Source organism: Dermacentor albipictus, chromosome 4 (genome assembly GCF_038994185.2).
Source record: "Dermacentor albipictus isolate Rhodes 1998 colony chromosome 4, USDA_Dalb.pri_finalv2, whole genome shotgun sequence".
Classification (NCBI taxonomy): Eukaryota; Metazoa; Arthropoda; class Arachnida; order Ixodida; family Ixodidae; genus Dermacentor; species Dermacentor albipictus.
This window is the reverse complement of record NC_091824.1, coordinates 104,782,189-104,847,179: the sequence shown is the minus strand read 5'-3', so window position 1 is coordinate 104,847,179 and position 64,991 is coordinate 104,782,189. Positions and strand designations below refer to the sequence as shown.

The 64,991-nt window shown below is 44.3% G+C and overlaps 2 protein-coding genes across 4 annotated transcripts in view; one reads left to right on the top strand and one right to left on the bottom strand.

Annotated features, from left to right (window-relative positions):
- Positions 1–8,706: 8,706 nt before the first annotated feature.
- LOC139059212 (beta-mannosidase-like) lies at positions 8,707–53,332 on the top strand. The gene is made up of 17 exons (XM_070537324.1): positions 8,707–9,027; positions 10,532–10,678; positions 11,175–11,323; positions 14,618–14,823; positions 18,869–18,939; positions 19,733–19,923; positions 22,156–22,309; positions 22,954–23,090; positions 24,630–24,806; positions 26,611–26,693; positions 28,732–28,922; positions 34,114–34,296; positions 35,797–35,891; positions 38,634–38,778; positions 43,117–43,340; positions 47,191–47,379; positions 52,586–53,332. The coding sequence occupies exons 1-17, from the start codon at positions 8,865–8,867 to the stop codon at positions 52,844–52,846; spliced, it is 2,766 nt and encodes a 921-aa protein (XP_070393425.1). The 5' UTR covers positions 8,707–8,864; the 3' UTR covers positions 52,847–53,332.
- Positions 53,333–55,374: 2,042 nt separating this feature from the next.
- The window catches only part of LOC139059672 (beta-mannosidase-like), a 34,843-nt gene continuing 25,226 nt past the window's right edge, over positions 55,375–64,991 (bottom strand). For 2 of the 3 annotated variants that reach the window (XM_070538097.1, XM_070538099.1), the window contains 5 exons: positions 63,879–63,982; positions 63,255–63,399; positions 59,871–60,082; positions 59,491–59,685; positions 55,375–55,765 (listed from right to left, as the gene is read on the bottom strand). In XM_070538097.1, coding sequence (XP_070394198.1) covers positions 55,502–55,765; positions 59,491–59,685; positions 59,871–60,082; positions 63,255–63,399; positions 63,879–63,982 — 920 coding nt within the window. In that variant the 3' untranslated portion in view covers positions 55,375–55,501. Of the gene's footprint in view, positions 55,782–59,490; positions 59,686–59,870; positions 60,083–63,254; positions 63,400–63,878; positions 63,983–64,991 lie in introns of all 3 variants that reach the window. The other variant, XM_070538098.1, reaches the window with a different exon arrangement.

Genomic DNA, 64,991 nt, shown 5'->3' with positions numbered 1-64,991 from the left:
TCGGTAGGTCCTGGCTCTACAGCACGGGCTAATTGCTAAATGTGCAATAAACGTTGAAATTCGTCAGAGCGAAAGCGCTCTTCCACATGAGGGCTCGGAGCGTTTGCGAGAGCTGCTTTCTGAGATGCGTGCATTTTTAGGCATCTGCAGGAAAGTGAACGGAACAGCAAGCCTATCCCGTGAAGCTGGACAAAACTAAATAACAAAACAAGAAACAAAATGCGTCTTTCAGAAAGAAGTTGGAGGCAGCTACGATGTCTTTTAGCTAAGAAAGAAACGTGGCCGGTGCTCACGTGCACCTGTCACGTGGTCTTCTCGCATCTTTCAAGGATGTGTTAGACAGCCAATCCTCGCCTTCTTACTCAACGGGTTTGCCCGTTCTATGAGCACACTCGTAGCGCCTTGTAGAACACGTGAGCGCTACCGCGTAGCTTCTTTTATATTGTTACCCGGCGACGTGGCACTGCAGAGCGGTGGGATTAAATAAAGCCCCTACATCCACGCGCCACCGCCGACCAAGCTAAGTACCGCCAACCTACCCTCCTCCTCCACGCTCCTCTCCCACTCACCCCATCAGCTTCCGGCGTCAAGCGGAACGTACGTAGCTTCAGCTTCCTGTTCCGAGTGGAAGTGACGCTATGTTTTTAGCGTTGTTTACTTTCGCGTCTACGGAGGCTTTAATTGCACCAGCTGCGGTTGAAACAGTTAATGCGATTCCATCCAAGAACCACCGCCTATTGTAATCGGCGATCTGGTCATGTTCGCTGCTTCGCGTCAACCTGCGACGGGTTGTGCCTCGAGAGACAACGTACAGTGGAATGCAGTGCCTGGGTGCTTGGAGACCGCTCCCGTTTTTCGTGCATTTGGAAAATAGCGACCGCAAACTACTACTTCAGCGGAATACAACAGCTTGTCCCCTTTGAATTCTTGTTTTGAAGCATACATCCCCTTCAGCCAGCACGTACGGAGGGACTTTAGTGATGGAGTTCGCGACGCCAATTTGTACGGCAGACGCATAGAGTTTATGCTGTTGATTCTGAGGTTGAACTTGTCTCGTACGGCAGATCGAAGGTAACGAACGTCCCAAGTGCGTGCACTGCGTGAAGAACTGCAATGACGTGAAGCTATGAAATATAACAAGTTCAAATTTGCGTGGAAGGCATTCAGTGACATGGTGAAAGCAAGTGTGCTTTTCTTGTGCGATATGCGCGGAGGTGTGCAGTGAATTGGTGCGTGCGCGCGTGTTGTAATGCGTGCAAAGGTGTACGGCGAATTGTGTTAGTGTTGTGACGCGAGCAGATGTGTACGGCGAATTATGTTCGTGTGTTGTGCCCCAGCCCATGGCTCTCCGCACTTTGTCAGAGAAAGGGGACGACAGGCAAAGCGTGCGGGCGCAGCGTACGCAAACAAGCACGTAGATGCACACGAATGACGCTTGGTGGAATGGCTAGAGCGAGCTACTCAAATTAGCACCGGTTGCTAAGCACGGGCGTCTCACCATCGTCTGCAATCACAGTGGAAATTCTCGCAGCGCAACTCCGGGAAGCGTAAACGCCGGAACCGGAAATCTTAAAACCGAACATGCCGGAACCGGAAACGCCGGAAGCGGAAATGCCGGAACCGGATTTGGTGTGAGGGGAAAAGGCGGTTGGCGGTACTTAAGAGAGCGGCGGTGGCGCGCGGATGGAGGGGCTTTAGGATTAAATATTTGTGAAAGTGCGTGACGTGAGAGACAGTTATCTCAGATATGACTAAAACAGTTTCAGGAACCCTCTAACATTATACATAAAGTAAACGAATATTTTGTATTACCCAACAATAAGAACCCGGCCGCCGCGTCAGATAATCAAACGCGTGACTTAGTAGCCGTCGCCACAACGCCTTAGCCTCTAAGCCGCCGAGGTGAACACTTCTTCGTGTACTTCTTCTAGTACACTCTAACCGAGGTGAACACTTCCAGCTTTTGAGTGGTCTGAATCCTCCTCCTCCATATATTTTGAATGTTGACGCAGCTGTTGCGATAAAACAAACAGTTGGCCGGTCCGGGTACAGGTACGGACGCTTTGCTTTAACTATTAGAGTGTGCCAAGTAACTTAAAAGTTGTATGGCGTGTGACTGGAAAAAAGAATATATAGGTTTTATTGCATAATCCTCCTTAGGAAGGGACGCATGGTGGAAGCAAATGAGTGCGAAGCCTTCCGACCGGGCTATGTTACCAGCGACATCGTTCGGTTTATTTTCAAGCCGCTGAGCCCTAGATTCAGTTCAAATGCATTGTAATGTCTGCGCGCTGTGCCGATAACTGATTGCAGTTAAGTAAGTTCTGACTTCCTTTTACTAAACAGTTAACACGACTGGTGTTTCGCTAAAGATTGGCGTAGTATGGGCTAAAGTACAGAGTCGCTTCGCTACGGCAAGGCGAACCGAACTATGAGTGTTCTGCTAACCTCTGGCAATTGCCTGAAGTAAGTGCAGGACCTTTTTTGAGTTCTGGTCATTTGAATTGTAAGCGAAGATTAGTGAACGAACATTTGGCGTGTTTTAGGAAAACAAATCTTCAAGAAAATGAAGAAATTTAGAGAACGTCCTTGAAGTGCTGTCCCCAAACAGCAAGCAGACTTAACTCGATATACTTTTTTTGCCAGGATACCCTGTCAAGTTGCTATTAAAATTAAATTTCGAGGGAAGCCTCGCTTGTAAGGAGAGATTTGGGATAGATGAGGACGTTCGGGACTGGCAGTATGCTCGCCCTATTTGCCACGGTACTTTCTTAAACTTTGGGTGGGTAATAGCATATCGCACGTGGGATGGCCCTCAGAACATTAGCCACAGAAGATCTCTTTGAGGAGCACATTTCTTAAGATGAAAAAAGAAAGCCAAAGCAAAATGACAATGTAATGAATTGGTCCAAGGCAGATATGATGGAGTCATAGAATCGGCGTCCTTGTTCAACAAAAATCTTGTAAGCCCAGGCACCCACTGAAATCTATGATGGCGCAAATATTTTGGTATCAGCATACAAGGCAGGTTGCTATAGAACAAAAGCGAGACAATTTCCTGCCCGATGTCACATGATCGCCTAGGATAGGCTAAACTCTTATGAAGTTTTTTCCGTTGAGCTTCTCTCTGCGTACACCTCTCCTCCTTATTCTTTCCTCGACAAACATCAACCACCGCCTTGTTGTCACGACATCACTGCGTTGACGTTTCACACCGTGCCTTCGCGTGAACTGCTGTTCGCATTCGGCTAAGCTTGTTTAACGGTGCAGCGCCTTGCAAAACATTGCATGACGTTCACAGTGGTGATCTGTTTAATTCATAAGCATGAGCATTGCATGAGATTGGAGTACACGTTGTAGAACATTACGATGAAGAACGTTGTGCGTATCACATTTAATTTTATAGCATCTTATTACCCACTTCTCGAAAGTTGCGCTTGAAATGATTTCAACATGTACATTTGATGTGAATAATTTGTAATAGTAATAATAAGAAACGTTATCATCATAATTGTAGTCTCATCATCATTTTCATTTATAATCATCGCCATAAAGCTACTATATAGCGCTTAGTTTATAACTGCGGTTCTAGATCAGCGCTGTACGCATGCTTGGTTTGCTTTACATTGCCTTTCCTTTAGTGAAGACCCACACATATATTAAAGATTGGGCAAATAATTGCCAGGTGGTATTAGGAGACGTGTTTAGTTCTTATGAGAAACAATGGCAACCCTCCTGGTTACCTTAGAGTCTTAGATGGTAGAGGGAGCGCCCCGGGAAACGTGTCGGTCCCAGATTCGATCACAGCTTTAAATACAATAAACGTCAAATAGTTCTCTTTTTCCACAGCTTTGCAGCCATTCAAGGAGAATATCTTTACAGGCCAATTATGAAAAAAGGTTTGGAATGTAATATTCGCGAATAGACTTCATGTATCTGGAGCGCACCGGAGGAACAATAAAACGCTCATGTGTACACTACTCTAGGTCAGGCCTACAAGAAAGGCAAAACTGTCTTGTCCGGATGTAGACGATGTAAATTATCCATCATCATTTACCAAACAAACTCGACGCAACCAATACATTTCACTTTATTGCAAAATCAGAAAATATTATGTATTAGATTCGATTCGAAAGTTTCGCTATTAGAACACGCCTAAAGATTACTAGAAAATAACGTTTCCGTCACACCGAGTATGAACAAACACAGTTAAAAAACATTGTATTGGTAGATTCCACGAAGTCTTCGCAAAGATATTGTAGGCATTATTTATTTTTTGTTGAATGTACCTTCCTAGATATGTGATATTTCAACTCTGCTTGACCCTTTCCAGCTCTCCATCTTCGCCATGAGTCGATTGTTATTTCACTTCGTCCCAGATTTACCCAGCCTTTAGGGGCACTAATACAATCCGCATATTCATGTGCTCCTTTCAAAAGAATCCATCATATAGTTATCTAGACAAATAACAAAAAAAGCACAAATGTGCAAGATGCTTATGACGTATACATAGTTATCTGAATGTAATTGGCGACAAATTATGCCTATATGTAATTTAATAAATTACGGATGCTTAAAATTATTCACTGCATGATTCCGTTGCATTTTTGTAAAAAATTCAGTTGAGAACGTTTACACACAATCTTGTCTATAGTCACGATTGCTTGATGAATTCCACGACAAACTCGAAATCATTATTTCGGGCAATAAACAATTTAACTTCATAAGTTACTCTAGGTTAGCAGCTTGGACTAGGTTAGTAAAGTCGGTGCGAATGTTTTTGGGGCATGGCATAAGTGAACGCGGTGTTGACATGTGCTGTAAAAAAAAAAGTCGGAGGAAACGACTGATCGTGTCATCCTGCGATAGGAAGTATCTGGCTCTGCAGCGCGGAAAAAAGAAGGTAAATATGCAATCAACTTAGCCAATTCGTCAAAGCAATGGCCACTTGCACCTGAAAGCTCAGACCGCGTGCTATACCTTCTACCTATGTTCGTGAAGTTTTTTGGGTGCGTGGAAATACTAGGTGAATAAAGAGCTTATTTTAAAAAGCTGGACCGAGAAGACGGTTATTCAGAAACGTGTTAAGGGGTAACGATGTAACTTTCCGTCAGAAGAAATGTACGTAAATGATAATAATAATAATAATAATAATAATAATAATAATAATAATAATAATAATAATAATAATAATAATAATAATAATGTCTATTGAACCATGCAGGCTGTATTTTCTAGATGCATCAAACTTTTTAAAAATTGCCTATGCCCGATAGCACATTTCTCACTCTTGATCTAAATTACTCCATCAGATGGCCCTTAATTCTACATGAAATAAAACTTTCAATCGAATAGTCAACGTAACTACGCTAATTACCATTTTAATTAATTACGTTACGTCACATATTTCAGCCTACGAATTGTAGCCTCTAGTTCGCACGGCGTATCCACTTGGAACGAATTCTCTGGACAGCACCAGTTCCGAGATAATAATTTTCGAACTGTTCGACGAAATGCATTGGCGTTGCAGTTACTTTTTAGAAACTGCTGTTTTACGCATTGAAGCACAAAAGCAGATGCGGAACTCGGTAGGTACCGCTCTTCACTAAAACTCTTGGATCCCAACTTGGGTCTGTGGGTTAGTGCCAGTAGCTGTGTGCCGCTCTACAATGACAAAAGAAGCGCCAGCTCTCAAAAGTTGAGTTGGCAGACCAGCTCTGGGTCGTCCGGGAAGCCGAAGATGCCGCCCGAGTCCAAGGCCTTCGAGCCGCCACCTGAGGCCACCACAACAAAAACTGCCGGATAATTCTTTAATGAAGTTTCTTCTTTTAAATTTCTCCGAGGTTAGGCGGAATTGAACCCACGTTACATGGTTTCCTCAAGGAGAGCAGCCCAACGATTTAGTAGGCTGCACCACAAGTGCGCTGGTTATGACACGCTTTTCAGTGAACGTCTTCGACGCAACTCGACGCACCAGCTCAACCTGTTCAACCTAGCGAGAAGGGCAGCTAAGGCCGCTGGACTCCTGGCCTGAGGGGACCAGCTAAAGCAGAGCAGACCAGCTGCGCTCGCGTGCTCTTTTGTATAAAGTTTATTCTCTCTCTCTTTCGCGCCAACGGTTTAAGGGGCTGCACTGGGTATGCGCAGCTCTTCAATGAACCTCTCGCCAACTTGGCTCACTGCGACGCGCCACTGAGTGTGCGACAAGTGAGGGAACAATTCTTAGCATTCGCACGTACCGGCGCGTCGCGCTTCTCGCCTCGGAGGCCACGCGCGGACTTCTCGGCGGAGCCACTGGATGGCGCATCGTGCTTAGAAGGAAGATCGGGATGCCTTAGAACACGCACCTATAAAGCGAGATATAAGAAGGAAGAAGAAGCATGTGCTTGCTGTGGTAAAGCTAGGGAAACTACGGAGCATGTTTTATTAGAATGTGAAGACGTCTACCCAGCGGTCGATTTAGGTACCACTGGGCTCCTTGAAGCCCTTGGGTTCAGAGGGAGCAGTAGTAAAGCAAACATGTCCGCAATAGACATTAGTAAGAGGCGACTGGAGGATTGGTGGAAGAAAAGTAGGGAAACGACAAAAGACGGAGACGTACAAAAGCACAGTTCGCAATAGGGGATCAGAAAATTTGGGCGTGGTAGTTCATAGTGTTTTTTTTTTCATTGTTTAACCTAGGTAGAATATTAGACAGTATGGTAGCAAGAGCTTGGAGGCGCAACCCACCGCCCCGTTCCAAAGGGGACGCTCATAACATCCATCCGTCCATCCATCCATCCGAAGCGCGGGAAAGGTGCGCGGCTGCCGCATAGCGCGTTTCTCAGCGCTCACACGCACCGCCCCGCCATGTATTTCGGAGCCCATACGCAGGCTTCGCGGCGGTGCCGCTAGATGGCGCCGAGTGTTTACAAGGAAGCGCGAAAGAGTCTCATTTCAGTACACGCATCGCGCATAACTCGTTCCGGCAGTGGCAATACGGTCTGGCGAGAGACTTTCCGACCTGCGTATGGTACCAGGAACACTGATTCCTTAATTTTGAAGCTGCTGAGCGTTAGCGGCAGTTTTAATGCATTGTGATGCCCCCGTACTGCATCGATAATTGATTGCGCTTGAGTGAGTGAGTGAGTGAGTGAGTGACGAAACTTTGTTCTGAACGCCTGCAGAACGGTTAGCCTTCCCCTGTTAGGGAGGCGTTACCGTGACGCGGCCATGACGTCTTCGCGGCGTGTGGCGCCTCTACTTCGGCCGCGGCCGCACTATTCCCTTGAGTAACTTTTTCTTTTTACTAAATGGTAAGGACGACCGTTGTTCAGCAGAGGATTAACGTGGCATAAGCCAAACGTTCAGAAACATTTGTTTTGGTGCAAGGGAACTGTAGTCACTATGACAACCACAGATCAATCCCTACAGCAAGTCGAGGTCTTTTTTTATCTTTGCGTTCTGATCATTTGTAGCAACATAATAAAATAAATACAAAGACTGTAACAAACAGTTTTGGAAGCTACTCGAAATGCCGTTATTGTCGGAATAACCCATCACATTTCTGTCATAATTTGAATTTGAACTCACGTCTACTCTCCTCAGCAGGTGAGCAAAAGTTTATATGGATACGTTTTTATGCTCACGACGAAGGAAAGTCGAGTCAGCTCGTCTGGCTGAAAGCCGGTTGTCGGGTTAATGTAAACGCTAGCGTCGAGGCGAGTTCAGTGGCAACCCGGCTGCAAGGAGTGGGTTGACTCGTCGAACCTTCTTCTTCGGGCTGGGTCAGCTCGACTTTCTCAACAACAACAACAACAACAACAACAACAACAACAACAACAACAACAACAACAACAACAACAACAACAACAACAACAACAACAACAACAACAACAACAACAACAACAACAACAACAACAACAACAACAACAACAACAACGACGACGACGACGACGACGACGACGACGACGACGACAACAACAACAACAACAACAGAAAATACATTATTTATGGTCACAAAACCGGATGCCAGTCAAGTCGGCGGAAGAGCGATCGCAAAATTCTTTGAGATAAACACGAGAAAGCGCGGCAAGGTAAGACGGAATGATCAAGCGTTTCAGCATTACCACAAAAAGGACGCAGGGTCAGGAGGCCCACGGCAGCCCCACAAATATAAAAATTTAAGGCTGGCAAGAGACAACGCATTGTCGTGGTGATATGAAAGCTCACCCTAATCTGTTTGCGTAAATTGTCGTTCTTCGTTGAGTAAAGATATTCTCTATTTTTTTGTTGTTGCAAACGTTCGTCATTGTTTTCGCTGTCCTCTTTCGCTAACTTCTTTTTCTTCGTCTTTTCCTTATGCCCCATGCCACGCTATTTATATTTCCAAACGCAAGCACTCTATATCTCAATCTCCCACTAACGCCATGCGACAATCTGCAATTGAACTTGCATACGTTTAGACCCACATAAGCTCTTTACATAAACACACGCGATATCGTTCTGCTCCTTCATACTAGCACAGTGGAAATAAAAATGTCCACAAAAATTTTCATCAAGTGATATGCCTCTGCTTTCAGTTTCTTTGGTTCTGAAATCAAATATATATCTTCTTTCTGAAAAAAAAACATTATTGTCATAGTGTACTTCCTTGTTCCTTCCTTGTACCTTACAACGTGTCATTTCATGTGGACGAAGAAGAAGCAGGAGAATTCTATCAAAGATTGAATGCCAATCGTCATCGTCAGTAGAAGGCGTGTGGAACGCAGGCAAACGGGTGTAAGGCCAGGAACATAGGCAAAGAGCCATCGTCGCCGTTCAACGAACCCTGGGATCCGTCGTCAAGGTTCTGCCCCAGCCGGGACCACGGTATCCTTCCAAAGATGTTATCCACGCTCAGCAGTAATATTAACGGTCTAAGGGCACCGTACCTCCTAGGAGCCGGTATCGTGGCATTTGCAGCGTTTGTTATCTACTTCATGAATGTGTCCGAGAGTGTCGAACTGTCCCTTGGAGGCGAATGGACCGTCACCAATGCCAATAAATGTGAGTACCTGAATTTTATGAAGTCGCGTCCCCGAACAACAGTTTTTTTAATCAAGATAGAATACTGAGACGCGGGTTATTCGACATGTTCGATTGACTTTTGGGCAGATGTAAGTCCCCTTGGATGCCCCTTTATAATGCATGCTATAAGCGGGAACGGGAATTGCAGTGGCTCTGACACAAAATCACCATTCGCTACTGGTCGTCGGCAATCTACATTTTGTTTGCGCATGATACATTTTAGTGTTCTGTCAACGACAAACCTATCAATGTGTCCTTTCAAGGAAGTTTAGCTGTTAGAGAATAAATTAGGCATAATGAAGGACGCCTGCTCACTTAGGGTATACTTTTTACTAACTGCGTGTGAGCTTGCTTTGAAACAGTATTGCACAAGCGTGCATTTTGTTCGCAGGACCGATGTATTGACGAGTAACCTAGCTGGAATTTAAATGAACAGAACTAAGCCAACTGCATTACAGTAGAACGCTGTGTGCTGGAAGTTCCACCTATTAGCCGTCAGAAATTGAATGGAAATTCCACTAGTGCTGCCCATTGCCGTTAGCAGTTATAGAAGGGAGAGCAAAGGCTCAATTGCGTATTTGCTCGCTGATTTCCTACCGCAAGAATGCAAAACGCGAAACGCAAGGGGTGCAAGAGTTGCACATACTGATATTATTGCAGTTGTGCATGCCTGGATGCAGAATGCAATGATCTAACGCTTTTTTTTACTTATTTGCTCAAAGAACAAGACAGCTCCATCCGGCACTTTTGGGATAGGGCGAAAAGTATTCCTTGTAGGTCACATGATCACCGAAGCTGCTGGAAGCTGTCAGGGGAGGCCGGTAGATTAATAATTCAAAACGCCACCAGTATTTCCTTGTAGTACAAAGGTTGATTATTATCGGATAAAAACCAGGTTGATTGTTATACCTTTTTATAACTTCAATTTTGAGCCGAAAACGTGGAGCTGACAATCTGACGTAACAGATTTCGCTGTATTTTTGCGTATATTTGCACATTTTCCCGAAATGTCCACAGAACTTGCCAGGGTGATCCCATGCATCGTTTAGGCTTCAAGTTAGTCAATATTTATAGATGAACTACTAACCAGCAACGGGCATGTACTGCCAAAATCAGTGACGTTACAAAGAGTAGGTGTAGGAATTCCATTCACATTTGTGTTTACTAAAAACAATGGTTATGAGGTAGAAAATAGGCACATCCTGTTTATTGCCTATCGTGTCACGCTTTCGTTAAAAATGACTTGACGAAAGGCTAAACACTCGTATCCAAGCGCGTTTCACGTATAACTGGATCCAGCCAGCGGACACGCAGCTTCAGACTGAGTGTTCTAACCGTTACGCCACTTTGCAAAATCGGCACAGTAGTGATTGCAGAAGAGTTAGGCTTAACTTCTTATCACTTTATTGTCGTGCTAAGCATTCTCCGACTAGGAACGTCCACGGGAAATTCAATCCTCGTCCCATACCTGGATTCCTCGCAGCGATCTCTGTACCCGGTGACATTCCTGGTGGAATCTACACAATTCTTCAAAGTAATAACATCATCCAGGAACCGTACCACGAATTCAATGACGTGGAATATACTTGGGTGGCCATGGACAACTGGACGTTCTACAGGACCTTTGACGGTTAGTACCAGCGGCTTGTACGGTATCGCGCCTGCACTCGGGCTTGTGACAACGAAAATCGTGACCGGGGATCGCATGATAAAGACCTTCACAACTGCTCACACAGATGGCAGTCATTGCTGTTGTAATGTTCATTTGCTAGTTTGTAAGCACAACTATAGCCGGGCTAGAACACATATTATCTCAAAACGAAAGGCAAATTAGCAATTTAATTGTTGCAGCCACCTGTATCACACAGGAATGTCTGTGCTTATTTGATACCCCCCCTTTCTTTAATGTTTTAGTGCATATGAGTTGACGGAAATTGCGCGAAAAAGAAATCAGTCACTGCATAATGCAGACTTTCCCGAGTGCACCTTCTAAGCATGGTATATTATTATTTCAACATTTATCACATTCCACGATTATAGAACATTTAAGCTTTTTTTCTTGGTGTAAATTGATTAATTATTGATTGGGATAGCTTATAGCTTCTTTTTTTCGACACTCGACGCAGTACCGTCGGGAGTGCTCGAGCACAAGCGGATCAACCTAGTGGCGCATGGTCTAGACACTGCCTGCGACGTCAGAGTCAACGGCGCCCTTCTCATCTCGTCCACCAACATGTTCGTGCGTCATGTGGCAGACGCCAAGCAAGTACTCCAGGTGCGTGTAGCGTTTGCGCAAACGGCGAACCTGCCTCATATCTTAGCCCTACTCTGTTGAAGCCTATATGAAAAAAAAAAAAAGATTAGACCTGAGGTAACTGTGGTTGACGTAACAAGACTTGTAGAAAATAATACATACTCCCCGCTCTAATCAAAACGAAGAATTACGCGAATACGACGGGAAACACTTTACTATCGATTAATCAGTGCGGGGTTGATTTCTGTACGTGGTGGTCGCTTCGGACAGTAATTCAGCTGACCGGAGCAGGAAAAATGGGCACATTTGTGTTTCTTTTTCAGCCAACGTGCATCATTAAACAGATCATCATTAAACAGCTGTTCACTTGCCGCGGTTGCCCAGTGGCTAAGGCTTTGTGGGGCTGAGCTCGAGGATGCAAGAATGCTCATTTACTTATATTTGAGTCTATGTTAAAGAAACCCAGAGGGTCAGAATTATTTCGGAGTACCCCGCTACAATGTGCCGCACAATCAGATCGTGCTTATGGCACGTAAAATCTCAGAAAGTAATGAAACACCATTAGTCCACACTCCTACTAGCTTGAAAAACAAGCTCTTCCGCTTCTGCGCATCTTTTTGTACCGGGTGCACTTACAACGTCTGTGGTACTTTGGTCACCGTATGCCGTTAGTGAAGGGCGCTATCCCGCTCGTGAAGAGACAGTTTCCTAGTCGTATGATTGTCGTGTGACTGTAGTCTAGCAGGACTAAGTGCCAGTTAATTGTGATAGTGAACGGCACGCCTTCAACGGCTTCTAAAGAGTGGGCTGCGCTGCACCATCGAAAAAGTCCACGTGCACCTAACGCCGACGTGGTGCGAACCAATCAGCATGGTGTTTATGTGACTGCGACTGATGTGTGACGGCAGTTGGTACCCGATTACTTGTCACAACGTACATGTCACAGAATGCAGTACACACAGCTCACCAGGGTCGTAGTTTGGGCACGTTGGCAAGCCGTAAGGGTATCTAATGAAGCACGGCCTGGACACAGACAGGAAAGAAAAAGAAAACTACGAAATATCCAGGCATAAATGTGGAGTCGGGCGCAAGACATCGATAATTTGACATTTGAGGGAGAGGCTTTCGTCCTGCAGAGGAAATAAACAGCATGGCGGTGGTGATGGTACTGATGATTGTGATGACGATGATGACGATGATGTTATAAAGTTTAAGGGAGGGCCACCCACATGCGGTAAGTGCGGAGGGTACCCGAACATTAAGCATACGCTGTGGTATTGCCCTTAAAACTAAATAAATAAATAAATAAATAAATAAATAAACGAGGCACTATAAAAAAGAAGAAAGAAAAAGAAATCAACCAGGGTCTCTTGAGGAAGTTTCTTGCCAACTTATTGGCAAGAAGTATGACTACGATGTTCAAGCTCGTCATAAACATCAGTTTCACTGAGACGGCATATGACAGACAAGGATCCGACGAAAAAAGACCGGCGCAATAAAACCTGTAACAACATCTGTACACGGCGTCAAAATTAATAAGGTTCTTCTATTTCTTTCGACCATCGCCCTGTTAAGTCCACGGGTCTAGCACAACAGCTTTTCAATGGAAGCAGGCTGGAAATACAGTATACCACGCTCTCAACCGTTGAGTGAGGAAGCGAACACTAAAACACTGAACTGATCAAAGTAGTAAACTTACCGAAGTAACGGAATAACTTGGTCAACTTCCCAACATGTTCAATTAACCCGCCGTGGTTGCTCAGTGGCCATGGTGTTGGGCTGCTGAGCACGAGGTCGCGGGATCGAATCCCGGCCACGGCGGCCGCATTTCGATGGGGGCGAAATGCGAAAACACCCGTGTACTTACATTTAGGTGCACGTTAAAGAACCCCAGGTGGTCGAAATTTCCGGAGTCCTCCACTACGGCGTGCCTCATAATCAGAAAGTGGTTTTGGCACGTAAAACCCAAATAATTTTTTAACATGTTCAATTACACCCGTGCACTAGCTTTAACTGTAGTGAGCTAATTAAAAAAAAACTTCCTAACCTACTCAAGCAGATCTGGGGCCATCTAATCTAAATCTATTTCACTCTTCAGAATAGTGTCCAGCCGGGCTTGTTGGTATGAGCACACCACAAATAACGGGACGCAGAAAATGGGGTACACGACAGAGGTGCTTGCTAAAATATGTATTACACTCTGTTTTTATTCCAATCTCCTGACGTCAAAATTACGTAATAGCCGACGCAAACATCAGGCGGTGTCCAGCAGCGTTGTTTGAACAGCCCAATCAATCGCTCTCCTCGTTTATAGGCGGTCGCTTCCTTTTGCTTTCAAAGCGAATATCATTGCCTACTTTGACAGGCTTTTCTTATCTAACTGGCTCACAAGAGGTAAGGAGCACGCAGAAGTGGAGCGCGAGTTTCGTGGGGCCCAGCCAGCGTAGTGAAAGTAGATAACTGAATGAGGAGGGCGGGGCCAGCATCTGCTTACGGTACACTTCTTTTGCTTGCCTTGAGGTGGCTGGTAGAAAATCGAGGTTGCGTGCAACGGAAGGTTAAAATGTCGCTAAAAGGAATCCTCAGCGAAGAGTAGTTGGCAGAGCGATGTCGTATATGTTGCGAGAGCACTCGGCAACGTTATACTGCCGCGCATCTTTTTTATCATACGCAAATAAATTAATTATCCTCGGTAACTCCAAGTAGCCAGTGCCAGAGCGATTGGCAGGTAGCTTTTTTCTATTCCTTTCAGAACGGACCAGTCTCCAGCTATTAAAAAAAATTGTTTTGTTTCGCTTATAATTCAATCAATAATGCGTACACGCCACTTTGACGTGGTAAGTGTACGTGGTGTTGCGTCGAAAGACAGACAGGCGAAGTGGGCGCAGCCCGCAATCTTTTGACCAATAGCAAAGGGCTAATGGCGAAAAAGGTGCAGAATCGGAAATACTCATTTTTCTTTCGTTCAGATTAATCCTGCATAATCAGTGTGCACACGTCATATAAGATTGGGAGTCTTTTGCTGTTTTCGTGTCGTCGCGGGACAGACAGACGAAGTGAAGGATGGGGCGGGGGTTTCAAAAGAACATTGACCAATCGTGGAGGGCTGATCGCATAAATGGAATAGAAACAGTTTAGAATAACTTTACGTTAAGACGCCCGTGTGCAAGGAACTGCAAGCGTACTTTGCACTTACTTCGTGGTCTTCGCCCCTCGCCTTTGTCCGCTGCGTGGGGCTCCGTAGACCTCAGTATTCATAACTTCTGTGAGGTTGCCAGTCGGCTTTATCTCGTAAACCTCGTCACGTACGTGCAGGAGAAAGACAACGAGATATCGGTGCAGTGTGAGTCAGCGGTGACCTACGCACGGCGCCAGCACCAGGCACAGGCTAGCTTCTACCCTGTGTACCCGCTGTGCCCCCCTTCCCACCACCACGGTTACTGCCATGGCAACCACATCCGGCGCGTCCAGAGCGGATTCGGGTCGGAACTGGGACCAGCCTTTCCGTCGCAGGGCATCTGGTAAGTGCACGGGGGCAGTGAGAGCCTTTTGTATTGGGGTATTAGTTACTGAACTAAGAGGTGGTTTGCAAAAAAAAAAAAGGGCTTTCTTCTACAATCTTGTTAAGAAGGCTCATTGGTACACTTTACGCTTTCCCGTGCCATGCACATGGCGTCTGTTACCAGTTTACTTATTACTTCTGGAAGAGCTGGTGAAAGCGTCGGTGTTAATAGATGAACACGAGCTTGCTAAGCTGCGTGTGAGTCACGTATTAAGCTGGCTGAAACAAACACGCATTTACTCCCACACTTCCACCTAATGTTGCCTGTATGTCAAATATATCCTGCATTAGTTCTTTTTTCTTTTTCATGTGCATCTTTTAGCACAGTGTTTTCCCAGGCAGAGAAAGACACTACTTGGGTTGTGTACCACCGTCTACGAACGTTAGTCGGACTTTCCGTATACAGCATGCATGAGCATCTGTTGCGGCCCCTCCGGTAGGCACTGCAAGTTTCGTGATGGAAACAGATGTGAAACATCGTGGCTGACATTGTGTGTTCCCTAAGATTGGTTATATAAGTCGTCGGTACTTGAAATATGATCTATGGATGAAGTACGCCGGATATTTATGCACGACCCATCGTACCTTCCAACATAATCGCTGGTGCTGGAGTAGAAGGAGGAGGAGGAGGAGGAGGAAAGAAAACGTTATTTAAGGCCAACACTAAGGCCCAGTAAAGTAGAGCGCTTGCTCCGCTAAGGCCGGTTGTTTGTCCGCCGATTCCAAGGGAAATAAAGCACTTCAGGAAGGAAGGGAAGAGTAAGGAAAATACGGAGAGGTTATGGCAGTGTTACATGAGTACAGAATGTGTTCTGCACCTGCCCTTATCTACGGACAGTTGCGGCAGTGAGCTGTGCTACACTAACCGAAGTTGCAGAGCATTAGCGGCGTGAGAAGAGTGTTCGTTTGAACTTTGCGAAGGACATGTGCTTGTTCCGTGTTGAGGGAAGGATGAGGTTGGGGCAAAATAGTGCGGTTTTCCTTGATGTTCTGTAGTGTTCAGCTATTTGCTCTTTGTACGTGGCAGCGTCTTCCACTGTCGTTGGATTTGGCCAGCTGGTGCTGGCGCACGTTCTAGAAGCTACGCCACTGTTCACTTTACGCGCGCAATCTGATTACACGAAACTATTTCGCTATAAAGTCGGTGACAATATGGTGGAAATTTCTAGTACAGGTAAGCGCGTTTTGCACGGAGCGACAATTTCGTGACAGTTGTCACGGGGCAAACAAACGTCATCGATAGAAAGAGAGCCGTTTACGTGTGGAGCAATCTGGGCCCGTATTGACAAAAACATAGTTACGCTGAAACTGTTCATAAGAGCGTATTGCAGCCATTGGCGATGTTGGACATAATATCAGTGAAGGTGGTCGGCCAATGACGAAGAGCACTAGTGAACAAAAAGCTACGTCAATTCAGCCCCAGATCTCGCATTCTTCTTGCTTGAAGCGCTGACGTCATACTGAAAGGGCGAGGTCCTAAATATTGCCGAGTTCCGAGGAGCGAACGTCACACCCTTACGGGTGTCACGGTAGATTTAACGCGGCGAGCAAGGCCGTTGTCACACAAAGTGTTCAATGACGCGTAGCTTTTCGTTATGAGATGATTTTGTCTAATCTACGTCAGCTGTGCTCCGTCATGGCGGAAAAAAGAGATCGTGGCGTCGACCATGAGTGCAGTGACCATTAAATCGAGGAGTGCAGTGCATGCAGAGGGTGCATCTCGCTAGCTTAGTTTGATGAAATAAAATAGCATGCGTTTCCACCTCAGTGACAAGCGACAGCTGGAAACATTTATAGCCGCCGTGGTACTAAAGTATGCAAAAATTATTGCCATGGCAGGCTGTTTTTGAGCCTTAGGGATGGTCATACAGAGACAGACTGTGTCATTCACCTCAATAAAGGCCCAAACGGCTATCGACCTTCACACCTTTAGCTGTGTGGGCTCTAGCCTGTGATTTTAGTGCTGAGAGAAGTCAGGGCTCAACAGGATGACGCCGATCATATTACTCCATGCGGCTTTCGCATTGCTTGGAGGCAGAGTGCAAACATTTCTCCGTGTTCTGATATTTCTTGGCGCGCTTTTGAGAACTTCAAGCATCGTCTAAGTTCTTTTGGAGCATGCTACTTGAATACTAGCGAGTTCCTCATGGCCGCAATGTTGAGATGAACAGAGGATACGTTGATCTTCTTATTATTGTGTGTGGGTGTGTGTGTGTGTGTGTGTGTGTATGTGCGTGCGTGCGTGCGTGCGTGCGTGCTCGTGTGTCTATCTCACTAGCCAGAGGCCCCTGTGTCAGATAAGTATTGGGCCGAGTTGAAGCCCTGCGAATATAGCGAATATATACGAATATAGCGAATATATACCCGAAAGGAAGTCACTTTAGACATGCGAAACTGAGATCTGGAAGGATCATTCGACTAATTAGGCTTGATAATAAAGCATTCTTCCAGGAAATGTAATTGACCAACAGATCGAGACCTAACGGTGCCTGTGTGCGGGTGCGGATGACAAACTCTCTCGAGAAAGTTACTCATAAGCGGTCTGTTGATACTTTTGACCTAGTTGCTATATTGCAGGTGAGTAAATAGTTCTGTGTTACTACATCCTCTCTCCCTGTCCTTTTATCCCATGGGGGGCTCATATTTCAGGCCTTTTCATGAACGTTTATCACAGACGCACCCGAACAGCGAGGCTACCCTGATTTTGCAATGACAGCGAGAAGGCTGCTTATCTACGCATTGCAATGCGTTCAGTTCAGTCGCAATATCGTTAAGCACGTTGCCTGTCGGTTGGCGCCCTGTACTACGTAGCGTAGCGTTCTTCCTCAGCGGCCGTTATTAGGAATTAGGGCAGAAGACGGATAACCGGTCTATTGCTCTCGGTGGAGCAAGATGCAAAGCGACGACCACATAGATTATTTTTCCAACGTAATTGTGCAGATACTTCGGCTCATTTACTGAACGCTGCCCCTTAACACCCACCCCCCCTCCCTTTCCTCATCTTTCATTTCGATAGGGCAGGATTGCATTACACGTGGTTGTAATTGCCGGTGGGAACGACGTTATATACATTTTAAATTTGAATAACGCATGTTTTAGGGTGTGAAACTATTCTTGCCTGTTCTGATCTGACTTTGGTATACTGTCGATGTTCGTGTGCTCGCTGCTTGAACCGGGTAAGACACTCGGTACTGTAGAAAGTGAAGTATGGCGTGAACTGTGTTGTACTAAGACAGTTCATTATAAGAGGCAAGACCAAGACATCTATGGTTGTCGTTGAATTAACAGCTGGAGCAGAAGTATGATGTAGAATCACTAAATTGTCCTCCACGCACCGAATCCTATACTTCAGGGATCACGCTTTGTTATGGCGGGACCAGCGCCACCTCTGCGTCCGACTCTAAAAAGGCACGTTTAGCTTTTCTGGGAGGCGCTGGCGTCGACAAGCTAATTTAATCAGGCTTGTATATTTTGCGCATGCTGAGTGTCTGGGGTGTGCCCTGTGGGTATTATTTGATGGTCAGCGCGTGTAGGTAGACATTACGATGCCGCGCGAAAAAGCCGCTTGAAATGTCCTCCAAATGGTTGGAGCTTAACGCCCTGCTAAATGTTTTCAAATGTTTTGAAATTGTTTATAAGGGACTCCAAAAGCAGCGAAAATAAATACTATAACCGGTACAGCGCAACACAGAAAGGAAGAAACTAGCTGAGCCGGCCAGGTACAGATACAGGCTCAGTTTGTTTCTTCCTTTCAATGTTGCGCTGTACCAGCTTTAGAATGCAATACCAACTCGCCCAATCCTCAACCCTAGTGAAGATAAATACGCCTTGAACGCTACCCCTCGTCCTTATGTCACGTCTATCTGGGCGTTCTCCTTCGGCTTGCTTTTTCATTGTGTAGCGCGGCTCTAACACCACATTGTACAATTTTGAGATTGTATACGAAGACTTGAAAACAACAGTTTAGCTAAGCTGCTAATAGCTCGTTTTCTTATTCTATGCAGGAAACCGATCACCCTTGAATCTTACAATGAAGTCCTAATCCGGGACCTGACAGTCGTCCCTACGGTGGAAAGTAAGTGTACCAATATAGTGGTGGCGCACAAACTATGCAAATGACTACTGAGATAAAAAGCAAGCGTTATTCACAGAACGCAAGCAATGACGGTCACCTTGTGCACTGCTCGCAATATCATTTATTAGAGCTTCGTCGACCAGACTTTTCATTAGTTTATTTTTCATTGGTGCCACAGTAACAGCACGTGATATTCTCGTTCATTTTTCGGGAAGCAGTGGGTTGCAGGTAATATCTACTTGATTCCACTTGATATGACTGCTGTGTTTGCTGTTTATAAATTGGATTTTGGCCTGACTGCGAATTGCATACCACGAGGAAAACCTGGATGTGCTTCAAATAGCACGTGGGTACTTAATAAATCAAATGCTACATTACTACAATGTACACTTTTCTTTCAATGCAATAAAGCACTGATACACTTTGTTGGTTTGAATACGTGCCTGAGTAATGGACGCTTTCCGTAACGAAACCTTGCTGCCGCTATTGTAATACATATGAACCATCTTAGCGCCTGACTGGCACGGCAAGTAGAGATTAGTATCCGCTGTACATAATACCCCAACCTATAGTTTTCGCACATCTTGAGTGGGAACGGTCATACAGGCGACAACAGAAATAATAAGATATGGATGAATTGCCATGTATTGAAATGTCGAACAGTCAGAGGATACGTTGAGAAAAGAAAAACTTGGTGGGCCAAGCAACCACCTTTACTGCAGAGATGAGCCTCTCCACGGAACATTCATGCCTTTGATGCCTTTGGAAAACACTTTCTTTTTTTTTGTTGCAGTGCTGGAGAACGGGACTGAACAGTGGTCGCTCAGCGTCACCATATACACTGAAGTGGCGTCCAACGAGGCGCGGAACGGTTCGCTCCACTTCAGTTTGAACGGATATCAGTTGATCTACTACAAGGACGTCCTTATTGAAACCACAGCGAACCTTGAAGGGATGCTCTCGTTTGATTTCAGCGTTCCTAAGGTACGTTGAACTCGAGAGAAATGCAAACTGGGCTAGGCTATTTATCTTGAGTTTGTTTCCTTAGCCTTTCGGCCACGGGTTGCAGAATATCTCATTTTATGTCACATCAAACGAAGCCAAGTATCTCATTGGGTGAGGCCAGTCCATGAGAACCAGACCACGCGTGAACGTAGAGTGCGCATGGCCCTGTTCAACAGCGAATTCTCCACGCGCCTGCCAACTGTCTTCCAAGTGTTGTCTAACTGCCTGCCTTGGACTAGACAGTTACGGTGTCAACGGCAGAGCGTTGTCTTCAGCCGTTAGAAAGGAGTTCTTCCTCTCCCAGCGACGTATACCTCTCGGCGCTGCTTTTGCAGCAAAAGGGCACGACAAAAGAAATATCCGTAAATATTCTAGCGGTGGAGTTCGAGTTGCGCTATTGGAAGACAACGTTTGATTAGAGATGCCAGATGTGTTGCTCGTTTAACTATGGCTGAAATGCTGCCAGTTCTCCGTTCGTTGAGCGAAATTTATGTTGAATTCCAATGGCGGAGTCGGAGCAAGTTTTCCTGCTCGTTTCGGAGCACGTTTGTTCCAATGACAGAGTGAGGGCGGGAGTAAGGTATTCCAATGACAGAGTCGGAGTGGATTCAGAGCAGGAGTCTCTCCGTGGAACAGAAAAAGATGCTGCGCAAAAATCGGCGGAGTGGATCGGAACTCTGCGTGACGGATTTCCGTTACCACGTTTGCCTGCTGGGAGGCGCCACCGGTCACGACTTGCGAGGAAGCAAAAGCTGCTGCACGCTTGGCGAGATATCCATTCCGCACTTTATAAAAAAGCAACAGGTGAACGGCGCTGAAGAGACAAGTGACCGGTGCGGCGGTGCTGGGAGCCAACAGCGGAAGGAAATGACTACACCTAAGGTATCCTGTGTGACTCGGTGATAGAAGTTCCGCTTCCGCCTTGCTCTGGCGGCGCAGGTTGTGTTCCACTCGCGGATCTGGAGGCGTTGTTCTACGCCAGGGTCGAGTGCTCGCTCGCGGAGTCCGTCGGCTGCTCCGACTCCGCCATAGGAATTCAACATTTAAGAGGCTCGCTCTGCGTAAGCGTATTGTTAAGCTTTCGCAGTTCCCCTGTTCAACCTGTCTATCATTTCAGATGTGTGCCACGCTCTGATTGAATACGAAAATCACCATGTCACCTTTGAATGGCATCTTCAACGGCTCACAATGTACTTTGATCGGGAAGAAAATATCAATAATACCGCAGCACGCTTGCACATGGCTCGTTGATTATCGCAGTCACCACATGTGCTGCTCTGGGCCCCATCGAGTAGTGGGAATTCTATTTTGGTGACATAAGAAGAGGAATGAATATTGGCGAGATATGGAGCAGCTCCCATTCAATATAGCGCCATCTGTATGTTTGGTCGTGTAATGTAGAGAAGCATGGAAAGCTCCAGTGCCTCAGTGTGCTGGCGACCATGGCTAACTTGAGAACTGATTAGCATGCCTCATGCTTTTACCTTTACCCCGCAGTGACATAAAATTGTTAAATGTATTCAGAGTACTGCGAAGAGCAAAAAAAAACAAAGAAAACACCGCAGCTGCACATTGTCAAGAAATGCGTTACAGTAACTTTTACGTGTGGTTGGCATGCGTAATCTCCAAATTGTGATTCTTGAAATGTGGCTCAGCCAAAAAGCTCGTAATCGGAGGATGATTTAGGATAACAAACATGCGAAAAGCGCGGGAAGCTGAAGACGTCTTGCACCATGCTTCACTCTCTTATAGTACCAACTTAAGTTGATGTTTAAAGTGGTGTCATATTGGCATTTTTCTCTGTCAACAATTGCATTTCTTTGCGCCTTGATTTACTGTGACCAACCTAACTTTCGTGGAGTTGACACAGTGACGCGTGTGTTTTAAGATGGGTATACCTCCACCCCTCTGGCGTGTGGGGTATGTGGGGCTTGTGCTGACGTTAGTTCTAAGAACGCTGTGTTTTTTTTTTCGACCAGCGAACTCTTAGCACCGAGTGCGGTGGAGGGTACGATAGTTTAATACGTCGTTTCTTGCCTGCTTCATTTATTGTTCGTTTTAATAAGGGGCATGCTTTTTTTTTTATCAGCGCAACCACTTGCTTACCGTCATGGGAATGTTAACATGCGGCGAGTTTGTGCACTGTGCTGTCGAGATATTTCTACGCAACGGTAGTGCATGGCAGTGACTCAGATTTCGGTTCTTTTACAGAATTTTAAAATAAAGAGGTGGTGGCCTAACGGCTACGGTGACCAGAATCTATACACTCTCAAAGTTGCTATCGGCGTTGCCGGGTCAACGTACACCAAAAGCGCCAGGTTCGGTTTCAGAACGGTGCAGCTGGTAGAGGACCTCCTCGGCAGAAGTAAGTACTTTTCAGCATAGAATTTTTTTTTACCTTACTCTGAACGTCCTTTGTTTTGATGGTGTTGTTGAACCTTTTAGACACAACATTATAGCCAACCATTATTATGCTACTGTTGCCGTTGATGGTCCGGGCAGTGGTATAGAGTGGCACTTCCTTCTTTAGAACGTTTCACTGTTCTCCGCTGACATGGTACTACTAATTAGTCCAATGTTTTGGCATGTTGCAACATTCAGCGACATCTGTAATCACAGTGGACGTTAGGTCGCCAACCTACGATATGAGCAAAACCGAAAGTATAAATCAAAAGCATGTGCGTCGAATTTAATGCAAAGAAACTCCTCCCTCTCCCCCCAAAAATACTGCACTTAATTTATTGAACTCTGTATTTAATAAACCTTGATCACATACAAATTTTATGCTAAGTGATGGCAACCTGAAAGCAGCTGTATGAAAGTCACTTGTAACTGCCATAAGCTTTAGTGCTGCTTGACTAATTCCACAGTGGCCCTGTATACTCTCACTTGCTTTTTGCAGCACGACATATAGTGTCAATTCTATTACATTGTTGCCTGTATTTGTTTATCGCGTTTGTTGTGCACGTTCTCCCATAAGTTTCTTTTAAACGCCTTGTACCACTGTAGAGAAAAATGGAGCGGAATTCTACTTCCTGGTCAACGATGTGCCCATCTTCGCCAAAGGCAGTACTTGGGTGCCCGCGGACAGCTTCCCCGAAAGGGTGTCACTCGAGCATGTACAGCACCTCCTGCGCTCCGCTAAGGTAATGTGGGTGCCGCCAAGAATCAACCTGCCGTCAGCGCTAAGTGGAAGAGCGGTAGTCGTTTAATACCACTTTGTTTTACAAAAAAGGCACTTGCCTCAACTGCACCGGTGTTCGTACACTTTTGATCCGACAAACATTTGTGAGTCTCTGAGCCTGAATGAGAAACACCTAAATACTGTCAAAAATGATGTGGAGAGGGAATCGTGGAATAACAATGAGCGTACTACAGAAAGAACAGCTAGTAAGCGTACAAGTGAATTTTCGGGACAGTGCGAGGAAAAAAACGAAAAAAAAAAAACTAGACACACAGGAAGGGTGCACATAGGACAGCGCGGTGTACGTCCAGTTCTAGCGCGCTGTTCCAAAGATAACAGCATTTCGTTCAACATATAATTATACGACATTCAAGAAGCAACTGGTTCTGCAGTACGTGGCAAGACCTCGCGCGCTGATCCTCTCAAAGTTCGAAGTTTTCCTTTCCGGGAATTCAGGCGTTGTACTTTATTGGTTTCAAAGCTAAGCCGTGGAAAACTTGTCTCCAATTTGAATGTAAAAGAAGTGAAAGGAAATTGACGAGATTTTGTGTTTTTCTTCTTTTTACGCTCAGTAACTAGTTATTGTATGGACTGTGCACTTGTGACAGAAGTGATCAAAGGCCTACGCTGCTGAGATGGTGAATATAAAGCATTCTACACCAGTGGTGAAAGTCTTTCTTTTTTCGGTCTGAACGCGAAGCAAACAGAAGCGCAAACTAAGATGTCAAAAAAAGAAGAAAGAAAACGCGTTCCACTTCAGAATGGTTCGAAAAAAAAAAATGTGCTTTCTTATGTAGCGAGCTGGTGGCGGGCTGGTGACCCGTGTAGCGAGAAAAAAGGATTTCTCACTTTAGTTTGACGATTTGCAGTTCGAACACGTTTTTGCAGTGATTAAACTGCCGTTTCTTTGTTTTGTTCCCCTCAGGCAGATGAGACCCCGTCGCTGCAAAGCATAGCAGCTGCTTGAATTTACACGACAAGAATATTCCGGACTTTTCTGCCTGAAATTGTATTATTTTATCCATTTTTAAACGTTAATTCTTTTGTCACTGTCTGCATAGCTTCCAGCGGTTCTTTGATTAGAATTCTGTCAGCCTGCAGACCAGTTTTCGTTTTATTTGTGCGGAAGTGCGGGAACTGGTGTTTTTCTCCTTTCGCACAGCCTTGCTTACTTTTTAATGCTATAGTACCTCAAACACGTAGCTCGACATAAGCTACGGTGGCATGTAACGTGTTCTGTTTACTTAGTATAAAACGACGTAAAAAATCACAGCTTCTGTGAAGAAAACTGAAGGTTGCTCAAAATAACATTGCACAAAATGTGGTCTTACTAGTACTGAAATCTTCGCGCATCTGAACAAATTGACGCACACTGCGCATTTGTTGGGGAATATCAGCTTGGGAGCAACATGACTAGAAACAAGACGAATAAAGAACTCCAATCTAAGTTTCACCTTGTTTCAAGTATTCGGCTCGCCTACATCCTACTTCGCATGTGCAGATGGCGCACATGAACATGCTCCGCGTGTGGGGAGGCGGGTACTACGAGTCGGACGAATTCTACGACCTGGCCGACGAGTTGGGCATCATGGTGTGGCAGGAGATGATGTTCGCCACCAGCCTTTATCCTGCGCACAACAAATTCCTTGCTGACGTCACTGTTGAAGTCAAGCAGCAGGTAAGCCAGGATGACGTTGCAGCTCCCCCTTATAACTTGGCGCCTAGAGCAAAAAAGTGCGTGGATTCTGCTTGCACACACCGGACCAACAGTTTTTACGACAGCTCAACTTCGTTGCTGCTCGACCAATAACGTGCCCTTAGATATAGTAATTAAAGGTGGGGAATGACATGGAGCTTCAGTTTAAATTTCGTGGTCCACGTACAGGACAACTGACCTCCAACAATCGTGTTACGAAGCAAATTGTCCGTATTTTATCATTTGAATCATTGAAAATTTGCAAGGAAATAGATACACCTTAGAAGGAATGGCAAAAATATAGGCGATGCATAATACTAGAGGAGAGGACAAATTTCTTCGGTTGACTGCCATATCATTATTGGCATAAATTATCTGAACAGCGACGCATCGGAGGTCATTATGCTCTGCATGTAGCCATCGAAGTTGACCAGCACGCACCACCACAGTTTACACCAAAGTATCTTCAGAAAACGCAAGATGGAGGTCCCGTGCACATTGGAAGTAGACCTTCCTGAAACGTACAAGCACTACTGTGCAGGGCTTTAATGTTTGTGAGAGGCTGCCTTCGGTCAATTACATAACTAGAGCAGTGGTACGTTGTACTACTGCTGAGTGCTGCTCTCTTAAAACGACACCATTGAAACGAAGACAGGTACGATAATGAGTAGTGAATCGCAAAGTGACGACGAGACCAGACGATCCCGTCGATGCACTACGTCACAGTTAGTATGCACCACAATATGCACTATTCGCAGCTAATGAATCAGGAACTGCAAGTATACGATTGATGCGCTAATGCAATGAGACACGAAGAACAAAATGAGAAGCCTTTGTGAATGTCCAAAACTGCCGAACATTTGCTGTGGGCCAAAGCAAAGCCAAGAGGGCAGTGACACCGTTGACAGACGATACGCAGACTCCGCACTTACACGTGGAGCCGTGGAAGAACACGAATCTCAGAGTAAGGGCGCATGTTTGCTTTCGAATGCAAAACAGTAGCCACTAAATACGACTGTATTCTTCGTGCAGCCATATACCACTCGGCAATTAATTTGAAAGTGCAGCTATGAGCTTTTAAAACGAATTTTGAAAATAGCTTAATTCTAGGGTAAGGAAGCTAACTTGCGATGCACGTAGCTGCTCTGACACAAGGCTTGAACAAGATATACAAGCCACCAACATACGTCCTAATGAACCCACTGAAAAAAATAGTTTGTCCTTCGAAAATCACGAAACCTAAATAGAAATGATAAAACAATAAAGGCTGAATTTCAAGAGCTCGACGCAAATATATTTCTGAGCCTCCACTCGAATCGTCGTCCGCAATCACGTTTTGTTATTGCTGCCTTCGCGCGATGTTTCATTTGAGAGAGGCAATAGTAAAGTTGCAAGAATTCTGTCAGCCTGAGGCAGTACAAGCTTGAGCAATTCGGGACCACTGTGCTAAACATTTTTCAACGCAAAACTAATTTTTACGGCTTGCACCAACGAGCACTATGTGGAAATGGTGACAGGAATTTTCTTTAATACAGAGAAGACAACTGGGTGCTTTTCGAACAGCGCGTAGCCGTCCCGAGTGGTGAAGTAATTAAAGCAAGCCATACTGGTCCGCCACATTTTTTTTTCTTCAATCAAGCGCATAGCGACTTCATTTGGTAAATGATGAAACGACGGATTGATGTCCTTTCACCACAAAGACGTGCAGAAGGGCACACAATGTATTTCTAACATTGCACCGTCAATATCGATTGCTCGACTACTTATCGACATTTGCGCTTTGCAGGTTCGTCGTTTACAGAGGCATCCATCGATTGTCTTGTGGGCCGGAAACTACGAGATTGAGCAAGGAATTGCTTACAAATGGTGGTACGTGGTGCGATCTAGCCCGCAATAAGGCGAAGAATAGAACACGGGCTGGATTCACAAAACCCTTTTAGTTCGCAGGAACTGTTTGCCACTTTCCCGAAAGCAATCACTAATAACAATGTCCAACTTCTGTACTGACTGGCACCTGATTCTACAACAGTTCTAGCGTAAGGAATTATTCTTGAATGTGGGCCAATATGCGTACCGCAGGCACTGGTGTGACGTAGTGTGCGTGGGTGAAAAAAAGAGCAAACGAATGAAAAAGAAAGCCTACTGAAAGTTTTTTTCAATTACGCTTAAAAAAAAAACCAGAAACAATGTTGATGACACGTCTATATTAAGTCTTTCCTCTTATCGTGCTGAAGCATGCAAAATATTATACAATTTCAGTAACCATTTTATCGTCAACGGCAAAGTTTACGCGACATACTCACGCCAGATTTAATCAAAAGAATCGTAATTATTTTCCAAAAATATATTTTTTTACTTCGTGTAAGTCGCTCATTGTATTTGTATAACAACAGAAAAGGGGCTAATGGCAACTACTTCTGCGGTATATGAAAGGGTAACTGGAATTTTCGTGCTCGCTCAGGTAGTACGTTCACTCTCCACTAGCTTCACGTACAAGCACAGCTAAGTGATTCATCTGCATGTACTGAATTGTCGAAGATGTACTTCAGAACAGATCAGTGGATTACTCCCCGGCAAAATGAATTTGACAGCACGAACTTTGTTCTTATAGCCTGCAAGAAGCCGGAAGAAAGAGTTTAGTAAAACGGCCTATAACGGGACGCAGCATGCCTGGTCTCGTTTGCTACCCTTTTAATCTTTCCCTCTCGCCCTTGAATTTGCAAAGGGCACGGCCGATAGCCTGTATGATGTCCAGTTGTTTTATTTTTATATTAGCCTGTCTTCTGTATGCTCCATACAAGGAAGACGCTCACAGGAAGAAGCTCAACGAAACAAGGAATTGCGTTGCAGCCAACGTTTGTTGGCTCCAGTGACATTCCTTGTTCGACCGCTGTTCATCACCTGTGTGCTCAGTAGATTTCAACGAGATTCTTTTACTCTCTAGCCCATGCCCTCGCAGGCACTTAATAAATCGCGGCAGGTTGCGCAATCTGTTCGCAAACCACACTTTCGCGGAAAGAACGGCGAATGCCAGCTTCACGTACAAGTTGGCTTGCCGAATAACAGATTGTGCTAGATCAAGCACGTAAACGCCAGCACCACTGATGTTAAACCTTGAAGATGCGGAGCCAAGATGACTCAAAGATGTTAATGTAAATTTGTCTGACTGCCCTGTATCAAGGGTAAAGTGTTATTTTTTTTTTGGCGGTGATGGTCCGATAGTGCATTCTTTTTACTCTTTGAAAAGCATAACTACACATCACGACAGGCGCTGACGATCTTTTTTTTATCTATGCTGACTATCTGGCTGTAACCCAACAAATTTTGATGAAAACAAGCTGTGTGCTGTGTCCTGTGAGTTGTCTGGACTATGTCCACGTATTTCAAGGCCACCAAAAAGTTTGTGAGAAAGAGCATTCAGGGACTTATGTATGGTGTTGGCATAGTCTACAAAATTTCGGGTACATGCAGAATGGTCTAGACAGGACAAACAGAACGCTGTGTCAATGAATAAACATGGGATAAGCTTTCTGACAGAAGTAGGTGCCTGCGGCGGATTTATGCAACCAAGTCGCGTGCATGGCACACAGCCATAGTCGTGAAAGTGACGCTGTATGTCTAAGTTTCTGTATCTGTTTCTCACAGTATGTGCTTGTTGCACTGATACCGCGTAAGAGTCAACAGACAACTGGCCGACGCTTACATTGGTAATGGTTTGGCTATAAAGAACGGGACGACATGCAGCCTCCAGCTTTACGCACGTGGCATGTCGCATCCTCATTATTATATCTTAAGTATATTGTTGATATCCAAGCATATCCTCGCTATATTGAGCGCCCCGAGGTCCCAAACAATCTGTGGACTCAGTCATTGCACCTGTGGCCTTCCCGTGATGGCACCTTCGCAGGCCGGAGATGCTTCTCCGCGAGATTCGTCACAAACTCGACTACCGCCTGCTTTTCATCGACACCATCGAGAAGATAGTGAAGGTGGAGGATGGCTCACGACCTTACATCCTGTCGAGTCCAACCAACGGAAACGCCAGCTTCCCGGAAGAAGGCATCGGCTTGAACCCTAACACCAGGCGCTATGGCGATGGTGAGCTCGTAACGCGTCGCAGCCCGCTGCTCAACGGTTTGCTCAACCGACTGCTTCGTATTTACCAGCTATTTCTCATTTCATTTGAAGATCCTATTCGCTTAATGGGGCACTCTAGAAAAGCGTTGTCTGTTCAGACCCCTGAAACATACTTTCAAAAGCATATTTTCTTTAACATCGCTTTAATATGCTGACTACTAAAACAGAGAATGCAGGTCGATTTCGCGGTGAAATTACAGCGGTGGCTTATTAGTGTGACGTCACAGATGTCAATGTGTGTATTCGTATTTGGACCGTTAAGCAGTGAAAGTTATTGAAACATTCAGGAATTTCAGTATTTTGGTTCTTTTAAATACAATGAAGTCCATGTTTACTGATAATGTAAAACAGAGCTCAAGCAAACGCCATCAAAATAATTTATGACGTCACGGCAAACTGGGACGGGAACTTGGAGACAGTGTCGCCACGCGTTTCTCGTTTCTGTGTCTTTTCTGGCTTATCGAGCTTCCTCACACGCCGAAAGTTAGTGGTGTAGTAGAAAAAAATTTAGTAATACAGCTCCACATTAGCGATCGATAAGCGATAAATCAAAGGCAAGGTCGTCGAAGAGTTCTTTTCAGCCATCAAACAGAAGATATAGAGATATATATACATATATATATCTATATATATATATATACATACATATATATATATATATATACATATATATATATATATATACATATATATATATATATATATATATATATATATATATATATATATATATATATATATATATATATATATATGTATATATATATATATATATATGTATATAAACAGAAGATATAGGAGATATAGCCACGTTAGACCATATGCTCTGGCGGTGTGCTCGGTCACGCTCTATCATCGCTAACAGCTCGGCCAGATGGGAGGCGGTTCTCCGCAGCCCTCTTCTGGCTGACCAACTCTGGGCTGTCCAGCAGGCCCACGATGCGGCCGAGAGGCTCGGCCTTCCGGTTCCCACGTGGGAGCGGCCCGCTTCGTGAAGACTCACGATCTGCAGGACTTTAATTAATAAAGTTTTACCATACCATACCATACCATACCATCAAACAGAAGTGCCGGCGCAGCGAAGCGAAAGACATGGCCCGTACACTCCGTCAAGTGCAATTCTGTATATGGATACGGAATGTTATGGTGACGTAGAAGGCGTTATGGTGAACGAAATAGGCCAGGCGCTATTTATTGTCCTATTAGGACACGCGCATATATGAATGGCAGCCGAACAACCAACGTAATTCATACTATTACACATACTGGAACCCTGTAGTGGATTTTCTAGCGGTTTCAAGCCCATGAGGGCTTTTACCCCAGTGAGAAACAACAAGTCTTGAATGGAAAGCGTATTTTATTGAGCGCTGAATAAGTGCATGTACTGGCCATGGTTGCGCTAATATGTTCTGAGGTAGCGTTTATTAAATTATGTTATTATTTTACATATCTGTCGCACCGAAATTTTCAGTGACAGAACTTGTATGCAAGAGTGGTATGGCTATACTTTATATATCTTAATACCTAATGGCCTATTTAACCGTAGGACGAGCTCACTTAACTAGATGTTGAATTCATTTGATGGACTACTGGTCCATACAGGGTGTTTCTTATTAGACTATACATATTTTTTATAAAGATATGATGAGCGCAGCGAAGGTGGCATTCTTGCAGAGGAGTTCCTATAGGCGAGGCGGACAGGCATATTTTTGCCGCTAGTATGCATGAGCTTCAGGATGCCAATTAACAAAAATTAATTAACTTATTTATTAGTGCCTTCGTGGCAGTTGCGTAAATGCTAAATTTCGCGGCAGTGCCATTTTCTGCGAACCCATCCTTAAAAAATCTTGAGAATCGCACCTAATGCGAGATATTCATAAGCAAATTCGTAAGCTCAGTGGAGGCAATATTGAGACTGAGCGCGTCCTGCTGTGCGTCAGACGGCAACGCCCGTAAAAAAAAAGAAAGTCTGGGGTGAAGTTCGAATGATAGCGTGCCGTAGCAAATCCTGACCCGGTACGCAGTCGCACATACTTTCCACGCAAAGCATGACGTAATCAGTAGCTGCCGCGACTGGCCGAGACATTCGGCTTCAAGCTTTCGCGTGCTCGTCGTCACGGCGCTTTTCGGTTTGACACGATAGCGGAGCCGCGTTTTCGGCGTTTCCGCGCTGCTCGGTTTCGATATCGCCTGGATTTACAGTTGAAATTCGTTGATAAATATTTCTCAAATTTGGTGCGACTTTTCAAGATTTTTAAACAATCAGGGTTCACTATAATGTGTCTGCCTTCACATTCACCATTTGAGCAGCTGCTCCTAATGCACTAGCCAGAAAGCTAATAAATTTGGTTAATTATTCCTTTGAAGCTCATGTTTTTAGCGTGAAAGTGTGCCCATGTCGTCTAAGAACTCGCCTGCAAAAATGTCGCGTTCGCTGCGCCTACAGCCGTTTTATAAGAAGAAAAAAAAACAGTTTTTTCTGCATAAAAAGCCCTGTATACGTTGCTTTATGCACGCGGTACATACCGTGATCTTTTTTAAATTTACACATAACGTCCTATTTGTCCGGAGCATACTTCAGTTCTGGATTTCGGTGCACCTCAGCCGATCTTGCGCAGGCATAAAATCATTTGTGTGCGATGTGACTGAGACAAATCCTTCAGTACGTATTTCTTTGCGTTCTTCTTCTTCTTCTTCTTCTTCTTCTTCTTCTTCTTAGTGTTATTATTATTATTATTATTATTATTATTATTATTATTATTATTATTATTATTATTATTATTATTATTATTATTATTATTATTCAAACGCGAGTTCTAGTAAACGGCCTGTTTAGGATTAATCTAAGCAACCTCTCACAGCGGTGGCTGATTCTTTCGATAGGTACTGTGTAAGAGCGTTCCAAAGAGCTGTCTCTCTCTATCTACGTACACTCTGTCGTTAGCGCAATTCATATCTGAGTCAGCTTTTTTTCGAGAACTTCCAATCTCTGTCCTAGCAAGCCTCCTGGATATGATGGAATATCATTACACATCATCCGAACGAATTTCAATGCTCTGTCAGGTATTATCGTTCATATACAGAATGGTTTATTGGATGTTGATGAAATTGCGCAATGCCTAAAAACTGCGGTTATTTTACTGGTACACAAGTCAGGGACAAAAGATAACATCGAAAACTATCGGCGAATTTCTATCTTGCCGGGTAATGCTCAAGTCTTAGAAAAATTTCTTTTCCACACTATGTCTTCTTTTCTTAACGAATTTTCTATCCTGACTTATCGCCAGTTTGGCTTTGTTTCTGGTCATGGTACTGTTGCACTGCTTGAGGAATTTTCGGATGAACTGTTCTCGGCATTCAATCAGAATCTTTTCACGTGTGCTCTCTTTTCAGATGTAGCGAAAGCGTTTAACACTACGAACCATCAAATCTTGTTATTTTGGGGGATTTTGTGGGCATTTTTTACAGCATTCTCAAAAATTACTTGAGCAACTGATTTAAAGTGGTCGCTACCGATGATCAGGGCGTTTTCAGTTCTAAGTTGTCACTCAATGTTGATTTTCCTCAGGGGGCAATTTCATCTCCTCTGTTGTTTAACATCTTCGTTAATGACTTTCCTTTGGAAATTTTCCCATGTTTGCTCTTAGGGTATGCTGACGACGCTGTGTTACTGGCAAAAACCTTTCTTACAAAATGTCCGCTGAAATGTTGCAAAATGACGTGTAGAATTCAATGCTTATTTCACTAACAATGGAACGGTTGTCAGTGCCAAAAACAAACACAACTTGTTTGTTTTTGCTCTCTACTCGATGCTACTGTAATTAACATGCCTCTGTACTTACATAAGTCGAACTGTATTTCCTGTAACTGAGCGCTTATTCTATACGTGGATTGTGTTAAATTTATTGGAATATATTTCATTAGTAACTTGGCAACATCACTTATCACTTATTTGTTCAAAACTTTGATCAGTCGCTTGGCTGTGTAATATCAAAAGTTTTGCGCCCCTGTCTGTAAAAAAAATGATTGCACATTGGGTTACAATGTGTTGAAGTACGGCATTAGTCTTCGGCTTCTGTTCGGATTGTTGGAGATGCGGGGCAGAAAGAATAATAAAAAAATATTCTTAAAAATGTTGCCTGCGATTTCCCAACAGTAACAGCTGCAAATATCTTCCGTGAACTTGGTCTACCAGATTTTCAATCCTTGCTCATCGAAATAGTTGCCGTCAAACATTATTGTAATTCTGCTTTAAAAAAAAAAACAGAATTACCGCAAACAAGGGAACTTCGCAAAAGTAAAGAGCAAGGTGCAATAGACCACGACAGAAGAAGAACACAAATGACAGGACCACCGCTTCTTTTGTCCTGGTCTATTGCGCCTTGCTTTTTACTCATTCAAGTATGAACCAGTTAGCCCAAGCAAGAGTTTTACTAGAACTTCGAAAACAGTTCAATTATGTGGTTCCTCGTTCAGCCACAAGATACGGTGCGGCCAGAGGCTGTTCATATGTGCCGGACGCTTTTAACAAGTTACCGAATAAAATTTTAACGCGACTTCGAAAAGCACGCTGGAAGAATTATTGAAGGAGCTACGGTGAAATTAGTTAACTTACAGAACATTTTGGCTTCGTAATATTTACTGCTTCAATTTCTTTTGTATTAAGTCGAATAACTAAATGTTAACTTGTCTTTCGTTTCCGTTTCTTATCACTTTTTTTTCTTTGTTCTCCATGTCTCATCAATGTCTGTATTTCATTCACCATATGTGTCACGTTCATAGACACTCTCCTACACGCCAACTGAGGCTTATACCGGCCTCTTCGTGTTGCTCTGCATTTCTAGGGGGGGGGGGCAATATACATCATCATCACCACCACCACCACCACCACCACCACCACCACCACCACCATCATAATCATCATCATCATCATCATCATCATCATCATCATCATCATCATCATCATCATCATTATTATTATTATTATTATTATTATTATTATTATTATTATTATTATTATTATTATTATTATTATTATTATTAGTGATAACTTCGACACTACGATGAGATTAATAACTAGAGCTCACTGGACAGCACCATTAAAATCCAACATAATTCATATCACACACGTATCCTCCATATGTCATTGCAGTTCACCACTTCAACTATCACGACGACGGTTGGGTATACCAGAACTACCCGTTAGCTCGCTTCGTGTCGGCGTACGGCTTCACGTCCTACCCTTCGCGGGAGCTGATGGAACAGTTCACCGACTCTGAAGACGCGATTGCGCCAGAGTCAAAATTTCTGAAGCACCGCGATCACAGAACTGGAGGTGAGAATGCTCCGCGCGTAAATTTTTTGCTGTTTACCACGTAACGGTGTTGACCTTCGGAGGATCCACATCTTTGCGCGGAGTCGTCATCCATTCCTTTTGCGTAAAGAGCGTATTGAATGAATGAAACTTCGTACAACGGTAAAACAAGGAATATTGCTGGAGCCAAGTTTTCGACAAGACTTGTCTTCGTCAGGGGTTGCTGCTACTTCAAGTCTTCAGCTTTACGTTAAATTCTTTCTTGTTTTGACAACTTGGTACAATGCAGTCGAATCGAGCCGTAGATGTGGACTACCTCGAAGGAACGACGTCTAAGAAAATTTAGAGAAGACAAAACAAGATAACCGTACCAGTAGTTTCCTACATTTGAATTCGTCGACCAAATGATAAAAAAAAAATTCTGCCCGCCCACTACATCTCAAAGGGAAGCCAAGAGTCCTTTGTTATTAAAAGATGAAGTGTACTGTTAATAAATGACTGGTGAAGCCTGTGCGATGTTACAAGGAGAGAGAAAAGGATAAACTATTTTTGAAAATATTCACAACGAAAATCCCTTGTACTTGTTCATGAACATAGGTAATTATCCTGTTCAAATGTTAGATTACATAACCAAACGTTTTACGCGCTAACTTGAAGTCAGATGCAAGCAGTAACATATAATAAAGATCGAATCGCCTTGCCGCAATTATGCTTTTTTCTCGCAAATAGACTTACTTTGTGCATGGTAATTGCATCACCCCATACGACGTTCACGTAGTGCATCTCAAATTATGTATATTGTTATGCATCAAGTGCCATGGGCCCAGTCCTGGATAAAAAAATCAAGGAAACAACTCACGAAGGGATTTTATAGCTTAAGCGATGCAATGAGATAAACAAGAAGAGTAATTTGCTAGAACGTTCTTGTGGAATGGACACTTTGTCTATACCTGTATAGCGATCCTGCTGCGTGCACCTGCACAGACACCATTCGATCAAAATTGAGCTTTTGAGGTTCCTGTCATCAACAATTCATTTCATTTCATTTATTGTACCCTCAAGACCACAAGGTATTACAGAGGGGAGTGGGGTAAAAAAAAAGGTTACATAACAAAGAAAGCAAAGAAGGCAGCAAGTGATGTAGTCATACACATGTGAAGCCCGAAGCGAAGGTGTTGATTATGGCCGTACGAAATTCTGCTTGGTCTTCAATTGCAATCAACTCGGCGGGAAGGTGGTTCCATTCTTGACACGTCCTAGGAATATTCTAATTGTAGAATGTATATTGCCACTAAGCTTTTTTTAAAGCCTGAGCAGGTTGAAGTACAAACATTGCTTTCCAAGGGGCCTGCATGTGCATCCTTCGTGCGAGTCTGCTTCAGTCACTGTGGTTCACGTTTTCTTTCTTTTTCTTTCTTTCTTTCTTTCTTTCTTTCTTTCTTTCTTTCTTTCTTTCTTTCTTTCTTTCTTTCTTTCTTTCTTTCTTTCTTTCTTTCTTTCTTTCTTTCTTTCCTTTTGCAGGAGGAGAAGAGGCTTCACGTCACTTCCACAAACACTTCCGTTTCCAGATGCAATCTGGGGCAAAGGGCTACGATATGACCTCATACTTAACCCAGGTGAGCAGATCTTGAGTAAATGCAGTGCTTTCAACCTACTCCACAATTTCTCATTCAGAATTCGAAAACCGCAAACGCACGCCACCTACGGCTTCTGCGGTTTATGTCCAGTTCTCCGAAGGCCTTTCTCCCTCCCTCATCCTCTCCCTCCCCCACTTCTACATTTATTGTATAAACTATGTATTTTACTTATACATAGTTTCACCCAGTATATCGAATATATTTTTCGGGACGCTTCCTTGGATATTCATAATTGTTCAGGGTAGCAAATAATTAAAATTGCGTTGATGATTGATTAATGATTTTTAATGACGCGAGGGTCAGCTCTGGCCAAAGAGCACGGATAATTAAAACTTGTGATAAGTCCTCATGATGCACCTAGCTGCGACCACACCTCCAACTCCGCTCACGCTTCACACTTATTGGCCTCCTACATTGTTCATAATTGTCCAGCTCGTTGCAAATGTGTAGGTGCAAGTAGTGGCAATAGTATAGGCATGGAGCTGCAGATGCTGCACTTTCTGTGAGATTCTGCTTCTTTAACGGTTGTAATCGCAGTAGTGGCTTCCCTGCAGAATAGACTTTGCGAGGCATCTAATTGTCAACTTAACATAACAGTTTACATAGCGTAATATTAAACAAGCCATATGCAATAGAATTTATTAAGAAAGTAGGAATGTTACGACATAACAAAAAAACGAATTTATTTATTCTTTTATTTAGACAATACTGCGGTCTTAAAGACCAAGCAAGTGAGGATAAACAATATTTGCAATTTAGCTTGCAATAATTAGAAAATATTCAATAGGTGACCAATTCTGAATAGAAGAACACAAAGCAAAAAAAAAGAAAGAACACTGGTTCACTATTAAATCATGACTGATGGTAAGCAAACAAAACAACATCACGAATCCCCCACTTGTTACATCATTCGGGGAGCACATACTAGGCTACTGAACACATCACAGACCTTGAGACGGGTTCAGGAGTTGAAGTTATGCACCCCGAAACAACGCCCACATCAAATTACTGAGTGGCGATGTATAGCGCGTTCTTTGGTGATCTTAACAGGGCTTGCTCTCTTGCGGGTCACCAAAGGCAAAGAGAATAAGCCATGATAACAATTTTATGTACTTGCGTCTGGTCAGCCTAAAGAAAGAAGAGGGTGGTAGGGGGAGGAGTGGGGACGATGTAAAGCAATATAACAAAGGGCAGCAACAAAAAAAAAGAAAGAAAAACGAACGTTCGCGTTTGGTCAGAGCTCAGGCATGCTGAACAACAATACAAAATTACACTACAGCACTTGAAATCAACTTCACAGCAATGCGAAACTGGAGTAGCTGTAAGAGAGGAAACAGTGATTGTACAGGCGGGTGTCCTTGCCGTTTTATTTATGTGGTGTAAATACGCTGTTTACTGCGCCATGCTGCAAGCTGCCAGGCGAAAGACAGTTGATAGCATTTACAAGCCCTAAACAACTGGAATCGCCTCACTACGTATCGTCCCCTACTTGTTGCATCATTCGGGAAGCCCATTCCAGGCTATCGAACACATCTTAGACCCTGAGACAGGTTCAGAAATTGAAGTTATGCCACCCGAAACAACGCCCACGTCAAATAACTGAGTGGCAATGGATAGCGCGTTTTTTGGCGATATTTTATTAATTTATTTTTATTCTTAGTTTTTATCTGCTACAACCACGATCTGATCATGAGGCACGCCATGGAGAGTGCTCCGGATTATTTAAGACCATGTGGGTTTCTTTAACGCACACCCAATGCATGGTACACGGGGTGTTCTTGCCTTTCGCCACCATTGAAATTCGGTCGCCACGGCCGGGATTTGATCCCGCGACTTCGTGTTTAGCAGCGTAACCCTAAAGCCACTAAGCAACCACGACGGGTATATTGACCATCTTTTAACCACGACGGTATTTACCGTGTTCTAACGAAGCGTTTGAAATGTCTGCACGTCTTTTTTTTTTCTCTTTTTAACTCAGAACCTTCTCTCTCAGTTGGTTTTCTCAAATTTGCAAAACTTTCGATAACTTACCATCTGAACACTATGCTGTGCTATGGTTGAACATATAGTGCTTAAATAAAGTGCTTTTTATTCACACCATCGAAGGCTCAAATTTTCTGCCTGGAAGTGTCCGTGCCTAGCTGCCATCGATTGTCCTTAGTGTCGTGTACAGTTTTCTCATGTTTCTTTGTACATGACTTTGTACATGACTCCTGCTTAATTCCCATGTCGGGCAGCTGCAAATGATGCACGGCCCGACACTTAGGCGAGATTACGTTTTCGAACGGTTTTAGTCCCAGTAACAGCTTTTCTGCAAAAATGACGAATTTGCAAGGCACGACCGACACCACGTGAACCATTGTCAACAACTGGGGTCCTACAGAAACGGGAGTACGTGTGTGTGGTCGACCCAAGTTGGCGTCGAAGATGTTCATTGAGGAGCAACACATACCCACCGACACACCTAGTGGCACATAACCAGCAGTACAGACCCAGTAACCCAAGCTGGTCTAAAAGGGAAATGGTTAGATCCGGACATAGACCGATATATAGATAGATACTGCAAAGTGCATGACGTATCCTAAGAATGCTAATCACATTCGAAAGTTCGAAATCGGTGTGCGTGTTGTTCGTACTGACTTCTGCTCGTCATAACTCGAGAAGTCTCTACGATTTCTTTTTACGGCTCTGAGAATTGTTCTGCTGGCGGACGAATTGCAGCTGGAGCAAGCCGAGTCTGTGCGGGTATCCACCGAGTACTTTCGCCGGAACAGGGCCCGCATGGAAAACAACTACGGCCACACTATGGGCGCCATGTATTGGCACCTGAACGACATGTGGCCCGGTCCCAGCTGGTCCTCTATTGGTGAGTTGCGTGATTACGGAGGACCGAAGTGTCCGTCTGAGTGCTCTTGATGCGGTTGAAACGCATGCACTTCATCTGGCGACATGGGAACCCGGCATATCGATCTTACTGTTGCTGTGTTTCTTGGTTTAGATCACATTACGAAAGGATGAACTCGACGTGTGGTATATAACTGAAAGCGAGGAAGAGGCAGATTGTGGAGGACTTCTATGAGCAGGAAAGTCGGGAGGTCGATATTTCTGCAATTCGACACCGTTTGGTTTCTTTAGGATTGAGAATAAAAAAAAGAAAATGACAACCATTCTACTCTGTGAAAATGGAATGGCACCGAAAGCTGACGACAGTCAAAGCTCTCAAACGAAAAGCAAAGTGCTTTCACTGCCATTCCATCTTCACAGAGGGGAATGGTTGCCATTTTTCGCGTTGCAAATCTGACGTCGTTGCTCCTTGAGAGGTGCCCGGGCTGGCGATTGATGTTTTCGTTCAGCATTGCCAGAACGTTCTTTGTCGGTGGTCGTTTCTCGCCTGCACCGTTTACATTCTCGTTGATGTTCCCTCCGGCGCTCCTCGTGCGCATGTTGTTCTTCGGGTGTACGAAATATAAGTGTTTACCCCATTGATAACGCAGCTGTCTTAGCGCCGAAACCTCTCCTGCTTATATACTGCAATAACCTTGACATCACGCAATTGTTCCCGGTGAGCGTTCAAACCTGTTCCGCATTTTGACATCTGCTCCGCCGCACTGCACCAATATGGATGTGTTAGAAATCATTAAGTCTGTTTCTGTTGCCCGACGCCGGAAAAATACGGAAGGTTAGTCAATACAACTTTCGCTGCGAAATGTTTGCCGATTACGATACTCCCTAATGTGAAATTTGAGCGCAGCTGTCTGCATGTTTTAAATTCGCGATATATTGAGGCAAAGAATTTGAGACCGAAATCACCGCACCAACTGGCAGTGGGCCAGTGCCGTCAGCACCTTCGCAGAGGGAGGGGCAGTATGCGGACGCCGGCATGTTGAGCGGCATCGAAGCCAGCTGTGGAAGACGACGACGACGAACGCGCGAGGAGTGGGATGAGCGCGTTCGCGCGGTTACGCCGAGGGACAGCGATGCTCAACCCAGGAGCGGGCTCCTAAAAGCTGTCCTACAAAAAGATATGACTGAACAGAAAAATGGGTTGAAGGGGGAAGCGCCATAATAATCACGGAGCGCGGCGTAATGCCAATTCATATCAAATGCGTACAGGAAGCTGGCGCTAATGAAATAGTCATCGGCTTTTATGCTAACACTTCATTATTCAAGTACTCACATTGTTCATCGAATAAGTACCTGCGGATTATTTTTTAATAGTGGATCGTCTGTGTCTAAAGTGTAACAATATCTATGTGTCGAAGGTGTATCGGATTTAATAGTGCCAGGTTCTAGTGACGGGGAAGGACGAAACGCTTATACACGTGTAAGTTAAGAATTTAATTCTTTATTGGACGGGCTTGTGCCCAGAACTGCAACAAATCAACAATCGCGAGCACAGTCGGTCGTGGATTTTGGACTCGCAGCAAGTCGGTTTGCTCTGGTATAAGTGTACATTCCACAGCAATTGTTGATTGCTAATCGAGAATTGCAATATTCTATTCAATAATGTAGGCAACACTATTCGCGTCACGCGTGTATTCTGATTAGACGAGTCTATTAAACTATACATTATGCGTATAATTCAAGAAATTTTGGTTACAGTAGGCGCGTTTGCGTCGAGTGCTAACTGGACAACAGTGAAATACGGTGAAAAATAGCCATCGGTAAAAGAATAAACAGTGCACGCGTGACCAAATCGTGCTCGCATCAACGCATCACGTTTGTAAAAAAAACAATAATAATAAAAGCCTATGACGTAACTAGCGCGCAGATACATTTACCGAATAAAAAATAGACACTTTCACGTCAATACACTTCGATTCGTGGCCGCAGTAATCTGCGGCTTAGCTTTACTTTTTCCTTCCTTTTTACTTTCTTTTTTTCCCTTTTTTTTCCTATATTCCTGTGCGGTAATGAAAACTGGGGAAAATGCTCGGGATCAATAGAATCACATCTGTCTGCCAGAACCAGCAAACTTCACTGTAGGCAGTGGAAGTCAGCTTTCTGTATTGTATTATGGCCTGGGGAATGTCCATAGTGTAGCACACTATCTTCTTATTTTCTTTTTCCCTATCTTTCTTAGCATACAATGAACGGCTGTAAATATACTCGTATAGAAAGCATAGCCGATGTTTTTTCGACATCGCGTCGCTAGTCGACGGCTCGTCTATTTTACAATGCGTCATTAACGTGATGCAATTCTAGCTGGAATGAGTTCTACGAAATTACTAAATAAAAAAAAAGTTCTTTTTTTACACTTTATTGCCGCTGAAGAAGCTAATTTCAAGCAGCGCAGTCAAACCAACTTTCTTTAGCATTATCATTTTTTATTTACTGTGTGTTATTCAATGAGCGCATCGTTCGGAATGTATTTCTGGCATTTATTCAATGCGTTCATTCCACCAAGCGTTAAAAAAAATGGTACTTTGATAGTGTTTTTTTTTTCGAAATAATTCGAGAAGTTAATGGATAATGGGCCAGTCTCTATCACGAATGGGGATGCTGTAAGCTCGGGCGTAGTGTGCGCTGTGGAATTACCAGCTTAGTCAATGGGCGATTAGGCCTAGCAGATTCTTTGAATGATATACTGCTATAACACGTAGCCCTTCAAACCCATTGTGCTACATAGGCTACACACGCTGACTCTCGTCAAGCCGCGTCAGTCCCGCGTCGGTCTTCGTTGAATGTACCTGGCAATGTTGACACGTGCAGATTGCTTTTTTTTTCCGGTGACCGCTTTTCACCGGCTGGCACTGTTACAATGTTATCGCTTGGTGCAAGACGCGCCTACATGTATCGAAACTTTCTCCAATGTCGCGCATTCTCTAGCGAAAAAAAATCTTGTCTCTTATCGTATTGCATGCACGACGCGAATAGCACTCTGCATTCTGGAACTTCCGCGAGCACCACCGACTACACGCAAACGTACGATTAGTCATGTGTAAATAGCCGACGCATTGAACCCGTGGATCAGACTTGGCCCATTTAATTTTCGCCCAACAAGATCGCCAATAAGGGGTTAACTTTCTAACTCGCCGTTGTGCTACTGTCGCTTTTTACCGTCACTACAACGTGACATCTCGTGGACGTGTGTTGCACACTGACAAGCTAAAACCCCTTAATGAAGTATTTAAATTATCCCTCAGGGCGCAGTTGCAATATAAACAAGAAAAGCCCATTCGGCGTCAGAAGTCAGACTCCTAATCCGAATGCATTCTTTATGAGGTATTTTCTTTCTTAATCAGGACTACTTAGGTAAACTAAACAGGGTTTGGCCGCAAAGATTACAAGTATTTTATGGTGACCGGATTATTCTTCGTTATGTTTTTCCTGCATTGCTTTCTTAATTACCACGTAATAGACGATTATTCTACGAGCAGTAAAACAGCGCTAAACAACAGGATAAGGAAAAGGACGCAGACAACAGCGCTGACTAACAACCAAGTGTCTTTATTCTTCCAGTCAGCATATAATGCGGCTGTAAGCCGTCTTTTAAATATGTGACCTATCTGTCAAAATACCGCGATGACCGCGAACGTCTTATTTCCGAAGCATTCCACATTCATATTAGAAGCGAAGCATGTGTAAGCCTTCCCTCTATTTCTCTTCTTCCGAAGGAGATTGCCTTCTTATCGCATTAATTGCATTTTCCCCCCTGCGCATGCTGAATTCTGTTGATTCTGTGCTTTGAGACAGCGGCGGAGTGTATATATATGCTGACTGAAAGAATAAAGACACTTGGTTGTTAGTCAGCGCTATTGTCTGTGTACCTCTCCTTGTCCTGTTGTTTAGCGCTGTTTTACTGCTCGTAATCATAACCCAACCAGCCCAAATGCGTACTCTTCTGCGATTTTTTTATTTCGCAAGTGCGTTTTTTCTGCGCTGCACACTTGACCAACTAATATGGCACCGGTCACCGTTCCAGTGAAGACCAAGCGCTGGCTGCACATGCTGGGGCTCGTCTCTTGCGCACGCCTGTACAGGCTGTTTGCATAAACGAGTGAGGCGCTATTAGAGCCACACATTTACTCGCAGGAAAGCTAGCTTTACAGTGACTGAGTTGTAAAGTGAGAGAAGCGAGATAACGGAAAGCGAATCACGACATTGGTTACACAACCCCTGTAGAGGAACTTAGTCAGAGGCGGTTCTAATTTCATTCTTTGTAAAGTACTTAAATTTGTTTTTCTTTTGTTTTTTCCCCCAGAATACGGTGGCCGTTGGAAGATGCTGCACTACTTCGCGCGAAAGTTCTTCAGCCCCGTGCTAGTGTCGGGTTTCCTCGAGTGGAAGTACCTGACGGCCACGCTTAAAGTCTGGGTCGTCAACGACCTGCGCCGCAATCTCGGACCGGTAACGCTCTCCATAAAGCAGTACGCTTGGACGCAGTTCGAACCTGTCAAGGAGGACATTGTCGAAATCGCGGACGTGGTAAGTACGCGTAACCAGAAAAAAAAAAGAAAATGAAACAAAGCTACGATTGTGAGACCGGAGAAATGCGGTCTTCGGTGTGCCAAACAGTGGACGCTGCGCGCACTGGCAAAATTATCTAACTAGAATAGAATGGGGAGGCATGACAGACCATACACTTCATTAGCATCGCAAGTTTTCTGTTGAATGTGACAGAGACTGTATAATCAGGGATGGGATACTGTACAAATCATATTCCAATGCTTCTTAATTATCACTACTTGCAGGACCAAATAAAGTTTTCCATCCATCCATCCATCCATTCTTATTACGCTTTGTCAGGGTCCCGAGCAGCGCCTCACCGACATTATCAGCACGACCAGCTGGTCGTGAACGGCGGCTGATAAGAAAGGAATGGAATGTAGCTGCAGAAATGAGCGGAATATATCAAACCAGGGCTTGTTTTCACAAAAAGCTTTTATGCTAGAATTGCTCGTAAGAGCAAATGCCAGTCAATGCTGATGATGTGAAATTAACGGAGGCGGCCGGCCAATCGTCAAAAGCACTTACGAACGAATAACGTCGTGAATACGAGCCCAGATCAGCGTCTCGCGAATGAAGTTGGCCCTGTGTTTTGCGTGTATGCACTTCAGTCAGGAATTATGACTGAGTGACTTCAACGCCTTCTAATTTATATTTATATTTATGCTTCCAAATTATATTCTTCTGGTGATATGGCACAAACTTTGTAGAAAAAACAGACTACCAGTAGCATGAATGTTCAGATCACTTCAAGCAAGTAGTCAGGAAAAAAATGGTTAGGGGTATTGGACTCTCTTATAGATGATCCAATTACGAAGAGAATTGAAAATTTGTTATAAGTGAATGCCCTTGTTAAATTCAGTACGGGTCCTTATGACGCAACAACACTGATCAACAGCAGTGATACAGAGAATGTCAAACTTCGGCAATCTTGGTAGTGCACCTTTTCAAATACCAGCTTTTTGTATTACTCTCCCTACTAAAGTAACAGCACTGTATGTTTATGATTTTTTTCTTGACGTCACTAGTCGGAACATTCAAACAGTTGCATCTCCTTATTGGGAGACGCCGTATCTAAACGGAGTATTTGAAAATTTAGATAGCCACGAGATAAAGCTGCGTCTTATAGTTGCACTGCATGGAGGACTAACCCCTGTATTCTCAAAGGACGCTCGACTCGGGACACTCTTCCTCCACTCCATGATGATGATTATGATAATTTATTGGCCACTCATTCGAAACGGGGCGGCGACAAATAGTCACCTAGCCTGCTGGAGCTAATCGAGTAATCTACAGGTATTTAGCAGTCTAGCATTTGTCTGCCTCATTGTTTTTTGGTCTCTTCCTTAAAATCTACATATCTAAATTAATTTCGTTACTGTTTTTTTCCACCAACGCTCTAACAGTCTCGTGCTTATCTCGACGGCTTACTGCTTAATACTTTCAGCCGCTTTAAATCCCAGCGCTTCTGGAAGGTGGACGTTTCCTATGGGTCTCGTAAGGTGAATAACTTCGCATTTCTTTAGGACGTGCTGAGTGGTCTCCGGATTCTACTGCAGCATACGCATGCCTCATTCTGTCGCGAATATTTGCTCCGGTATATTTTGGCTCTGAAGCAATCAGCTCGGGTCTCAAATAGCAAGGCACTGCCTTTTGTGTTATCGTACAGATTTTCCCGTGTAATTTCTTTCTGCCAATTCTTGTATATCTCTATGGTGTCCTTGGTTTCCGTACTTTACATCCAATCTATTGTCTCTCCCATTTTCTTTTTGACGACTCCTGGCTGCACATTTACACTTTCAATTAACCTGTACCTTGATGCCGAATTTCGGGACCTCTTCCTCCATTCTCGTCCACGCTTGAGATACAGATATTTGTGCACTTTGGTGCCCATTTATTTTCATCCATCTTCCTGAGTCTTCAAAACTAATTTTTTATGAGCTCCTCTGGCTTCAAAAGAGGCCCAACACATTTCTCCCTGTTCTGCCTCATTGGTGTTCTTGCCGTGGGCCTCCAAAGCAAACCGACCTACCAGCCTTTGGTTAACTTCCAACCCTGGCACGATGCCTGATTTCATGCACAGAATGGCATTTGGGAACGTTAGCGTCGGCATCAGTATCCCTTTCGAGATGACTCATACCGCATTGTAGCCCCAGTGTGCCCTATCTTCCATTCATGCTGCATTCCACTTCCCTTTCATCTTCAGGTTATCTTGAAGGATATTGAGTCGGCCTTTCCTTCATTTATGTATACACCCTGGAATTTCTATTATTACTAGCTTTTGAGTTGACACCATGCCGTTGCTTGTTTCTTCGTTAAAGATATTAAGTTCGGATCTCTCTGTGCTAAACTTAAGGCCTGGATTTATCGCTGCATTGCGACACATATTTGCAGGTTTCTGTAAACTATTTGCATTGCCCGTTAGTAGTACTATGTCGTCCGCATACAGCAGCCAGGGACCTTCTGTTGCACCCTTTGCCTATTACGGATGTAAGATAAAACAAAACCTAATTTACTGTTTTCCAGTCGTATTTATATGCCCTTAAAATAAAGCGTGAAAAATAATTTGAATAATTTAGGCAATCGGCGAATTTCCACAATTTCATTGCATTTCCGGCATTCCCACAAAATTTGCCTTCGGTTGTCTCTATATATTGGTGCAGGGAGGGCATCTCATTATTTTAAATATTTTATCGGCACAATACCATTGTTCCGTTTCTATATATTTCCCTGAACAGCTACACGAAATCATCGTCTGTGTCCTAGTGCTTGAGAATATATCACAGCAATTCCCTCTCTACGTTGATTGTAATCAATCAATGAAATCAATTTTATTTTCCTGTATATGTGCTGGATGGTCATTTTGGGCTAAAAGCTTCATGACTAGCTTGACGTGTACCAAAAGACCCTTACAAGACAAAAGCAACCAGTGTGCGTACAATTCACGACAGTACAATATAGCAATAACTAAAACAAAGTTAATCGTGGAACACATCAAAACGTGAAGAACAAATAAGACACTTTAGCATTATTGTCCTTCAGAGAGAGCACGACAACGAAAAAACAAGTTGTTAATAGTTTGAACACCGGTGAAAACACAGAATAATAGAATTAGGTTCGATATTATATACAGCGTCACAAAAACAGGAAAGAAAAATAAACCATAATTAAATTGAAATTGGCTGCTTAAAAAAATTGAGTTTGTTTTACGATGGGCGTACAAAAAGAAGAGCGGAACGCATCAAATATCAACGAAATATGACACTAACTGCTTTCGAGTGCAGTGGTCGACTTCTCTGCGTTTATTGAGAGCAAAGGGGGAGGTTGTGTCTTAGCGGCTGGTAGTTTTTACACGTTCGGAAGTCTGGACTTACCCATGTCTCAAAGAGTTTCTCGTACTTGCATATAGGTGGCGCCGTTCTAGAGAGGCTATATGCGTTATAACATTTCCAACGCATGCAGAGGAAAAGTTAATAGCATGTTATAAACGAAACAGACAAATTTTCAATTCGAATAATATTATAATAATAATAATATTATTATAGATATTCCTAAATGTTAAGCTCCCTTAATGTCGCTGTTCCACCTAGCTGTGCGCAGCGCCACCCTTTGACTTCAGAAGACATTACGCTTCTAAAGAATTGCTGCGGAGTGTCAGTGAAGCGTGGTGACCACTTCTGTCGAGAGGCGGCACTGCCAGGTACACTCTCGATTCGAGGTGCGGCGTGCTGAGTGGAGGAACGTTCTAGAACGACGGGGGGGTAAAGTGCCGCAGGTGTCACTGTGAGTGTACAGCAGACCGCGCAGTAATGGCGGGGTTTATTCACAGGCGAACGGGTCGGCGAAGCAAGTGTTCGAGAGCAAGCTCAAGCCGATGATCAACGAGAGCGTGTGCGACGACGAGCGCTGTTTTCTGTGGTGCACGCTCCGGGACAGCAAGGGTGGCCTGCTGGCTCCCGAGTCGTTCGTCTGGCCCTCCACGCCTTACCTGTCCAAGCACCGGAGACCGGCGGTCTCGGTGAGGTTTTTTTTTTTTTTTTATGCGAAGCATACTAGCCGCACAACCGCGCTCGTCCGTGCTGCGCCGCCGACGGCCGCGTAGCTACCATATGACGTCATAACAGCTGCAAAACGCCTCCTCGGCACGCCAATGGGCGCGCGTCTCCAGCAGAAGCGTGGTGTGTTGTTAGGAACGCCTCCCCGGCGCAATGATGGGTGCGCGTCTCTCGCAGGGGCCAGTCCGGTTGTCTGGAACGCCTCCCCGCGCTCCCATTCGGAGGCTCAACTCGTGCGCTCGCTTGCGGCCGCGTAGCTACATAGCCGGGTCTCAGCTCGTGCGCTCGCCTGCATGAGTTGTTTCTCCGTCTAGCCGAACCAAATATAGCCAAGCAACAGCAGTTAACCAGGCTAAACAGTGGTTAAACAACTAAAATAAAGGCAAGTATGCTTCGCAACCTGGGCTTAACCTTAGCTAAGCCACAGCCATTTTTTCGCACAGTGAAAACTGCGCAGCTTGGCGGAGTGTGTTGGCATTAACGAAGTTAAAGGTGTATACGTGGTCGACCACTGATATGTATAGGCTTTCTGGCTCCAGCTGGCTTGCTCGTCATCTCTTCTATAGCGGCGGAGCTTAGTGTCCGCCAACATATTGTAACTTACCTGAGAGTGTATGACAGCATGAACCTAACGGCAAACGATCCTCGGGTAGGTGGCCTTGCCAGGGAGCGCGCCACCCACGACCTTCGAGCAGTGGCCTCGATCAAAAGGTGTACACCAGCGCGGGAAGTCAGTCCTGGACTATCCTTGCAAATGCGCGCTGGTTACACGGACCCTGTTCAAAAGTCAGATAACTGCAAAAAAGTGCAAATAAAGAGTTTAAATAAGGTTTAAATAAGTAACGTACATAAGAGGTGTCACTCCGTCCTCGCTTTAACATAAGACAGCGGGAAATTCCTAGTGGATGTAATAATGCTTACTTTCACGCTGTCAGTTTTAACACTGCACAACTGTCAGCTCTAAAAACGATAGGCGACGGTTGTCGAATGGCGCTATTTTCGGCATGCCTTTGCAGTCCTGCTTCCACTATTTGTACTAAATATTAGGTTAACTGGTTTGTCTCTACAAAGTGCAGTCAAAGGGACGTCTGTTGTAAATATGCAGAAAACTAGATAAAGCTAAATTATGGCAGTACACCAAGCACAAGGGCATACACGCAAAAGCATTGTCTAATTGAGAGCGAAGGGCCAAACTCAGTGTAATTCGTGCAACATTCAGTGAACGTATTTCATTTACTAATGTTCCTTGACAAGAACTAAGCATAAGTAACAGTATTCATTAACACCTTATGGATCCGTTTTTAGCTTTCAGCGTGAGGCCGCCAGATAAAAAATAGTATTGCTGCTAAACGGAAACGTTAAGCTAGCAGACGTTGCCTGATACAGCATCGCCAGGCCTCCAAGATACATCGAGATGGCAGCCGTTTTGAATATAGCATCGCCAGGCCTCCAAGATACATCGAGATGGCAGCCGTTTTGAATGGTTTCTTTCAAACATTGCTTCACGTGGCGCTAGGTCAACAACTGCGCACTACTGACGACCGTGCCTGCGTGCGGACGATACATTATATAGAACGGATCCGTTCGACAGGCATTCGGATTCGTCTGCTTCTCTGCCTGAAGCTTTGCACCCATTGTGCTGCAGCGATGCTTGCCAATCTTAAGAGGCAGTTTTTCGCTCACTTACGCCTCAGGTCATTAAATATCAGCACCTTATCGATAGGCTGGCTTGGTTGGTTGATTGAAAGGGACTTTATTAGACCAAATAACCCATACTTAACGAGATAGGCACATTATGCCCCTTTACGAGATGGACTGAAGCGGCGATAGATAGTATACCAACACTGCATAGCGTAGTCAGCTTCTTCATAGTCGCGGGAGGTTTATGTGCGTGACTGCAGGTGACTCCTGACCATGTTTCTCGTGGCTGTTCACTTCCCACGCTAGACTGTTTGATAACTTAGGCATTCAGCATAAAACCGGCCTCCACGAAGGATCACGGAACCCGCCGTCTGAGCCTCCACGTTGCAGAACTGTTACCGAGGAAGGCCGATATTAGAAAATACCTGCCATCTCCGTGACTTCACGCAAATGATCAACCGCAATTGGCTCGCGCATCTCTGCTAATTCTCTGACTTGGACAGCGCCGTATTTTTTACTGTGCAGTTAGCTTGTCCCGTGTGGTAGACGATTCGAGCTTAGTAATAAGTAACATTCTAGAATTTATTCAGCATCTCTATACTGGACGGTCGGGGAAGACATTCTTGCACATCCGTTCGATATATATAGCTGAATGTCTTTTTCTTGCTGTGCTTAGTTGTGAAGAATGCCCTTCGCGTACATGCAGTTTCTTGTAAACTTTGAAACGAACAAGGGATTACGTTACACATTGGCTCTGGATAGAAGGCCCTGTTTGAGCAGGAACCACCTGGGTGGCCCCACAGAAAGAAAAAGGACCGCGAAATTTTTACGCAGTTTTACCTGTCAATAAATGGCCCACTAGTGTGTTGAACACGACAGGAAGGCAATGTATGTACCACATCGGAACGAAGTGATTTAATAGAAAGAGTGATAAAATTTTTGCGAAATAGATAAGAATTTGTAACTGCTCGACCTAAGTCGAATAGTTAAAAATATAGCGAAACATTGCTAATTAGCTAACATTACGCCAAGATTTGTCCTGCATTTCCGCAACTGCAAGTAATGCAGCTGGTGTGACAAAATTCCGTTACCTGCCAAACGGGTTTGTCAATAAGCCTATTTTCACTAAAAGAAATCAGCCGGTATATAGGCTATCCATATGTACCACGTTACATGGGTATTTTTAATCTTTTGAAGATATGTGGAGGGGGAATGTATCTGTAAAGCTATGATCAGTTCGCAGATTAGGGGAATACGTGCGGGGAGTGTGGAGGCTTCTTCTATCTCTAGGGCTCTCTATTTTCTTCTTTCTTTTTTCTGCTATCAAATCTGACGGGTTATTTCAGGCAAAGGTCTCCTAGAAGACGGTGTTTGATAAACGAGGAAATGGACTGTAATAGTGAAGGAGCTTTGCGATGGTCGATCACTGAAAGAGCAAGAAAACAAGTTATCAAACAAGCAAATTGAAGGTTCTGACAACACTCCTACAGAATCTTCATTAAAAATAAACCCGACGAAATTGGATCACTAATGGTTTCGCTGGATAGTCTTGTATAAGTAATAACGGAAATGAGAACTAGATATTGACGCAGACAATGAAGATAAGAAAAGCAGGAATAGAAAAAGCACAAAAGAAAAAAAAAGCACTAGCTACGTTCTCAATGGGCAATCAGCGGGCTGTGCTTGAGCGGTGAACATGATCCCTCTGATGAACAATTAGCAGTACCAATAACGTTCAACTTCTTTTATTTGTTGCTATTTTCTTCGTTAACCAATAAGGAAGTCAGCACAGTACATCTGTGAGAAATCCAATAGTACAGTTAGGCAAGGGATTAAATATCGACAAAAGCACTCTAGTATTTTCGCCATCGTACAACGGAGAAAAAGAAAGCACTCGACGAAGTCTCTCTGTGACCCAGTCGTACTATGGCGCACGTGACTTTTTGTTTATCTATTGATTATCAGCCACAAGCAAACGGTGCACCACCGTAAAGTCCAAAATAGCTATGTACAGAAATAACCAGTTAACAAGCGGCGCAATATTTTGCACACGAAACCACCGGCTCAAGTCACCATGACTCTCGCTTTGGTAAGTCTAGCCCTCTAGGCAATCTTCAAGAAGAATGGAGCCGCTATCATCGGGAACCTGCTTCCCGAAATTTCCTTTTGTTAAGAGGAAGCTGCTCACTCTGCCACAACATGTTTTCTGAGCACTGTCTTGAGAGAACTAAATCCATTGCCAGCTTGGAGGGGGAGGCTCGAAACCGAGAGGTTAAGTGTGTAAACTTCCTCTTTCAGTCTGAATGACTGTGTGTTTCTTCAACAACGAGAACTTCCGCGCAACTATTGCTTTGTTTTTCTTACGCGCAAGCGTGCATGCCCCGTCTGCGAAATCGGCGAGTTTACGTGGGACACTAGGGTCGACGATGTACCGGGTTTGTCTGGCGCTCGAGAGGCCAAGCACCGAGCGAGAAGCACGTCGGGGCAGCAACGCAAGCGGCGGCTGCCCGAGCGCGAGTCGAGCGACCCCGTAGTTGTCGGCAAGCGCCGGACGTGAGCTGAACGAGACCCGCAAAAGGCGAGGGCTAGGCATACCCAGGAGACTCCCGAATAGCGTGCCAGGAGGCTCGCAACAAATGCGAGTGTGTCAGGCAAGACGGCATAGCTTAGAAAACTCCGGAACAGCACCCACACGCTTGCGCGTAACCCGCGTTGACGAAGTGAGGCGTCACTATAATTTTCTTTTTTGTTTTTCTTTGAAAAGGTGTCCCTTCGGGAATTCAAGAGCCAGATCACACGCGTCTATTCCACCAGCGGTGCGCAGCACGTGGCATTTTTTTTTCCAGTTGTGGGTGGAAGCAAATTGCACAATTTCGCAAGCCTGTCTATGCTGCGTGCCCAGGAGTAACCATCATCACCGATTCCGTGATTAGGGGAAAGAGTGAGGGGGTCCGAGCGGATCGAGTTTTCGTTAGTTACAAAAATAGGCAGAAAAAAAATGAAGCCAGAAAGTGCATGGGGGGACTTCGATTGATATATAGAAATAACAAGGAAAAGTCGAATGAAAGTGGAGGATAAGTTAATTTACCGCATGTTGGAGCTGAACCCACATACTTTTCCGCACGTATTTACACTTGCCGAGCTTTACCAAATTAGTTAACGCGGCGGTCATTCTCCCTTCCAATATCTCGGAAATTTGCGTATACGTGCACAAGAGTAGTCCTGGGAACGTTAGTCTGTGCCACTGACACCGATGGAAGAGGATTTTTTGTCGCATAGGGAGCATGTTTTTTTTGTTTTTTTTTTGCGAAGAATCTGCTGTGCGAAGCACCTTGACTGTACCCGCTGTACAATGACCCGTTCCGACCAGCAACCGTTAATCTCAGTAGCCCTGCATGTGTTAATCTAGCTATTCCTGTCGCATTCGCATATATATGCATGTGTATGGCATAGCTTGATCTTGCGGTCGTAGCTAGTTGAAATATATGCCACCTTCGCGTAAGTAAATATTTTTCCCGATTTGCGCAGATCGTATCCATCTCGCCTGCCAGAATGATCACTCTAGGTACTCAGAAGGTGTTCAAGGTGCATCTGAGAGCGAAGAGGATTGCCTTGTACGTTTGGCTGGAAGTGCCCGGCGTTCAGGGCCACTTCATGAAGAACGGCTTCATTATGAAGGACCGCAACATGGTGGTAGATTTCAGAACGACCGATGACGTGAGCGCCGGAAGGCTTCAGGAGATCATGAACGTAACCTCGCTCACGGACTATACAAGACTGTCCCGCTGAACGGAGGCTCTGCAAATTACCACGGAATGAGGGAGGTTGCTACGCTGTGTGTGTGTGTGTCGTGCGCGTCGAGGACTGTCGGACACCACTGCGTTCCAAGCAGCCAGGGAAAAGCTCGGCGCGACATTTTGGGAACACACTGTAGCAAACTGCACTAACGTAACGGTGTGGACTACACTCTTCAAGACTGCTTGATGAAGAGAGCTTTCCTTTGTTGTTTATTGTTACTTTTGTTTGTTTTACAGTTTTAGTTTCTCATTTTTAGCCTTTTGACTGAGTTTTGACTATGAGAGTGGACGGATATTTTTTAGGGAAAAGAACATTCGGAAGCTTGTCTGTTTACTTTTTTTTTTCTTGCCTCATTGTGTAGGAGTGAAACACTTTATTTCTTGTTACATGCTGCTGTTCGTGCACGGTTTGTTCGTCGTTTATTGTGCTGCTGTGTTTTTCGTTTGCATTAAACTCCTCCTTACTTGTGCACACAAAGCGTCTGCATTTTCCAGCTTGCACACATAGCATCAAGCTATTAATGGTAAATCTTTTCTTTCTTTCTTTCGGCTTGCCTCACTGTGAAGGAGTAAACAATTTTTTTTTATTTTCCTACTTTCGAAGCATTTGTGGGGTGCATGCGAGTACATACATTATTTCAATATATGTATATCTGTTAAAACAAAGCGACCGCTCTATAGGTAACTACGTCGAGTGTAGTCAAGCATAATAAACTTCATTAACTGCCCTATGCAAGTCACCACCGCGTGACTCAGGGGCGATTGCGTTTGTAGGTTAGGTTAGATTAGGTTAAATGGCTGTGGAGCACGAGGCCGCAGGGTGGTTTCGTGGCTGTGGTGGCCACATTTCGACGAGGGTGAAATGCAATAACGCTCGTGTCCTTGGATATAAGAGCGCGTTAAGGAATCCCAGATTGTCAAAATCATGCCAGCGCCCTACACTACGACGTCCCGCAGAAAACAACGTGCACTTTCCGGACGTCAAACGACATAAGTGAAAAGTTCAATTGAACTTTCTTCGGCAAAGATTTCCGCCCGTTCAGCTTTCCAAGAGCCAGTTCAAAAATTTCTGCTCTGGTTCGTTAAGCACCCGGTAAGACAGAAGCTAGTGGCGAGGATTAACAAGGTTTCATAAGTAGTAGTTCAAGGCTTAGTTGGTACTTGCTGAAGGACATATTTGCTGCCCATGATGTTATCAAAGTGTCTTCCTTTTTGTGTGTGTGCTTCTAGCGGTAAATTACTTTTTCGTTATCATGGAAACATAGTCGAAATATTCCTCATCCAGCCGTAGGGAGTGAGCCGTATCGTATGCCTCGCTCAATGCCGATATCGGCACAATTTGGCATGTGTTACAACTATGCTTAAAGAAAACATATAACACATGAGTTGTTTATGAATTCAAGCAGTGTTCTGTGGTATCTGTTGTCACGCATCTAGCGATCATAGCTGACTGTGCACTGTTGGAGTGGCCAGCTTGCAGTAGGAGACTGGAGCATTTCACTTGGAAGTCTGGGCAAGTCCATACTACCATGACATTAGAGAAGCCGTCAACCTTCCATCGTCCCACGCAGTCTTGGCTTCATCAACATCATCATCAGCCTATCTTTATCTTTATATCTACTGCAGGACGAAGGCCTCTCCCAGTTATTTACAATCACCCCTGTCTTGCGCTAGCTGATTCCAATTTGCACCGGCAAATTTCCTAATGTCATGACCCCACCTAGTTGTCGGCCATCCACGCTTCCCTTCCCTTGGCACCCATTCTGTAACTCTTATGGCCCAGGGGTCATTTACCCTACGCATTACATGGCCTTCCCAGCTCCATTTTTTCTCCCTAATGTCAACTAGAATATGGGCTATCCGAGTTTGCTCTGTGATCCACACCGCTCTTTTCCTGGCTCTTAACGTTACGCCTAACATTTTCCGTTCCATCGCTCTTTGCGTGGTCCTCAACTTGTCCTTGAGCTTCCTTGTTAGAGGAACCTCTAAGTTTCTGCCGCATAAGTTAGCAGATGGGGCATAACCTCGGCTTATGACATGGCAGCTAGCATTGAGGGCAAGTACACGCGAGTATCCTTACTAGTACGTATAGGCTTTAGACGCGTGTCTTCCTGTGAGGGAGTCACAATCATGCGGACGCTGTGACGTGTCGGTAGCACTGAATTAGTGGACCATGGCATACTCCAGTAAGAGTACTCCAGCACACTAAGTGGCTATTTTATTTGGGCTCACCTACTTTGAAAACTAGACCAATAACAAGAAAAACAGAAAACTGAGGCAAACTACTACGACATTTAAATCAGGAATCCTATTAAAGCAGTAGAAAATCGTTCAGTGTGCGTCATGTCGAAGTTCACGCAGAGATGAAGCAGTTTGCATTATTTCTCGCAGGAAAGATTAGTTGTAAAGTTCTAACTACACTGAGTTGTCGACAAAACAGTCCTCGGAAACAACTCTCTTCCCTAACATTCGGACAGTGCCAAGGGAGATATCACAAAATTAGGAGTCGGTACAACTAGCCACGTAATAGTGTTGTAATCTGAGAATAATGAACTGACGGTAAGATGAAAAAGAAAAATTTTGTCTAAAGCATGAAGAATTGCAGCATACCAGAAGCGCTGCCTGTAATTCATTTTGTTCTGGAGCGCTAATCAATTGTCCTCACGTAATTCGAGAGCGTTTCGATCATTATAGCTTTTTCAAGTGCTTCGGCAGTAACATTTTCTCGTGTGATGTACTGAACAACCATGATTGGATTCTTCAGCAGAAATCCGTTGTCAGAAAAGCGTCCACTCAGGTGGCGAGCCGTGAGCCAAACGAACAGCGCGATGCTGCTTGCACGTAGAGTGACGTCGAACGTGCTGAAGCCAGGTTCCCGGGAAACCGCCGTGGGTCCTACGACTGAGGTTACCTGCAACGCAATGATGCTGTTGGCAGCACGGTCTCACCGCAATATGTATGAGTAAGACTATCAAATTCGTGAGTAAAAGTGTCCGGTATTGAAAGATCTGGCGTTGCCTTTCGCTATATCTACGATGCCGAGGAAGACGATGAAGAAAAAAAATTATGCCGATCCAACGCGCATGTTGAAATCCATGTGAAGCGAAACTTTAGTCAAGCGGAGCCCTGACACCAAGATGACACGGCGAATAAAAAAAATCCTGGCGATGACAGTTTTGTTGCAGACCTTTGAGAAGAAAAGAACAGAACCAATTATGGCTTTATTGCATATTGTACGGTCACCGTTGCATGTGCTGTCAGAAATTGCCCTTAAAGATCGCGTGCAAAACATGAATGCGACCTAGGTGCGCTCTTCAGATAACTTCAGCGGTCTCCACACTCGCACTTCTACCGCCGCGCTGCAGTAGAATCTCGTTAAACGGAACCTCACGAGACGGCAGAAGTGTGCGCCGATTAATAGGAGTTTCGTTTACCCGAAGATTTCTCCGGCGTGGAGCATTGTTTGTGCTACATCTTCTTAAAACTGTTGGAATAGTAACTTAAATGAATTTGAGGATTTTACATGCCAAAATCGCTATCCGATTACGAGGCACACGGCAGGGGTGCCTTCGGACCAACTTTAACCACACGGAGTTTTTTTTTCTTTTTTTTAAGGGGCACCCAATGCACGGTACTCGAGCGTTTTTTTTTTTTTTAATTTCGCCCCCATCGGCATCCGGTCGCCACGGCCGGGATCAAACCAACGACCTCGACCTCAGCAGCAGAAGCCATTGCCACTGTGCTACTACAGCATGTTACTGGTAGACATGTTAAGCATAAATGAGTAAATGTAGCAGCTAGTTTGTCTCGTGGTTTGGGCGCAGTCGACGGCTACTGGGTGGACTAGACTTTGCTAGTTTCATGTAAGAGAAGACCCCGTCAATTTATCGAAACAAACAATTTAGCTCCTACCGCTCCAGTCGGTTGTCAAATAGCGCACGGCCGAGCAAAGGGCTTAAACATTATCGAACAGGATGCTCTAATGCATCCGAAACTTCGGTTGATCTTATTTTTGGTCGTCTATGGGGCGAGTGGCGGCGCCACGGAAGTGCACGACACGCATTAAATATGTGTAAATTATGTTGCCGGCTTCAGTCATCGCCATTGGTTTTAAGGGTTTCCGAATGGTAGACAGCTGTTCGTATATATATATATATATATATATATATATATATATATATATATATATATATATATATATATATATATATATATATATATATATATATATATGCTTTAGAATATTTATTTAAAAATTCTTTAGAGCTTGCTTCTGTGGTTCCAATCACACAGAGTCGCGAGAACTTCGGTATGGTTAGCTAAAGTTCTTTTTTTTTTGCTTTACCAACATAAAAAGCCAACAAACTTAAAGAATGTTCTCCTTCAAGAGGCAATGCCGGTTTAGCAATTTTCGTTTCCCGAGATTCTACTTCATACGCTTACGAGACGCACGGTGGCAGCGGTAGCAGCATTCTAGGCTGCCATAATAAAGGAGCACATACATGTGGGACACACGCGTGTCGAAGCAATGCGGTAAAGAATGCATCGTCAGTACCGTGTTATCGGCACGTGGTTAGCTGGAACAATTTATCACTCTGGCTCTAGCAGCGAAATACCGTGTATTACACGCTCCGGATAATTCCCACGCGAGCACTAAGCAACTGCAGTGTCACTTTTATTTCATTATTCGTGCAATGTTAATAATACTCGTCACCACCATGCAGGACAAACGTCCACTTGCAGGACAAAGGCCTCGCCCCGCGATCATCCATTACGCCTGTCACGCGTCAGCTGATTCCGTCTTATGCCTGCAAGATTCCCAGCCACATCGCACAAGCTAATTAATCCTCTGCTGTAGCGAAGTGCATTTCCATTCCATATACCCATTCTGGTACATAAATAGCTCACTGGTTATCCGCTCTTAGCTCTACATTACCTGCCAAACTCTACTGATTTCTGTCAATCTCAACCAGATAATCATGTGCACCTGTGTGCTCTGTAGTCTATACGCCGCCTTCCCGTTTTTCTTGGCATGATGCCTGTCATATTTCGCTTCATAGCTCCTTGCGCGATCCTTAGCTTCGCCTGAAAGGTTTTCATTGCCCCCGAACCATCCGTCCCATAGGCTTGTACGAGTAGAAGGATGTGACAAGGTGCTACTGGATTCCAAAGCATGTTAGGTTTAAATGCTTAAATGAACGCGTCTGAACTTTTTAAAATAAGAAAGCACATTTAGTAAATTCGGGAGAAGAACGGAAGAAGGCTTAGGAACAAGCGGTAATGTACAATTATACACTGTACAATGTATAACAAATGCAAATGTACAATGTACAAACTGATTTTTATGCCTCACATCCGGTTTTAAAGACAGTAAGCATTGAAGCGACCATTCCGGGAAGGGCACGCCATCTTGCAATGTTTCCCGTAATGGTGCGTGATTATCGAAACCGTCAAAAGCGTATCGCAGCAACAATTTGTATATATGTGACTGTCAGACATCGTGAAAAATGCGTTGAAAAATGCAACAGCTCTCAATTACTTCGCGGGCGAAAAAAAGAAGTAGACCAAAAAAAATCCGGCTTTTAATGCGGATGAACATGATTTTTGTCGTATTAGGAAGTGTTTTTGCTTGTGTGTCTAGCGTTGCAGGAACACGGAAAATGAGATATTTAAGAGGCTGAAAGAAAAGTAACAAGTGTTCTGATTTTTTTAATGACTTTCGTCACTCACAAGCTCGCTTCAAAAAGCAGTCAGTTCAATAACACACTCATGTTGCGAATGTGTGGGTGGTGGAACGATAGGCTGAGCGCTGATATATTTGGACAACGACGCCAATAATAAAACGCACTAGTGAGAAAATAGCTCGGCACAATTTTGACATATCCTGGCCTAATAGTCCAGTTTTTACTTTTATGCTACATCACAGCTACAGCAGGCACTAGTGCCAAAAGACCCTGGCACAACTTTGACACATCCTCGACTAATAGTTCAGTTTTTATTTTATTTTTCATCACAGCTACGTCACATCATCACAGCTATTCCAGTGACGTTCTGGCAGCACAGAGGCAGACTTGACGCATTTTGCCTCTCAAGTTTATACATTTTCAGTATTCCATTTTGTACATGTATTGCGTGGTAGTAAATTTACAATGTTTCTGGTGGACGTCTGCACACTTTAACCTAGTGCATGCCTGAGTTGATGCCTAAGAGTATTCACGTCATGAGCCCGAAAGCAAAAATTTCGCTGAAGTTCCCGATCAAGTTAATTATTCGAATTCGGGAGTTTCACAGGTCAAAACCACGATATTATTAAGAGGCATGCCATAGTGTGGGACTATGGGCTGGTTTTGACCACCGTGGTTTTTTAACGTGCACCCATTATGCGGTAAACGGGCGTGAAGATCGCGATGAAGTGCCCACGTACTGTTCGTATAAACATGAACAAGGAACGTTAAATGGACTGCACAGGCCAAGGCGTCATGTGCAAAACGCTAACGTATCGCTAACGTTTGTGCTTGTTACTGTTACAAAGCTAAGCATTCTGGCACAAACTGTTCTGAGGTTGTCCTTATCGAAACTTTAGAATGAAATTATTAATGAGCACGGAGTTGTTGAATGGCAAGCAGTTGAAGTTACCTTTATTGTTGTGGAGTGAAGATGGGTCTCTTTGAAGTCGCCCGGAAGTAAGTACGCCTCTGGAGCCAACAGCTTTCCGGTTGTCTGGTCGCGTAGTTCGAACCAGAAGAAACAGAGCCGGAATCTCGAGCAGCTGTGACGTCGTATTGGGTCGCTTACAGGGTAGCTCCCAAGGTCGACAGAAAGGACACTTGCCTGCAAGTGACAAACCACCGTGTCAAAAGACCATCGCTGACAGAGTTGCTTTCCGTGTCCGGTTATAAACGCGGGTGTGGGCACGTGCGTGCTTGCGAAGTGCAGTTTGCGGTGCCCGAGTGACACGAGTCACAAAATGCGTTGACGTCTGGCGAACGCCATTGGCGAAATCGCTGATGACTCACCACCTTGGGTTGCAGCTGAAATCCCCAGAGAGGAGTGAACGACGCTGATGAGTGTAGTGTGACGTCCAGCACTGCGCCTTCTACAGGTGTGAGCAAGTCATTGACGATGAACACCCTGAATTCCTCCCCTCGTTCCAGGTACGGCGATACGATAATGGGACTGAAGAACTTTTTCGAGAAATAGTGAAGCATCTTCCAGCGGCCACCGTATTCTGGTGAAAGACACAAGAGATACGGTGCAAGGTTGACAGAATGCGGCTATAAAACGAGTGCACTGAAAATGAACTGAGAGGCTAGATGATTGCATCCGCGTGAATTACATTATACGTGTCTCCCGTAGCAGTCGGGCGTAAAAAAAAAGAAAAAAAAAACAGAAAACAAAGTTCGCTGTTCTCGCTGCTCGGAAAACGTTTCTGTATGACCACTCGCAAAACCGTCAGCCTGAATTGCTCGGCCCGCTTTTCCACTTGCATTGCTCCAACAGCTGCAATAAAGTCAGCAACGACCGTTATGCGTGGGAAAATTACGGTCATCCAAGTCAGCATAAAGTACAGTGATTTCTTAATACTGAGTTGCACTAACGTTAACTCCTGCGCCGAGCGTGACTTGTCCGCCATACGTCGCGAAGTTAAAGCAAATGTATCTGCATAAATCAAAGCTACTCATTTAGGTAAATCGCACTGGAATACACTCGATTTCTTTTGACTAGCAGAAGTTTTTTTTTCCTACGCAGATAAGCATACATGCAGGGTCATCTTTGTAAAGCACAGGCGGTGTGGCATGCCCCATTTTGAACCTGTTTACGGGATAAATTTTTCTCCTCGACTGTCTGTGTATGTCTGCTGTGTATGCCGATGTGTTGCGCGTTACAAGATTTCGCGTTACATAAAGAGGGTTTAGACCAATGTCTTGTCGGCTTTCGACGACGCTACCAGCCTTTTTGATAGCACCAGGATTGCGTGAGAGACTACGAAGATCGACGACGTGTGCTGCATCATATGCATCCGCCCAACTCATTTCTTTCTTTCGTTCGTTTAAGGCGAAGCTCTTCCTTTGCGGACCCTCCAGGAATTTTCTGACCCTGACGGCTGGGTACTGCTGGGTGCTACTGCAATCTCGCCGGATAGCTCACGCGCGCCGAAAAAAAGGAAGGAAGAAATTACTTGCGTGCTCGAAGGGGAAATTGAACGTCGGTCCCCCCCAGCACAGCGTCCCGATTCTCTGACCCCGATGTAACAATAGCAGGTATACTTCTGTACCGTGCCAACGCCAAACCAGCTCTATGAAATTATCATCGCGTGTTGTCATGTTGCGTAGCATGGGTGCGCGAGAGCACATCCGTGGGCGTCAGTTTATTTTACGCCACAGACGAAGGAATGAAATCTGCAAGCTTGTAGCACTCGTGAAAGCGCCGCTTCACATAAATCCCGAGTTATGCGTTGCAGCTGTACAATTTTCTTTCTTTCTTTCTTTCTTTCTTTCTTTCTTTCTTTCTTTCTTTCTTTCTTTCTTTCTTTCTTTCTTTCTTTCTTTCTTTCTTTCTTTCTTTCTTTCTTTCTTTCTTTCTTTCTTTCTCTTTCTTTCTTTCTTTCTTTCTTTCTTTCTTTCTTTCTTTCTGCGCGCATGTATCCCAATAACTCCTTCCCGCCATTACGAGCTTGCCTAATGTGAAAATATACTCTGGACGTTTACGTGGAAAAAAACACGGTTCGATAGCTGCCAATATCAAGCACACCGTAGTAGGGGCCTCCAAAATAACCATATATATATATATATATATATATATATATATATATATATATATATATATATATATATATATATATATATATATATATATATATATATATATATATATATATATATATATATATATATATATATATATATATATATATATATATATATATATTTGGATCAAGAACCTGAATTGTATTGTCTGGAAGTACTCATATGATGATTTCGATATCAATATAACAAACTTTGAAAGAAATATTTGCATAGAGCCCACAGCCAAGTTATCTCAGATATTGCAAGCACTGCAAGGTTTATAATAGGTATTCTATAAAGCAAACAATTTTTCTTAAACAGAAAATATTGAATTACACGGAGGCTCGCTGTTAACTTAAAAACTTGAAATTCCGTTTACCGATGTAATTACTGCATTTAAACTATAATGTATGGCTTTCAAGTCAATTATCTAAACTTTCTATTATTAAAGCTTAGGTAATCCTCACATGAGGTTCAGTCGTGTGATTAACGAGTTGTAAACTTGCTGTTGCGATTTCTTGAGATAGTGCTACTACATAAATTTATTTAGGTTTGCAGGGAATGGAATGAAAAAACAACTGCAGTGATCCTCCACTGTAACCATAATATGTCTCCTAAATGTTACAGGTCGGATTAAAGGTGTAGAGCGATCATATAATGGGGCAATTTATATTTCACATGTGCTTGAGCACGGATAATCCTTGCCAGAACTTCCTTGTAACACTGGTAGCTTTCTTTAAACAACATAGAATCGAAACTTCTTGAGAAATATCCTGGAACTTGCGTAATTACGGATCCGATTCTCAGACATTTTATTAGGTTTTCCGGCAGCTTCCTCTATATGGTAGTTAGGACGTGCCTCTTGGGCGACGTATGCAGACTACACAGCTCGTTAAAAATGTTGTGAAAGCTGGCCTCTCCACGATGAGTCTTTCACGTGGAGAAGTTTGCTTCATTTCTATACGTTTTACTGGAGATGGTCTGTGGAATGAAAGCATCTGCGGTTTCTTCGTGTACGTTATGAATGTCAAACGGATAAGCGCACTGTAGGGTTCGCGCGACGCATGTCGAGTGCTTGTGATGACTGTACTTGCGTTGGTGTCGGTGCGCACGTGTACGAGGACTGGAGCGCAGCAGAGAAAGCGTGTAGCGAGTCCTTGCGCGAGTCTGGCGGGATGCCGGAAGTATCAGGGGAAACACTTCCGGCATCCACGTTGGAAGTACGTCAACAGCACCTCGGTGGTTTGCGAAAGATTAGCCATTCGGTTACCTGTTTCTTTGGAAAGAAACGCGTATACTCGGTTGGTAACTGCCTGTCATATTCTGCACGATGCTTCAAAGGGGTAGATTTTTTTTTATTTTAGAGGGAGATAAAATTCGTATACGCGTTGTAAACACAGAAACAAAATAGGGGATTTCGCATTTTCGGGAACGCGAAGTGATGTTTTCATACGTGTGGCACTTTCCTGGGTGTATATGTCACGCGCACATTGTACGGGACGCGTGTACGCATCCGTGTGCGCACAGTAACGCACAGTAACGCTCACACACACACGCACACACGCGCGCGCACTCGTGCCCAGACGGACAGACAGACAGACGCCCTTCACTGACCGATAGACGCCCACGAAGGCGCAGGCCAAATGTCATTGAGCTGCCAGAAGAGGACGCCCATGTTGTGGCCGAGGCCATCGTAGAGGTGACCGCGCAGGCGTCTGAACCTTTCGCAACCCGTGCGTACGGCTTCAGCTTGGATGACCTGGCGGGCGACAGAAACGGACACTGTGAGCGAGGTTCGGCACGGAACGAGCACCCGTGAGTGGTGCTCGCGCATTTATTCTGAGTCGGCACTTTGTCCGGAATATCTGCTTTCCATACACGTTATTGTTAATTATTTGTTAAATTCCGAGGTCTTATGTGCAAGAATTAACGGTCTGGTTGTGAGGCACATGGATTGTGAGACACGTGGATTGTGAGGCAAATGAATAATTTCAACCCCCCGGGGTTCATTTAACACCTACCCAATGCACGGTACACGAGCGTTTTCGAATTCACGCCCCGTCGGAATGTGGCCTGCGCGGCTGGGATTCAAACCCGTGACTTTGAGCTTAGCAGCTCAACGTCATAGTCATTAAGCCACTTCGGCTGCTCAGGTTACTGTCTGTGATAGAGTCTTCGGAGCACACAAGTCGAAAAACACTCCAGGGACATCATTTCTTCGAAAACAAGAAAACTGACCTGCGTCAGGTAGGAGACCATATCGTAGCCCGCTGATCTGCCGTTCCCGGACGAATTGTTAATGCGGAAGTAAGCTCGGATAATCCGAGCAGCAAAGTGGGGACCTACGATAAGAAACGCATAATTTTATTTTGCAGTTGAACCACTCTATAGCAGTCTGGTATAGCAGTCTCGTATAGTATAGCACTGATCCTAGTATTTTGACAAGGCGAAATGAGCCGGAAGAATGTGTGTGCATTGTTTACGCATCTTCTGAACCTTTTCTCTTTTTCTACTGCTCATGCAGCAGTGATTGCTGGCGGCAAACGCCGGAACAGCAGCTTGCAGCGCTTCACCGGCGGCGACGGCGGCGGTGGGGCCATCGTCGTCGTCACCAGCAGCAGCATAGTAGTAGTAGTAGTAGTAGTAGTAGTAGCAGTAGTAGTAGTAGTAGTAGTAGTAGTAGTAGTAGTAGTAGTAGTAGTAGTAGTAGTAGTAGTAGTAGTAGTAGTAGTAGTAGTAGTAGGAGGAGGAGGAGGAGGAGGAGGAGGAGGAGTATAAGTAGTAGTAGTAGTACAAGCAGTGGGCCATAGTAATGGTAATAAGGACTTCAATACAAAACTAGCGTATAAAAATAAACATTGTCGTATAGGAGACAGCCCGTAACGAAACGCGGCTCCTACTGGCCAAGAGTCGTGCGTTACTAAAACCCTGTTAAGTGGCAACTGCGACAACCTGCATGCTACGCGGTGCCAAGAATTAATTGCATGAGTGCTCTAGGTGTACTAATAAATTTTTTTGAAGGCTCTGGCTTTCTCATTTATTCAACCATAGGCTCTGTACAGAAATGGTAAATCAGGTTACACTACTTCCGACTATTAGCATTCATTTCGCAATAATAAGCTGAATATTAGAAGAGAAAATTATAGTCACTGTCCCGTTTCGTGAATTTTCCGCCGAAATTTCAGTAAGGAATTTTTTCCTACATGGGGCACTGTGTCTCAGTACCTAAATTTTATTCAAACTTGCTGGGTTCAGTCCTTGGATATTATAATTGATTGTAGTCTTTTTAAAAACGTAAAGTTATAACTAGGCCAGAGCAGGTGCCGTTAAAATTCATGACGTCACAGCAAA

Excerpts from the sequence above, each read along its gene's own strand:
- LOC139059212 (XM_070537324.1), top strand. The coding sequence starts at position 8,865 with ATGTTATCCACGCTCAGCAGTAATATTAACGGTCTAAGGGCACCGTAC. Across the intron at positions 34,297-35,796 it reads CCGCGATCACAGAACTGGAG|GAGGAGAAGAGGCTTCACGT; the intron begins GTGAGAATGCTC and ends TTCCTTTTGCAG. Across the intron at positions 35,892-38,633 it reads TGACCTCATACTTAACCCAG|CTGGAGCAAGCCGAGTCTGT; the intron begins GTGAGCAGATCT and ends GACGAATTGCAG.